The sequence below is a fragment of the Pinus tabuliformis genome, chromosome 6 (genome assembly GCF_031772625.1).
Source record: "Pinus tabuliformis cultivar Carrire ecotype Pingquan chromosome 6, CPIR1, whole genome shotgun sequence".
NCBI classification, from domain to species: domain Eukaryota; kingdom Viridiplantae; phylum Streptophyta; class Pinopsida; order Pinales; family Pinaceae; genus Pinus; species Pinus tabuliformis.
The window spans coordinates 1,222,516,025-1,222,588,113 of record NC_142292.1 but is presented as its reverse complement, the minus strand read 5'-3'; the positions used below and the strand labels follow the sequence as shown (position 1 = coordinate 1,222,588,113).

Genomic DNA, 72,089 nt, shown 5'->3' with positions numbered 1-72,089 from the left:
GTTTAAACCTGTGTTGGCAGTCAATGCGCATTGTCATTGACAGTCCCTCACTTTGTTTGCGATCATACTTCTATTTCGGTGAGTTTCTTCAACTGTCGCCTTTTGCGCACTTTCATCTTCACAAGTTTCGTTTTCATGCTTATGACTATCATTTTTGCTTGTGTTCACTTTAATTAGTGTCATTTTCATGTTATCTTCGTCCTAGCATGTGTTGTTTTCACCGTCGTTCACATATCGCAAGTGTCGTTCACACTTTTCTTGTCATATCGCAAGTGTCATCTTTTAGCGTGGGAATTGTCACTTATCGCGTAAAGTGGATTTTTGGATTGTTTCAAGGGGAAATGTTTGTGATAATGAGTTTTTATTATCATGTAGACATGTTTCGCACTCATTTCCAAAGTTTCAAGCACTGTCGCACAAGTGTACCTTTAGTGTCACACTTGGGGAAAGTCATCGCAATGTCATCGCATTGAGGGAAGTATGTTTTTCATGTATTCTGAGTGATCAATGTTGTGTCTTCAATTGTTCTAAGTGTGTGATCATGCTCAAGTTTTTTCCTTGTTCACTTTGGCTCACTGATTCCACACTTAGCCTCATCTAAAAAATTTCACTCCTAGGAAACTTGACCTCACTCAGCCTTCCTAAACTGCACATTGTGCAATCTTAACCCTCAAACCCTAACCTTTCCTCTTGGAACTATGCATTGCATAGTCACAGTGCCCAACTTTGACCCTTGAGCTCCAGAACTACGTAATTTTTGCCTTTGTCAACCTTAACTGCGCACTGCGTAGTGTCAAGCCTCAAGCTTCCAGCTTGACACCTTGAGTTGTGCAACTGCACAATCCTTGAGACTATTCTCCTATAGAACTGCACATTAGGAAACTTCAAGCCTCAAGCCTCAATCTTGATCCCTTGAAACCCTCAACTGCACAATCTCCTAGTTTGTTCTCCTATCTGACTATGCATTGGGCAACTTCAAGCCTCAAGCTTGACCTCCTGAGTTCCCCAACTGTGCAATCACTTATCCCAGGCCCTCAGAACTACGCACTACATAGTCTCAAGCCTCAAGCCTCCAACTTGATCCCTTGAGTCCCTCAACTGCACAGTCCCTCTGCCCAGGCCTCCTCAATTGTGCATTGCGCAGTCTCAAGGCTCAAGCCTCCAACCTGAGTCCTTGAGTCCCTCAACTACGCAATCCTTTGACCCTAGCCATCCTAAATTGCACATTGTGCAGTCTCAAGCCTCAGTCCTAGACCTTGGCCTCTAGAACTGCACAATCCCTGAGTCATTCACTCAATCAGTCACTAGTTCCAGCCCTAACAAGTGATTTCATGAAGCATCTTAGGCTAGGGGTTTATCAAATTGATGTCGTCTTGTCATGAGTGGTTTGCAGTCACAGGTATTCTATTATGTCATGACAGGATGATGATGAAGGAGATGGAGAAGGAGACCATGCTAGAAGATACCCTTGTAGCTACAAAGACAAGTTGATCCATCAAGAGAAGACAAAGGGACATCGGTTTGCAACAACAACTAAAGACCAAGACCACATTGGAGACTCCTTATCTTCAAGTCATGAGGAGGAGGAAGAAGAAGAGCATGTTCCATCTTTCAAGAAGACATAAAGGAAGCAGCAACAAAGAGTGACTTGACACTACCATGTCATCATGTAGTCCATGTCACCAGTGTCATGTCATGTCATGTCATCAGTCATCATCTGCCACATCATTTTATGGAATATGTAATTCAACATTGGAAAATGTATTGTAAAAGTGGAAGTCCAAGATTCATCCATGTAATGTGAAAAGTCATGTAGGAAGTCAAAGAGTCATGGAGAAGTCAAACAGTCATGAGGGTAGTCCAAGAGTCAAAAGGGAGGTGAATGGTCACCTCATTTGTTATATGTACACCCTCATTACACAAACAAAGGACTTTTCACCTTGGCTTCTCCCATAAGGCATCAGAGAGACAAAGTCGATACTTTTGGGGAGCAAGTCATGGCTCCAATGCTCCACTATTGGAGCTAGTGATGTTTTTTGTATACATGTATCTTGAGACATTTACTTAATACTTTAATCTTGATGGCCAACACATTTTCATGCATGGATTGTGAATAGTTGTAAGAATTTTAAGTGAATGTTTATGATTCATGTTTGCTTTCACATCTACTAAAGTAGTTGAACTATTTTGGTTATTTTAGTGTTATATTATTGAAAATGTGTTGTAACGGTTGTAGCAATTGTTGCATCTATGTGGACTATTCTACTTGATGTTAGGCGGTTCTCTTTTCGTTTGTGTGCACCTCTACTGGGGTGGTATTGTTACCTCTCTCTTAAGAGGCTCACTTTTCCTCCCTTTGCAATAGAAGAACCTTGATACACCTGCAACCGAACATTCACCAGGCACACTTACTTGCTTTTCGCAAAGGCACATACATGCTTCTATCTCTTGCTAACAAAGAAAGCCAAGGCAAATCAATAAGAATATATGGCAACCGGGCCGATACTCTGGACGGGGCTCCTATTCCAAATGATGTGAGCTCTAATTGGGACTTCACATCGGGGAGACCCCTTTGGTTGACGAATTTTCAACACCGTCAACAAATGGTGCTAGAAGGAGGGTCGGGTGACAAGTTGTGCCCGTTGAGTTTGTTCTAAATCTCTTATCTTAAATGGTTCATCCTGAAATCATACTCCTTGGATGTTTTTCTAACCTATCACCTTGTAAAATTTTAATCCTCGATGAGCGTCTTTATCACTTGTCTCAATTGAGGTTTGATGGTGAGGATGGAACATCCATAACCGAACACATTTCTAATTTTTAAAATTTTTGTGAATAATACGAAATTAATGATGAAGATTTTGCTTGTGTGGATTTCTTTGTCACCCTTAAAGGTTGTGTTAATTAATGTTGTCATACCTTACCATCTACTTCCATCCATTATTTTCATAATTTCCTCCAGGAGCTTTATCAAGCCTTCGATATGTTTGATTAGCGAGATGTTTGTAAAAGAATCAATCAACTAAGAATGAATCCTAATGAATCAATTGAGGATTTCTCTTATCGATTCCTTCACCTTTGTTATGAATTTCCTGGAGAAGATACAAATTGGGATTTCTTTAAGCAGAAGTTTGAGCGTTTGGTTCACATCTCTTTGCACGGTGAATTTGAACCTCCTAATGTCTCTATTTCCCCAACTCTTGTAAATCATGAGACACCCCTAATTTCAGGGGAGGAATATGTTATTCCTTTTGTTCCTTGTCCTCCTCCTTTTCCAGTTCTAATGAGGATGCCTTCATGTGATGATAATAAAGTTGGGAAGTTTGCAACTCAAATTCCTACTCCATTTCTCCATCCTCATCCCGCTTCTCATGATTCATATCTAACATAATAAATCTCGGAAGGGCTCATGGAGCATAGGGTGAAGGCTAATCCTTTAATTCCTCAAGATGACACTAACACTCTTAACATCAATCTTGAATCTGGTTCCATTGAAAGTATTACTTCTTCAAGGGACATCTGTCATCCTCTATCATCTACATGTCATGACTCTGTGTATCATGATCCTCCACCAACTAGCTCTTCCTGCTCTCTCGATTTACGAGTTGTTGGTTCAAATTACGATCAGATACAAGGTAGTCACATTACACTGGTAGAGGAGGAGGAAAGTGAAGAGACTTTTGATCTCTCTTCCCTTTTTCAAAGTCCCCCATGTCAAGATGATGCACTTCCATTCTTGGATGATTTTCAATCTACTAATCTCGGTAGTGAATCAAATGCAATCAATTCTTCCAATCAATTTGTAGCCTTGGGCAACAATCATTCTGATGATGATGACTTTGTTGATGTATGTGATTACGAACACCTAGGTGCATCAATTGATATTTCAATTTCTCATGAAGATTTCAATGTAAATCTAGAATCTGATTCGGTCAAAGAAGATGTTTTTATCGAAACTTCCTCTTCATCTCACTATACCTTGTGCTCTATTGTTTGCAATGCATCTATTTGCGATGGAGATGCTTCATGCTTTTTAAGTTCTCCATCTGATGAGTTAACTTCCCAATCGACACAAGGTAGTGAGATTATCCATGAAATGAAAGGAAATAATTGAATCATTGAGTATTCTTTCCATCCCTCATCATCTCTTGTTTTGCATGAAGATAATTCTTCAAATCAACTTGCTTATGAAATTTATCTGATTCATACATCTCCAGGTTTGCGATCAAAATAATCTTTCAATCTGAGTAATCTAGTTGTTGAAGTTGTAAAATCAGCCAAATAAGTGACAGAGATGGTTTCCATCTAGTTAGTAGTGGTCCCATTAAAAATCATAAGAAGCAGTTATCCTCACATCATGCATGATCTAATTTAATCGTCAAGATGCGATTTTACAATCCTTGAAAGTTATGGGACTTGTCAAGAAGTCGAGGCACTTCAACTTCCGCTAATGGTTATGTCAGGATATCGCGACTCTGGTAATCCACCCCGAACTTAGTCATATCTGGTTTCTCCCGCACAATGCTTCTCTTTGCATCGTTTCACTCAATGTAATTCTCTTTTTGAAAAATGTTTGGTATTTCGAATGTAATTTTTCGAACTATCGAGATTTGATTTCTGATCGGATTCAAGATTCTATTTCACATGATTCATCTCCATGCAAGGCTCTTGTAATTAACTCAGGTTTGGAATTTGTTTCTTTCTTACAATCATGGAATTGCGAAGTTGATCATTTCAAAGACTATCTCTGGCCGAAGGAATCATGCCTACCAAATCCATTTCTTAACAATCAACCCCTGGTTTTTCTTGCAAATGTTATATTGCGAATCTTTCCCTTCATCGCAACTGAAATCCTCTTGAGTGATAATGAATACACGAGTTATCTGGCGAATCAAATTCTTCTTCACTCATCATATCCTAACTAGTTTCATGTGTTTGTTGTACTGGCATTCATTTTCACTTCTTTCGATGATCACGATGCTAGTGCAGTATGTTACCAGTTACAAGGAAACGAGTTGTCATATCTATTGCGCGAGGAAGATGATTCATTTGTTCGAGGAATTCGTAAAGATGTTCAAATTGATCCATCTTTGAGCCAAGAATCTCATGCCATAAACAGTCCATATGATCATAATATTAACTGTCATTTGTTCTATCAATTTCCCACCAGTATATCCAGTGACATTTGTTTTACGTCCCTTGATCTTCATGGTTTAACATTTCATCCTTTGAGTACTTGTCAAACGGTTGACGCACTTCAGCCTTCACTGAGGGTCATGTCGGGTCCTAAGTTTATTGACAAGCCCTCTGAATATGATCAGATTCATTTTCCCTCACAAGATTCTCATCTTGATACTGTGCTTTTAATTGCGAATTCACCTTTTCAAGGTTTTCAAGTGGATTGTTTTGAATTTCACAATCTAATTTATGATTGCCTGGAAACATCTTACTTAGCAAGCCATTTTTCCAACAACAAGTTGCCATTTTTCTCACGCTTGCTAAGAAGGATGACACAAATGAAGGCGCATTCACAAGAATATTTCAAGGTTTGTTTGTTTATAATTTTCATCGAAAATGTAAGATTGCAAGTTGGGTAGAAGTAGTGATGATGACATTTCTTCATGATGATAGAAAAAAACTTCAAATTTTTGTGCAAGTTATTCAAGCTCTTATCCTTTCCATTGCACACTATTTTATATTTGTTTTAATTACTTGCATCCTTGTGTATGCAGGTTAGAAACAACTATGGTGGCTGATGAGCCCCAAATTTGGTAACATTTTGGGCTCATTTGGCCTAATTATCCTTGTTCAATCCTTCATTTTTCATAACTTATGCATTATTTTTTAGTATGTTTATGTCATTTGTACAAATAAGGGTAGTCACTCTTCCTAGGTGGCTAACACGTGCTCATTTCAGGTTTTTTGACATATGTTGGAGCAAAACCGAGCAGTCATGGGCTAGGAGACAGCCAAGCTTGGGTTGAGGATTCGTAGGGGGGTTGTCTATGGCATTAAATAGCCTCCCTCGGGATCTTCACCCCCAACTCCGAGCTCCAAAGGCCACCAAAACCGGATCTAGAAGGCAGCCAAACAGATTTTTGGAAGGAGCTGTTCACTCATAGTTTGGGCAGCCAAGTCCCATAGATTTAGGAGGCCAGCTAGGGCCTCGTGGTGTATAAATGTTAAGGCCTCAGCCTTCGTGAGGGACTTTTGGAAACTCTTGCATACTTTGCACTACAGTGTTGCTAGCTCCATTTTGTTCTCTTGTAGCCATTGTTGGCATAACTCTTGACTTATGATTATTTTTTGATAATGAGAAGCAGTCAGATTTGATATCAGCTCTGAGTTTTCTATAGGAGCCATAGCTCTCGGGGTTGGGCCCAACCTGAGAGCCTAGGGCCTCCTTCTTTGTATTGTTATCTTTTCTTTATGCATTGTGATTTTCCTTTTATGCATTTGAAACGTGTTTCTGTTGAGCAAGATTTAGTTGTGTTGGTTAAATAGGTCACTGTTGATAAATAGAATTGCTTCAGATGTGTAGAATAGATTGGTAGGATAATAACAGATAAAGCTCCAAGAAAAAGGGTTGACAACACTCTCAGTTTCACCTCTCCCTTATTGGATCAGGGGCTGGAATTGCAGAAACAGTGCTGCCCAACAAAAACACTAGTTTGCTTGACCATGCAATCTTTGGTGTAATGTTTTCATTTGTAGAAGTTAGTCATGCGTTCAGACCTTTTGAAATGTTTCTTTGCTTAAGTGTTGTACATGGTTCTCTTTATAAATAAAACTGTTGTTCATTTACAGTTATAATAGATTAGCTAAAATTTCAATTGTGTGCAGGACTTGGTTGATTCGGTTAAGTGTACACCGTGCAGGGCATCTCCACCTCTCTCTCATCCACCTAAGCTTCGTCCAGGCCAACTGCTCCATCTCCTAGTTAGGTTCCTCGTCTCACAACTGTTCTTCTACCCACGTAACCCTACCTTCTTGCTCCTCCATTGTCTTAGCCTTCTTTAAGTCAAGTCAGCTTTCCACACCCTCTCATCACTCCATCCATCAGTCCCTGGGTCATTTCAGGCCCCTACCCTACCTCCCTATCCATTCATGCATCTTCGCTCACTAACCCATCCTCCAAAATCCAATTTTAAAACATCCTGTAGAAATTTCTCAACATCCTGTAGAAATCCCTAAAACATCCTGTAGAACCCCTGCAGACTTCCTGTAGAAGCTCACAAATGAGGTTGCTGGATAGCCAAACTTTGTGAAACTCTCCGAAAGAATGTTAAGGACTCCTTAGACCCTCTCTGAACCTTCCCAACCTTTTCCAAGCATTTCTCTTCCTTGATCCACCCCTGCACAGTAGAAAGCCAGTTAAAACACATGCATGATAATTCTAATAACTTACTCAAAAATACAAAAAGATGTTTTCTTCAGATAGAGGTAGCCTAGGCACATGCATTTTACCTTCATAGAAGTAATGGCATCTTTGTTAATAGTTTGCATTCTCTCCTTTGCATCAGTAGGACTAGCTGGTAGAATTAGGGTTTACTAGGGTTTATGTTACTTTTTGACTTTAAGTTTCTTTCTGCAAGTAGATCAACTTCCTTTGAGTTAGCTTCCATCCATCAGTTAGAAAGCTTCTTCTAAGAGCTCATAGAAGTTGGCTTAAGCCCCTAGTGGACTTGTGCCAGCTGACCAAGTGACAGCTGCGTCAAGAGCTAGTACTTGTGCATACAGCATCGTCGCTTCCAAGTTTGTTACGAACTACCGGGTTGATAAAAGTAAAGAAGGGAGTCCCAGGAGTTGTAGCATTATTGCTGCAATACTGGAGCCCACCATCTTTTTGGCGTCGTTGCCGAGGAAGCGTCAGAGTATTGGTGATTGTTGCTTTTCTTCTATTTTCCTACACTCGCCTTCTGCTAAATAGTTTATTTCATTTCCATTCTGCAATTTCATTTCCGCAATTTCAATTCTGCAAGCGTAGATTAGCATTTCAATTTTGCAAGCGTAGACTAGCATTTCATTCCTGCAATTTCATTTGAGCAACATAGATTAGTCCTTTCCTGCTTTCATTTCAATTCCGCATTCTCATTTCAGCAAGATAGTTAGTTGCAGTTCAATCTATTTTAGTTTTTGCAGGTGCAAGCAGAAAAAAGAAAAAATCAATCAAAAGTCTTTCCATTTCATGCCTCGTAGGAACAGAGATAAAACCGGCAAATTCTTACCCAACACCCCCACCACTTCACTGAGTCACCCTTCTCTCTTCTTTGGTGACAGTGATCCAGAATAACCTATAGGCGAGCCTCCTGAGATATACGAAGATCCTATAATAGAAGAAGAGTTAGAGAACACTCCATCTGAAGCCATGGCTGAAAACCGAAACGGTAGAAGAGAAGATGAGAGAATAGAAGGTGCCTTTCCCATCCGAGAGACCAATGGAGACATGAAAATGAAAAACATAAGCCCCTCCTCTTTACCTCACTTCCATGGATTGACTACTGAAGACCCTGATACCTTCCTGTTTGAGTTTGTTGTCCTTTGTCGAACCTATGACTATACAGAAGATGAGCAAAAATTGAAACTCTTTCCCTCTACCCTCAAGGATGCAGCATTACGCTGGTTCATGGGCTTACCTGGGAACAGTATCACCACTTGGGCTCAGATGCAGCAAGCTTTCAATACCAAATACCAGGACTACTGTAGGTCCAAGGAAGCCAAGGGAGAAATCTTTCGGATGACCATGGGAAATGATGAGTCTTTAGAATATTATGAGGAAAGGTTCCAACTTAGCTATAAACGGGCCAAGTGCACACTTGACCCTGAACCTCTCAAGTTGGTCCTGCTCCGAGGAGTCCCTGAAGACCTTCTAGATACCCTTCACATGCTAGCTGGAGGAGATATTTACCAACTACCTTATGAGGATATAAAGACTGTGTTTAGAAACCACTCTAGGGCAGCCCGGAAAAGAGGCAGGGGAAACCCACTTCCGGCTAGTACTACTTTCTCCAAGCATGAGTTTGTTAATCAGTTGGAGGACCTCAAAAGTGAGGTGAGACAGACCATTGCCATGCAACTTGATACATTCTGAATCCAGCAAAAGAAAGAGGAAGATGAGAGGGCTTTGGCCATCTTCGCCCTAGGTGTACAAGGAAGCACCCTAAGAACGAGTGTCCATTACACTCGGTAGAGGTATGTTTCGTTTGTGAGGAGGACCACCCCACAAACCAATGCCCAACCTTACCTAGATTTAAGGCCATATACCAAGGAACTGAGGCACCCACTGAACCTCTTTACTTCCTCAACCAAAGGAGGCCGCATGGACCTAGACCTTACCAGCAGGGGATGCAAGGGACATCCCAAGCTTATTATAGCCCCAACCAATCTGCTCCTATGCCTTCTTAGGGCCCCCCTGCTCATCCTTCCTGGTCTGTGCCTCCTCCATGGTCTTACCCACCTCAATACCATACTCAGCCCACTACTCATTCGTTTCACTCACATGTCCAGCCACAGCCTCAGTGGAATGCACCTCAACCGGGGTGGAGGCCCCAGTACAACACTCCTCCCGCCATTTTGCCTCCACCACCAGCTCAACCACAACCATTACCTCCTGCTCCTCCAAGACAACCCCAAATGCCTGCTCAACCGAACCCGAACCCCAACAACCGACAAGCCCAGCAGGTATATACTAGGGAAACAACATGCCCTACCTATGCTGTGGAAATCTAGGAGATCAACCTGCGATCTAGGAAGACTCTTCTGGATCGCCAACCTCCTCCCCAGAGGACGAGGAAGATAAACAGGAAAGTGAACCCAAGGCCATTCCACCCTTTGAGAGACTAACAGTAACCACACAACCCAACCCAGAAGAGAATGAGCTTCTAGGGGAACTCAAACAGTTGTGTGTGAAAATACCACTTCTCCAAGCCATCAAAGATGTACCGATATACAACAAATTGGTTAAGGAAAAGTGTTTCAGGCACCCAGGCAGGCGAAAAAGAGATGCCTCAACCATCAATGTCATAGGACAACTGTCTGATCTTATGTTGGGGCAAGTAATCTGTCCAAAGTATTTGGATCCTGGGAGTCCTGTAGTTGATGTCCACATCAATGGCACCATCATACCCCACACTTTGATTGATTTAGGGGCTGCCATTAATGTGATGACCAGGGATACCATGCTCAAACTCAACCTTCAGGGTTCCTTAAGGAAGACCTCGACGGTCCTGCAATTGGCAGATCGCTCCACCATGACTCCCGAAGGGATTGTGGAGGATGTCTTGGTCTCTGTTGACTCTTGGGAGTATCCTGTGGACTTCTTGGTTCTTCAACCAAAGGCAAAGCTTACTGGATACCCCCTTATTTTGGGAAGGCCTTGGTTAGCCACTGCGGATGCTTACATAAGCTGCCGAGCAGGAAACATGACCATCAAAAATGGTCCGATGTCCAAGCAGCTAGTCCTATACCCTCCTGCCAAACCTCTATTAGAGCATGACTTACCCCTTTGGTTGGAAGAAGGAGAAGAGGATGAGGTGTACTCTGCACCCTTTTGCACCTTAGAAACCACCAGGGGAGGTCCTCAAACCGAGGATGATTTGATTGAGACCTTGATTCAGAATCCGCCTCCCAGTGCATTGTCCTTAGAGAAATTGGTGGAGGATACTCAAGCCAGCACCTTAGTGGACCTTTGTGTGACTGATCCAATCTCTCCCAGAGTTAAAAATGTGGAGTTTGGCCCTGAGAGAACGTTAAAGATTAGCTCCTCCCTATCTCCTTCCCAGGAAAATGAGCTGTATAGTTTGTTGGCCAGTCATCTAGATGCTTTTGCTTGGAGCTATAAGGAGATGAAAGGAGTCCATCCTTCAGTCTGTAACCATCACATCTACATTAAAGAAGATTGTAAACCGGTCAGACAACCTCAGAGGAGAATGAATCCATCCCTTAAGGACATTGTCAAAGAAGAATTGCAAAAATTGTTGGATGTAGGATTCATCTACCCCATCTCGGATAACGAGTGGGTGTCCCCTCTGGTGTTGGTACCCAAGAAAAATGGAAAGTGGAGAATCTGTGTGGACTACCAAGAACTGAACAAAGCCACCAAGAAAGACCACTTCCCTCTGCCTTTCATAGATCAAGTGTTGGATGGACTGGCGAGAAAGAAGTTTTTCTCTTTCCTAGATGGGTTCAGTGGGTATAATCAGATCCAAATCAGCCCGGAAGACCAAGATAAGACCACCTTCACTTGTCCTTGGGGTAGCTTTGCTTACCGAGTCCTTCCCTTTTGGCTATGCAATGCTCCTACCACTTTCCAAAGAGCAGTATTGAGCATCTTTTCTGAGCTGGTCCATGATTCGGTGGAAATCTATATGGATGACTTCAATCCTTATGGGTCCAACTTCCAGGAAGCATTGTCCAATCTGGGAAAAGTTCTAACCAAGTGCATTGAGATGAACCTGTCCCTTAGTCCTGAAAAATGTGAATTCCTTATGACTCAAGGGACCATGCTAGGACATACCATTTCTCGCCAAGGCTTGCAGGTGGATCCTAATAAAATTGCTCTCATAAAAAACGTTCCACCTCCTTAGAAGGTAAGAGATGTTCGGAGTTTCTTAGGCTTAGCAGGATATTATAGAAGATTCATTAAAGACTTTAGTAAGCTAGCCTCGCCACTGTTTGGCCTCTTGGAAAAAGATTTTGAGTTCAAATGGACGGACGACTGTCAAAGGGCTCCGAGTGAATTAAAGGATAAGTTGGTGTTCGCCCCGATATTGAGAGGTCCAAACTGGGCCCTACCTTTCCACATCCACACTGATGCCTCGAACAAAGCCATAGGGGTAGCCTTAGGACAGGTTGAATAAAAACTCCCATATGCCATATACTTTGTCAGCAAAAACTTATCCAAGGCAGAAATGAATTATATTGTAACTGAGAAAGAGTTCTTGGCCGTGGTCCATGCCCTGAACAAGTTCCAACACTACATCACTGGCTATCAAACATTTGTACATACTGATCATGCTGCAATTAGATATTTAATGAATAAACCGGATGTGAATGCTCGTATTATTAGATGGTTACTTTTGTTGCAGCAGTTTGATTTGACTATCGTTGAAAAACCAGGTAAAGAAAATGTTGTTGTTGACTTCTTGTCTAGATTGGATTTACCTACAGGTGAAGATGGAACAGTGGATGACCAGATGCCAGATGAACATCTGTTTGCTATCTCAGTACTCTCTCCATGGTTTGTTGATATAGCAAACTACCTGGTCTCAGCACAGTTCCCTCCGCATCTATCCTCAAAAGAGAAGAGCATAATTGTGAGGAAAAGTGCCTCATTCACTTGGATCGGGGGCAACCTTATCAAACTTGGCCCCGATCAGATCTTAAGGCGTTGTGTAAGGGAGGAGGAAGTCTTTGACATCCTCCTAACCTGTCATGATGGGCCTTGTGGAGGACATTTTGCAGCCAAGAGGACTGCCTTCAAAATTCTACAGGCAGGCTACTATTGGCCCACGCTTCATCAAGATGTCAAAAGATATATCAGCCAATGTGACCGATGCCAAAGGATGGGGAAGCCAACTCCAAGGGACGAAATGCCTCTCCAACCTCAAGTGACTCTTGAACCATTTGAGAAGTGGGGTATGGATTTCATGGGTCCTATCAATCCTCCTTCAAGGCAAAGGTCTTACATCATTGTGTGCATAGACTATCTGACAAAGTGGGCGGAAACCAAGGCAATCAATGTAGCGACAGAAGAAAAGGTGGCTAAGTTTTTAAGAGAAAACATCTTCTACAAATTTGGCTACCCAAGAGAGTTAGTCACCGATCAAGGAAGCCAGTTCACCTCCAACTTAATTCAAGACTTGCTTGCTCATCACAAGATCAAGCATAAGACTTCCACCCCCTATCATCCTCAAGCAAATGGGCAGGTGGAAGTCACCAATAGAGCATTAGAAGGGATTTTGACTAAGGTGGTGAGCAGCAGCAGAAAGGATTGGGCAGATCGCCTGGTTGAGGCCACTTGGGCTTACAACACCACTTGGAAGACCACAACCGGCTTCACACCTTATGAGCTGGTCTATGGGAAGAGAGCTTTGCTGTCAATTGAGTTCAAGTACAACACATTGAGGATGGCAGCTCAGCTGGACCTAGATCTCAGCCATGCCCAACAAGAAAGGTTATTGCAGCTGAATGGGCTAGATGAACACCGAATGCAGGCCCTTCTCCACTCAGAAGTGGTTCAACTTCAGAGGAAGATATGGCATGACCGGCACCTCAATGACAAACAATTCTAGTCGGGGGATTGGGTGCTGCTGTATGGATTCCAGACATAAGGATTTCAAGGGGAAGCTGAGAACAAGATGGCTAGGGCCATATGCAGTGGAGAAGTGTAATGACAATGGTTCTGTCCATATTCGAACCATTGATGAGGAGGAAATCCCCATGCTCGTCAATGGGCATCGACTAAAGATCTACTGGAAGCCTCTTTCGAGGCAAGAGTTCATCAAAACTATGGAAAAATCAGTGCTGGTCATAGAGAAGGGTTCTGCCTCTGCTTTGGGCATACCCTGAGCATCATAAAAAAATAAATAAATAAATAAATAAAATAAATAAAAAATAAATAAAAATAAAATAAACTAAATAAAATAAAATAAAAAGACCCTTGGGTGAAAACCTCTCTGAGGCGCCCAAGGCAGATAGTAGGGGTGAAAACCTCATTGAGGCGCCCCTGCTGTCTCTTAAAAAACAAAAAAAGAGAAAAAAGAAAAGAAAAAAGGAGGAGGCAGAAACAGAAAAACAGACTTAATCTTTGGAAATTGATGCAGGTTGCAGGTATTCCATGCAAAAAGGAGGCCTCTCAACTCAAGGACAAGGGTCCCTACCATGCTACCAGGCGACCTCACAAGCACTCCCTCCATAAACACTCATCTCTTCCAAGGTTTGGGCGCAATCTGGTCATAGTTTAGCCTTCTACAGGAAGCTACAGGACTTTTTACAGGAAGTTCTGTATTTCTACAGGAAACATCCTGTAGAGCCTTTGGACGGGCCAAGATAGACTATGAAGGAGAATTTGAAGCTCGAAGTCCGATGAGGAGGCATGCAACCACTTTTTCTTCTCCATCCCCCACTGCTGTCGCCTCCTTTCACCACCATTGCTGCCATATGATCGAAATACCTGCACAGTCATACCAGAACGTTGGTTTCTCAAAAAAAAATAAAAAATTAGTGGGAAATAAAGCATGCAAAGGCTCAACGCTTTACCTGTCAAGGCAATCTAAGGACCCTGCACCTGTGAATGTGACTCAATGATTTCGGCATGCACCCCAGGAGGAGAAATGGCTACAGGATGTCCTACAGGAATCCTGTAGCAGATGATCCGGCTAGAGCACATACCATGGAGGCACCCGCAGCTCATGAAGCCGGCGCATGCAACATTCACAGCCAGGAAACCAGTCTCGTAACCAGCAGCAGTCAATGAAGAGGAGCTCCCGTGCCTGTGCACGAAGCAACAACAAGTGGATCCATCATCCCTTGTCCTGAAGCCTGAGAAAAATCACGTCCACGGCCGCACAGGTAAGTGCCTCACCCTGTTTCGTCAAATTACATAAGCTATACTCTAAAATGTGTGTAACTATGGAAATGAACGGATTGAACAAGTCGGGTAGCCATTCAACTGGCCACCACAACCAGTCCGACGGCCTCGTCGAATCCGAAAGGCTTTGGTTTTGTCAAAAAGACAGGAAATGGACACGTGGGAAGCGTCCAGTCGGAGAGAAGCGGCGATCTAACAGGAATGGCGGCGGTAGATACATAGGGAAGGATTCGGCGGTTAGGTATACATGCAGCGGAATGATAGCGGTGACGTCGGCCAACGAGCCGACGGGGACAGCTCACCCCCGCACCACGAATTCCGCAGCAATTCAAATCAGCCGGCTGAATCACTTATGGCGCACTGCAGTCATTTATTCATAACCGTTTTGCAGCCGAGCACGCATCCTACATTCTCTGAAGGCTGTTAACCTGAGTTCTCAGCCTGTTCCAACGTCCTGTTGCTGCACAGAAGGTCCAGAACCACTGAAGCATTCCCTAGAATCTGTGCACGACTCCTACAGGAAGCTGCGCTACAGGAAGCCCAACATTACGGAGGAATTTGGACTGTTCACGTCGAAGGTGGAAATTCTGGAATAAGGTAAGCCTGAACATAGTTCTCCCATGCAATTGATTCAAAAGGTGGTGAAGTCGACGTGTTGAAGGGGTAGGAAACCGTGAATTAAAGTTTGTGCATGAATTTACAAGCCGTTTTCTTATCGCTGCATGAGAATTGTCGTCGTAGTATGTATGCGGGATTTTCTCCAGGGTTTGATTTATAATTGAGCCACTGTCAAGGCTCACTTGTGGAAAGTTGTGAATTTTATAAAACTATGTGTATAACAGAGACATAGCTCTGCGCTCTGTCTAAGAATGTCTCGAAGATCTACTTCTGTATACGAGCAGGCAAGCTCAGGACAACAAAGCAAGTTTTTACCATGCCGGGAGGGTTCATTAGAAAAGAGCCTACAGACTCAAAGAAGTTACGGGAAACCCCTGAGGTGGTGGACTTGTTTTCCCGTGCACAATGGATGTCATTCTGTGACAAGCTTCAAGGTCACGATGACGAGGTTGCAGAAGAATTCCTACGATCCTTGAAGCCAAAGTCAAAGACATTGGCCATTGTCAACTTCAGAGGATTGACCCTCAGACTCACCCCACAGTTCATTAGCAGAGTAACTGATCTACCGATGGGGGTACCCTGGGATAAGGAGGAGAGAAAACTGGGTCAGAAAGCTAAGAAGGAGTTCTTCTTGCCAGAGGAACAATTCTCAGAGGACAAGAATGGAGTTCGAAGAACCAGCCTACAGTCGTTCTGGAGTGAGGTCAGCCTCCAGATTATGAAGTATATTACGTGCGAGGGGCGATTTAGCATCGTGTATGGCTATCATTTCCGGTTGCTCACAGAACTCAGGCACCAAATGGACTTACCCTCAGAGAAAAAGTTGAGCATTCCTTACTTCCTCCTGCAATCCATGACTGAGTGTGCCACCAAACTGAGAGAGGGAATGCCAGACCAGATAGCCCATCATGGGCTCATCAAGCTCCTCGTGGAAGATGCACTCCACACGTACACCGTCCCTCTCTCCTGGGAAACTTTTCGAAATCTGACTAAGGATGATGACATCCGAATTTTGGCTGAGGAGCTCACCTCCTCCAGCAGCGAGGAGAAGGAACACACTCAAGCAGAGAAGAAAGGTAAAGGCCAAGAAACCCCGGGCAAAACACCAAAGAAAGAACAGAAGGGAAAACAAGAGAAAAACCAAGCTGCCAAAACAGGGGGTGACAAAACCACACCAACACCCAGGGAGAAAAGACTACAGAGCAGGGTGGAAAGGACTGAAAAAGTCCACGTCAGTGAGGGCACCTCTAAGGCAGCCTCAGCGAAGTTAAAAGAAAAAGCACCCTCAGCCAAGCAGGCTAAAACGGTGCCATCTGTTTCTACAGGAAGGTTAAAAACGGCTTCTACAGGAAGCCAGAAATCAGCCACTACAGGGCTTTCTACAGGAAGTCCTGAGAAAGGAAAACAGAAGGAGAAAACGGCCGAAATTCTTGCTAGGGAGGCAGCAGCTGTGCTGGCCACCCTAAGTACCTCTCCCAAGCCAAAGGAAAAACGAAAGAGGGAGACTCCTCTGTATTTCAAAGCAAGAAGGAGTGTAAGAATTAAAACCGGCAGGCCCCAACCTCCATCCAAAGACCCAATTACCATTGAAGACACCCCTACCTCGCCAAAGGAGAAGTCCCCCTCCAAAGTATCAGTCACTTATGAGCGGGGGAGCCCGAAGACAACTACTTGGAGGGAGAGAATGGAAAGATTAGCTTCAAAAACCCCTCTACAGGATGCTGAAGCCGTTCTACAGGAAACATTGGCCAGGCTCAAGGAGACCGAAAGAATGGAGGGGGAGGCAGCCAAATCACCACAAAGGGAAGAAGAGGTAGAGCACATTATGGAACCTAGTCCCCAGCCCAGCTTGGGCTCTTATTATAACTTTTTGGAGGCTGGGAAAATCATTCCACAGAAATTCACAGTGTGCTTTTCTTTGCACGAGAGGAAGAAAGGGTGAGGACCCACACATGGATGAGAATAGCTAAGTCTAAAGGAGTAGAAGATATAGGCCCCTTGGAGGAACAACTCAAGGAGGCAAGAAGAGAATTGGCTATGGCAAAACATGTGGGAAACTGCCAGCGAGTATTTCTAAAGGAAGAGAATGAGAAGCTCAAACTGCAGCTACAAGGACAGAGGAAAGAAAGGGGCACAACATCAGAGGACACCACAACAGAACCTCAAGGCAAAGAAGGAATGCAAGCTGATCTTGAGGAACTAAACCAGCAACTACAGGAAAGAGAATTGCAAGCAAACATAGAGATACAAGCTCTAAAACAGTAGGTGCAAGAAAAGGAGGCACAATTGGCCTGCATGGCCAGTTGGGCTATGGACGCTCTGCAATGTAGGCAGCTGACCAAACCTTATGGCCTATACCTACGGGACCAATGGCTGCAATTCCAAATTAATGCATTGGCACAGAGGGGTATCTCCCAAATCCAAAACCCCCAGCAGTTCACAGATTTATGCAACAACAGCTCAACAGAGGACAAGGCCAAGCTATCAGAGTTCTACCTCCATAATTTGGCCCTTCCAAATGTAACTTCATGGGACCCCAACACAGTCGTGGGAGATATGCAATTGATGGCACTAGCCTCATGGTTAAACCACGAAGAAAAGAGAGCGACAGAGGTCAAATATGTTATGAACCGAGAGTTACATGAACCACTACTGATTAGAGCAGAGCTAGGGGACCCCACCGCATTGATATCATCCCACCAGCACCTAGCAACCAACTCTCAGGCTTTATTAAAATACATGGATTAGCAGGCTCAGGCTATAACACACTTCGAGGATATGGAGCGATTATTAGGGGACAATTGTGTTCATGCTTGCACCCGTAGGTGGAACACATTGTCCCACAGCCTCAAAATCAGGGAATATCACACTCCAACTAGAATGAGGGAGGCCCTGGCACGGGTGCCTCTCTACAAGAAGTCAATGCAGAACCTCCAGGGCAGTTGGATTGGCCTCAAGCTAAGCCCACCTTTGCTTTTGGGGTTGGTAGAAGGAAGCACAGAAAAAGAAAGCATAAGCAGTGGGAAGAGGTGGAAAGGAAGGCCGGGTTCCATGACAGTGAGGATGATACTACTTCAGAAGCCTGGGATGTGAGAGTGGCGATTAAAGAAATGAAAGACGAGGAGCTGGACTAGTTGCTTAGGGATGAGCAATCATTTTAGCAGGGGGGTGATGATGAGCCCCAAATTTGGTAACATTTTGGGCTCATTTGGCCTAATTATCCTTGTTCAATCCTTCATTTTTCATAACTTATGCATTATTTTTTAGTATGTTTATGTCATTTGTACGAATAAGGGTAGTCACTCTTCCTAGGTGGCTAACACGTGCTCATTTCAGGTTTTTTGACATATGTTGGAGCAAAACCGAGCAGTCATGGGCTAGGAGACAGCCAAGCTTGGGTTGAGGATTCGTAGGGGGAGTTGTCTATGGCATTAAATAGCCTCCCTTGGGATCTTCACCCCCAACTCCGAGCTCCAAAGGCCACCAAAACCGGATCTAGAAGGCAGCCAAACAGATTTTTGAAAGGAGCTGTTCACTCACAATTTGGGCAGCCAAATCCCATAGATTTAGGAGGCCAGCTAGGGCCTCGTGGTGTATAAATGTTAAGGCCTCAGCCTTCGTGAGGGACTTTTGGAAACTCTTGCATACTTTGCACTACAGTGTTGCTAGCTCCATTTTGCTCTCTTGTAGCCATTGTTGGCATAACTCTTGACTTATGATTATTTTTTTATAATGAGAAGCAGTCAGATTTAATATCAGCTCTGAGTTTTCTATAGCAGCCATAGCTCTCGGGGTTGGGCCCAACCTGAGAGCCTAGGGCCTCCTTCTTTGTATTGTTATCTTTTCTTTATGCATTGTGATTTTCCTTTTATGCATTTGAAACGTGTTTCTGTTGAGCAAGATTTAGTTGTGTTGGTTAAATAGGTCACTGTTGATAAATAGAATTGCTTCAGATGTGTAGAATAGAATGGTAGGATAATAACAGATAAAGCTCTAAGAAAAAGGGTTGACAACACTCTCAGTTTCACCTCTCCCTTATTGGATCAGGGGTTGGAATTGCAGAAACAGTGCTGCCCAACAAAAACACTAGTTTGCTTGACCATGCAATCTTTGGTGTAATGTTTTCATTTGTAGAAGTTAGTCATGCATTCAGACCTTTTGAAATGTTTCTTTGCTTAAGTGTTGTACATGGTTCTCTTTATAAATAAAACTGTTGTTCATTTACAGTTAGAATAGATTAGCTAAAATTTCGATTGTGTGCAGGACTTGGTTGATTCGGTTAAGTGTACACCGTGCAGGGCATCTCCACCTCTCTCTCATCCACCTAAGCTTCGTCCAGGCCAGCTGCTCCATCTCCTAGTTAGGTTCCTCGTCTCACAACTGTTCTTCTGCCCACGTAACCCTACCTTCTTGCTCCTCCATTGTCTTAGCCTTCTTTAAGTCAAGTCAGCTTTCCACACCCTCTCATCACTCCATCCATCAGTCCCTAGGTCATTTCAGGCCCCTACCCTACCTCCCTATCCATTCATGCATCTTCGCTCACTCACCCATCCTCCAAAATCCAATTTTAAAACATCCTGTAGAAATTTCTGAACATCTTGTAGAAATCCCTAAAACATCCTGTAGAACCCCTGCAGACTTCCTGTAGAAGCTCACAAATGAGGTTGCTGGATAGCCAAACTTTGTGAAACTCTCCGGAAGAGTGTTAGGGACTCCTTAGACCCTCTCTGAACCTTCCCAACCTTTTCCAAGCATTTCTCTTCCTTGATCCACCCCTGCATAGTAAAAAGCCAGTTAAAACACATGCATGATAATTCTAATAACTTACTCAAAAATACAAAAAGATGTTTTCTTCAGATAGAGGTAGCCTAGGCACATGCATTTTACCTTCATAGAAGTAATGGCATCTCTTTTAATAGTTTGCATTCTCTCCTTTGCATCAGTAGGACTAGCTGGTAGAATTAGGGTTTGCTAGGGTTTATGTTACTTTTTGGCTTTCAGTTTCTTTCTGCAAGTAGATCAGCTTCCTTTGAGTTAGCTTCCATCCATCAGTTAGAAAGCTTCTTCTAAGAGCTCATAGAATTTGGCTTAAGCCCCTAGCGGGCTTGTGCCAGCTGACCAAGTGACAACTGCGGCAAGAGCTAGTACTTGTGCATACAGCACCGTCGCTTCCAAGTTTGTTACGAACTACCGGGTTGATAAAAGTAAAGAAGGGAGTCCAGGAGTTGTAGCATTATTGCTGCAATACTGAAGCCCACCAGTGGCTTTAATGGAAGTTTCATTACACTTGACCCTGACCTTCTAGTTGTTTATGTTAGGAGTAGGACTAGTTGCATTCTAGTTTCCCCTCTCTTGCACTCATTCTACATTTGTTCTCCTCGATCTTTATTGTGTTTTCTCACTTTTGTCTTGCATCATGCTTTGGTTTAAGCTTCCTTTTGCTTGTCTTTTGGTTTTTCTTTCTTGTTGTGTCATGTCTTTTCTTTTTTGTTCTGTTAATAAGACATTGCATGAAGGGTGTCCCATTTGGGCTTGAAAGACAATGTGGCCAAATAGAAAAGGGCTTTGTGAAATTGCAACATTTGGATGACCTTCATTCCTTCTTCTTCATCTTAGTTACACCTTTTGGTCGATGGTGTTCTAACAAAAAATATGATCCTTGCGTAAGGAAAGCTTTGTGTCAAACCATGATATCTGTGGAAACCTTACGCCTTCACTCGATTCCTTATGTTTAAGTTTTTTCACGCTTATACAATTAAGTAGAAGAGGAAATGGGGAAAATTTTAAACAAGCAAACCTAAATCAAAGGTATTGATATGCTTCTCTGAAGGAACAACCTCTCCTTCTCTCAATAATTCGGGATCCCTCTTCTGCCCATGAAATCAATAAGTGTCTATGCATAGTCCTATATAAATATATAAATAAAGGTGAAAGGAGAGAAAGGCTTCCTGCACACAAAGGTGAAGCAAGTAACTCCGCTGAGGTACTTTCCAGGCTCTCTTGCAACGAAGCAATGTTTGTGTTCCTGTATTGCGGGATAATTTCCAAGCCTGTTGCCAGCGGAGCAACACCAGAGATGAAAAACTATACTATGAAAATCTAAATCTCGTGAACTATAGTACCCTTTCCTGATTTGAAACATTGCAATATCACTAATCTTATGTCTGTGTTCAACCAAGAAAGGACAAACAAGACTATGTGTATTTGCCGAGTAAGTGGGGAAGCTAGGGTAATCCAAACGATGAATCAATACTTCCTAAAGAACTAGACCCCGCACAAAGAGTTAATGAGGTAGAGAAGCTGGAGTTCTACCAGTGCGTTGCCAAGTTTTGTCATTACGAAAAACACCCTCCAAAATTTTGCTAATACTTGAATTTTGGAGTGTACTGTGGATCTTTTGATTATTCGTTCCATAGTCACTTCTTAGTTGGTCAATGCTTTGTTAAGTCTTTGAGCTTGCTTCTGGATCATAAGTGTCGAAGTCACCTGCTCACACATGCTCAGTCTGTAATGCATTCATGAAAGCATTCCTTCACACAAGCTTGAATAGGTGTGGCACAGTCCACTAAGACAATGTCAGTGCAATTTTCAACCCATGTTGGCAGTCAGTGTGCACTATCATTGACAGTCCCTCACTTTGTTTGCGATTGTACTTCTATTTCGATGAGTTTCTTCAATTTTCGCCTTTTCCACACTTTCATCTTTGCAAGTGTCATTTTCATTCTTACGACTGACAATTTTTATTTCTTTCACTTTAATTAGTATCATTTTCATGTTATCTTCATCCTAGCTTGTGTTGTTTTCACCGTTGTTCGAATATCGCAAGTGTCATTAGCACATTTCTTGTCATATTGCAAGTGTCGTCTTTTGGCATGGGAATTGTCGCTTATTGTGTAAAGTGGAGTTTTTTTCTTGTTTCAAGGGGAAATGTTTGTGATAATGAGTTGTTCTTATCATGTAAACATGTTTCACACTCATTTTTAAATTTCAAGCACTGTTGCACAAGTGTCATCACTGTCATCACAAAGTGTACCTTTGGTGTCGCACTTTGGGAAAGTTGTCACAATGTCGTCGCATTAAGGGAAGTATGTTGTTCATGTATTCTGAGTGATCAATGTTATGTCTTCAAATATTTCAAGTGTTTGATCATGCTCGAGTTTTGTCCTTGTTCACTTTGGCTCATTGATTCCACACTTAGCCTCATTCGAAAAATTTCACTCTTGGGCAACTTGACCTCACTCAGCCTTCCTGAACTACACATTGCACAGTATTAACCCTCAAGCCATGACCTTGCCTCTTGGAACTGCGCATTGCGCAGTCACAGTGCCCAGCTTTGGCCCTTGAGCTCCAAAGTCGCGCAATTTTTGCTTCCCTGTCAGCCTTAACTATGCATTGAGCAGTGTCAAGTCTCAAGCTTCCAACCTGACACCTTGAGCTACACAACTGTGCATTGGGCAACTTCAAGCCTCAACCTTGAGCCCTTGAACCCCTCAACTGCGCAATCTCCCAACTTGTTCTCATGTCTGACTACACATTGGGCAACTTCAAGCCTCAAGCTTGACCTCCTGAGTTCCCCAACTGCGCAGTCACTTAGTCCAGGCCCTCAGAACTGCGCACTGCGCAGTCTCAAGCCTAAAGCCTCCAGCTTGAGCCCTTGAGTCCCTCAACTGCGCAATCCCTCTACCTAGGCCTCCAAAACTGTGCATTGCACAGTCTCAAGGCTCAAGCCTCCAACTTGAGTCCTTGAGTCCCTCAACTGTGCAATCCTTTGACCCTGGCCATCATGAATTGCGCATTGTGTAGTCTCAAGCCTCAGTCCTGGACCTTAGCCTCTGAAACTGTGCAATCCCTGAGTCAGTCACCAGTTCCAACTTTAACAAGGGATTTCATGAAGCATCTTAGGATAGGGGTTTATCTGACTGATGTTGTCTTGTCACTAGTGGTTTGTAGTCGTAGGTATTCTATTATATCATGATAGGATAATGATGAAGGAGATGGACAAGGAGACCATGCTAGAAACTACCCTTGTAGATGCAAAGACAAGTAGATCCATCAAGATAATACGAAGGGACATCGATTCGCAACAACATATGAAAACCAAGACCACATTGAAGACTCCTTATCTTCAAGTCATGAGGAAGAGGAAGAAGAAGAGCATGTTCCATCATTCAAGAAGACATAAATGAAGTAGCAACAAAGAGTGACTTAACACTGCCATGTCATCATGTAGTCCATGTCACCAGTGCCATGTCATGTCATCGCTTGCCACATCATTTTATGGAATATGTAATTCAACATTGGAAAATCTATTGTAAAAGTGGAAGTCCAGGAGTCATCCATGTAATGTGAAAAGTCATGTAGGAAGTCAAAGAGTCACGGAGAAGTCAAAGAGTCATGAGGGTAATCCAAGATTCACAAGGGAGGTGAATGGTCACCTCATTTGTTATATATACACCATCATTGTACAAGCAAAGGACTTTTCACCTTAACTTCTCCCATAAGGCATCAAAGAGACAAAGTCAATACTATTAGGGACCAAGTCATGGCTCCAATGCTCCACTATTGGAGCTAGTGATGTTTGTTGCATATATGTACCTTGGGACTTTTACTTAATACTTGAATCCTGATGGCCAACATGTTTTCATGCATGGATTGTGAATATTTGTAAGACTGTTCTATGAATGTTTATGATTCATGTTTTCTTTCACCTGTACTAAAGTAGTTGAACTATTTCGGTTATTTTAGTGCTTATCTTATTGAAAATGTGTTGTAATGGTTGTAACAATCATCGCATCTATGTGGACTATTCTGCTTGATGTTAGACGATTCTCTTTTTGCTTGTGTGTGCCTCTACTAGGGTGGTACTATTACCTCTCTCTTAGAGGCTCACTTTTCCTCCCTCTGTAGTAGAAGAACCTTGATACACCTGCAACCGAACATTCACCAGGCACACTTACTTGCTTTTCGCAAAGGCACATACATGCTTCTCTCTCTTGCTAATAGCTAAAGCCAAGGCAAATCTATAAGAATATATGGAAACCAAGCTGATACTCCAGATGGGGCTCCTATTCCAAATGGTGTGAGGTATAATTGAGACTTCACATCGGGGAGACCCCCTTGGTTGAAAAATTTCCAGCATCGTCAACACTTATGAAAATCAAAATGTTAAAAAGAAAACCATTAAAATGGACCCGCATTTTGGGGTGTAACAGGGTTAATGATTTTTTTCTTAGTAATTCAACTTTCAATTATTCTTAGTCGGTGTAACAGGGTTAATGATTTTTTTCTTAGTAATTCAACTTTCAATTATTCTTAGTCTCCATATTGCTCCACCTTTTATTTTTAAACTTAGTTATGATATTGCTTTATATTATGGAAAATGTTATCCTTTACCATCCCTAATAACCAAGAAATTGCATCTATAGTGCAACCTTTTCAATAATTAGTAATTAGTGACTTTTACTAATGTTTGAAGTCTCAATCTCCAAAGTGTACTTGTATAATGAGTGCTTATAGCCTTCCAATGAGTGAGTTAAAAAAAAAAACAATGATATAATAAGGTGTACTATACTCATGTTATATCTTAATATTAATCTTTTGAAGTTTCCAAAAAAGAACACATCACAATGAAACAACATCATTACTGTTCATGGGTGTAAAAAGCTTTAAGACATATGTTTATGTGGTTCTTAACATATGATTCATTTGATGCAAAAGTTTAATGATTGTTTTTTTTTAAATGAAAGAGTATTGGTTATATTAATCCGCGCCCAGTCACAACCAAAAATCGAGGTATTTATAATTTCATTACAATGCCAATGATGGGCAAGCTGCGAGTGCAATCTATTTAAACAGTCCCAATTTTCCTTCAAATTTTCAAAACAAGACTGAACATCTACTATTATACTAGTATAAACCTTACAAAATTGTGATAGGAGCAAAATACATTTAAAACTAGACATTTGCAGAGCAAACTAATCATCCATGACGATAGGATGGTTGAGGTCGAGACCTAGGCTTTCTTCTGTTGGCTGGGAATTCTGCTTGGCTAGCTGAATTTGGAGGTCCTCTAGCATGATTATGAGCGCCCCTACTTTGCCTTCAAGCTGGCCAATTTTCTTTCTTTTCTCCATGTTCAATTCCTGCATCTCACTTGCCTCAATCCTCTATTGGTGAAGGAGTAATTGCATCTCGACTATATCAACTCTTAATTCAACGTGCTAACTTGAACATGTTCCACAAGCAGGGGGAGAGAATGAGGCCAGAGGAGGGCATTCGGCTCAATTTTGCACAATGAGACCTGCCACCCTGCTCGAGCATGGATGACGACATCCCCATGAACCATAATCCATGGAAAATAACACAATGGGACCTTCAACCCAGCTTCCTGTCACTTTCAAAGGCACCGAATTCTTAACTGAATTCCCTGACAAATTTTGCACACTAGACCAAACCAGACTTCCTTACGACAAAGTCACCTGAGACAAAATCCTACCACTAACAATACATATGACAAAGCTGGACAGCATCACCATACAAAAATTCAAACTGAAACCCCTCGACTTATAGACTGATCCGAATAGGAGCCTCGTGCGATGCAGAGAAGTGGCCTGCGTGCCCCCAAGATCCCACTGTGCTACCATAATTGCTCTGGTAGATGAAATGACCTTCACTTGAAACATCCGAACCTTCAAGTGGGTGAGACATCTAATCTGAACCAGGAGGAGTAAATGCGGCTCGATCATATAGGGGATTCACATGAATTTCACTTGATCATTCCGGTAATGAACCCAAATACGAGGGACAGACTTGAGATTTCCCACACTTAACAAATCTGTCACACTAAGTGGCTTCACATGCTCTGATATATAGTTGCCTCATGTTAGGGGAGGTGAGAGGGGAGGTTTCAATCGATGCCAGATGGGAGTTGCGTGGGGGGAAGCCTAGAGGGGGCGGGGAGGGAGGGTGAGCGCAACCAAGGGGAGGGAGTGTGGAATATTGGTTTTGTTATGATCCATGTGCACCGTTCTTAGGGACTTGGGGGAGAGAAACTTAGTTAAAGTGTGGAACTTTAACATAGTAATGGAGACAAACACACTTAGAATTAGGGGATGGGTAGGAAACCCTCAATTCCATTGACCATGGTATGGCCTTCATTCATTTGGCGTGCCTTGTGGGCTTGTGTATCCACATATGCATTTAGGTCTCTTAGAATATGAAAAAATTGTAAATTTTCAAAGAGAGGGAGCCTGGCAAGGGCTCTTTTAAGTATCTGATTGAGCTTGTTATTTTGGGCAGAGGAGTTGGAGCGCATGTGCTTTATTACCAAGAAGGAGCCACCCTAAAATTTCACTTCCTTGATTCCCCTTTGGTGAACTAAAATTAACCCAATATATAAGCCATAAGCTTTTGCTTAGTTGTTGGCCTTCATTCTCAAGCCCCAAACATAATGATCAACTATTATTTCTTCGGAATTAATGAGAATCCCTTCCCTCTTACCACCCCAAAAATTTAATAAATGTTAAGAAACAATTAATTTACTAATTTTATATTTTGGAGGACTTGTATTTTATTAGAGAAGAAAAATTATTAAGTAACCCATATATCATCCAAATTGTTAGAAGCACAATATTGTTATAAACAAAATACAGACTTTAAAATTATTAACATCTAGAAGAATAATTTTTTTTAACACAAATTTATATTTATTATTATTATAATACAATTTATTTTATGCCATGGTTTTTTTTAATAATTAAGTGGTGGAAGTACTTATAATTCAAGTACTTAGCAATACTGGTCTGAAATAGATGCAACATCACATTTTTCCCAAATAAATTATTTTGTTTGAGTGGATGCTTACATCTCAAACATTGGTCTCAATAGATGTAACATCACGATCAGAAGTGAAGTGGAATACACGTATTTTACAGACTACAATATTTTTCGAACTTTAAAATCTAGTAAACACTGGTTTCATTTTGCACGTTGCAATATACGATTTATTTTTCAGATTGCTTTACCGATTTCATAAATTCCGTGTTTGTGAATGCGCGCCAAATTTATTTCAGTTGGAGGCGTCTGTGCATTGGATTGTAGCAGGACAGAGTGCAATGGGTGTGAAGGGGAAATTGCAGATATCTCAGGAAGCATTTGATGCGCTGGTCCAAGAGAACATCAATGACTTCGACATGGAACCACAGGAGGCTGTTGAAGATGCTATCCGGACTTTCGAGTTACAGGGAGCTGACCTCACAGGCACGCCTCGCCATCTCCAACACCACTAGTTTTCTTTCTTTTTATGCCGAAACTTGGATCGATTTCTCACTCATTTGCATTTTATGTTTCGGTCGGAAAACATCCTGCTTGTTAAACCCTATTAGTTGATTTTATTCCCCCAGCCCCTAAAGAATGTCTCCACATCACTATAGAACTTTAATATTTCATCCTTTCTATATCAATGCTGATTTGTCCTTATACAGCCCACAATCAATGTAGATACTCTCAGAACTGTTCATCAGTTCATCGAATCTTAGATCACAGCTTGGTATGCCCTTTTGGCCATCTGAAAATGTATTGGTCAGAGTGGGTTCTTCACATAACTAGGCATACAAGATCTGAACCCACGAGTTGTGTTATAATTGAGCATTGGAACTAATGTCTAGTCCACAAAACATCGTGTTATATAATCTCTGAAAAATAATCAAGGAGGATTTCTATTAAGATCCTTTAAATGGGGCACTGAAAGGAGGTTCCAGATCTTGTTTGTTTCAGTCCCACGGGGATGTTTCAAAAGAAAGTCGTAGCTATTTGAAATTTGATCAACTGGCAAGAAAATTTGTTTGTCTGCATTGAATGCACTTTGGTGGCATGATGTTCAATCAGCTTCCGAAGAACATTGATCCATTGGAAAACATGCCAAGATCTCGGTTATCCTTACACTACACTTAGGTATTGTATAACTCATTATGATACGGATATAATATTCGTGATCAGTTAACTCTAATATCTATTTGGAATCGTCTTTCACATCGTTTGAATACACATGCAATTGCTTCCACCAAAATTGCCTTGGCCTTGCACATGGCCTCATTCCTTTCAAGCTCATGCAATGTGGGTGGGGCATACAACGTCAAGAATGGAACCCTAGTGGTCAGCTCACACTCTGCTGACCTCCGAAATGAATCGACCCCCCATGGGCACAATCACTTCCATTTCATAATTGATGTTCGTATATAAGAATTCATCCAAGAGGTTTTGCCATCAACTTGATCAGTTTCAAAAGGATTGCCTTGCACATGCTCAGTGAATTGTTCCCAATTTCCTTAAATTTTTTGCTTAGAATGTTTTCTTCCACTGCTCTTTACAACTTTTGGCAAGAATGGATTTACCTCACTTGCTAGACACAACATATGTCAAATTTGCCTCCTCAACTGCCCTTTTTAAATTCATGCTACAGTGGTTGTGTAATATGGCCTGAACAAGTCCTTTGTCTTGTGCTTGCTGTAGATGCTCAGTGTGAATCTCTGGTTGACAATAAATTTTGTAAATGTTTGTCTTCCATGAATTGCCTCATTTAACTAGGCTAATATACCTAGATATTGAATCAATAAATTCGTACAATGAGTGGCAAATGGGTCCAATACATTGATTTTTTTATTATTATCCATGGTAAGACTTTAAATAGCCACATAGTTTGAAGCTGTGTCTTTAAGGAATTGAATAACATTTGCCTTTTCAGCTTGAAATCTTGCTTCTTCCAATGGGATGCAATCTGTAACCTTCTTGTAGTTTGTTGTGTCAATCAAATTAAAAACCAAAACTCCTCAAGGAAAACAAACTGATATATTAGTAAAGGGATCATGCAAGATAGCTATTGAAAACATTATTTAGATTGTGCAACTTGTATATTTTTCAGGCTCTTTGTTATGAACCTTACGTGAAATCTGACGAGACTCACAAAGAAATCTGGAACTGGAAGGTAATATGAGATCCAAAACTAATATAGTGCTGACAATAGTAAACAACATAAAAACAACGGCAACTGCAGTAAATTTAACACTAACAGCAGTATTTCGGTAATAACAGCAGATATCCCAGCAATATTCAGCATTAAATTTGATAGCTGATTCTAGAGCAGTAATGGTGGAAAAAGTAGTTACTAGTAACAATGATTGAAGGCTTGAAATCCGTGCATATAAAGACTGAAAGGTATAGATTCCAACTGAGGTCAAATCCAAAGGCAGTTTGTGTTGTACTTTTACATCCACATGATACACAGGTCTGCATTCAAAGAGTTTATTCTGCAGCTAAAACTGAAAGACTGAAACACCAATCAAAGCTTCAGATGTGCATAAACAAAAGTTCTGAATGAAAACTCAGAATTGTAGATACCGCATATCAATAGATGAGATCAGCCCCGCATATATAACAACTAGATCTTAAGAAATATGCAACATTAATGTCATGAACAGCATGCTGGAATTTTGTAAGAGCAGTCACACTCTTCTCATTCACACCAAAAGAGATATTACAAAACCAAGCAGCTTTTCTCAAGCACACAGTAGCAAACTCAATCACTGAACAGTTGAACTACTCAACCTAGTGCGCCTTTCTTTCCTTTATAGAATATGAGCAGGAAGATGGGTTACAACTTGCTATTGATCACCTCAAATGTATCTCTCCATATCCTGAGGATTTTCACCCAGTGGAGTGCCCAAGCTATGCTAAAGATAGCACCTAATCAATGTGCCTTTATAAAAGGAATAGTGCACCATTTGTACAAAAAAACTATCTTCAAGGAATGGGCCTTACCTAGCATTTGTAAATCTTGTCATAAATGCATGATAAATGTAAGAGAATCTTTCTGAAAGAAGTGCATGTTACATGTGCAAGGGAATCTGTCATGTGTATAAGAGAATCTTTCTCTTACAAGTGCCAAAAATAGGAAGTAAAACTTCCTCATGAGAAGATGAATCTTCACATAGGGTGGTGTGCATATCGTGAGGGGAAAAAGTTGGAGCAACAAGGAAAAGCTCACACTCCTTTGCTAGGAACTTGTTCTCCACCAACTTGAGCTTCACTCTAAACATCTTGAACTTTTCCTTTTGCTAAAGATTTCATTAGATTGCTAGCAACCTACAAATCAATAGCAACATAGTCAAGGACTACAACTGCTGTCTGTACCATATCTTTCAGGAAAGGGTACAGAATATCAATGTGCTTGGAAATATCATGGAACATTGTATTCTTAGAGAGGTTGATGCAACTATTACTTGTCGCGATATGCAATAGTGTGTTTTTGGCTAACTTCACAATTAACTTGTGAAGCCAAATGGCTTGACAAGCATATTACTTTGCCATATACTTTGCTCCAGCTGCTCTGAGTGCAACTATCATCTGCTTCTTATTGAACTAGGAAATCATTCCTATTCAATCTACTATGGTCGGCACATAAGTAGGACGGAGGTCCACTGTCACCTCAACCTAGGTCCCTACTCTTTAGGCCTCATGTTAAATTATGGTATGTTCTATGCTTAGAGTAGTTTACTTATTTTTCTTCTTATAGGCCACAGATTAGCAATCACATATACATTAAGTAAAGTGCAGATAGAACATTAAATGATCAACAAAAAACAAGCCAAGACAAGAGACACAAGATGTGGTGGCTAGCCAGGGACAAACCCCAATGCGGGGAAACCCTTTTATCAAATCTTCTTTTATCTTCAATAGCTCAGCAGAGAGAAATAGTACAAAATCTGAATTCTGTAATTTTATATCAGCAGCAGCAAACCTTAGGTCAGCAAAGTCAAACTTGGTCAAACTAGCTGAAATTGACCTCTAAAATACTTGGTCAATTTCTGGTCAACTTGTCCTCGAACAGCGTGAAGAAACAGCCCTTGAACAGCCCCAAAAGTTCAGTCAATTTGCAGATTTCTGAAGTCAACTTGCAGCCCTAAACTAGGACAGTCAACACCAATCAAACCAGAGGTTAGATCACCTCGATTTTTGTGCCAAAAATTGCGGCCTGCCTAGGAGAGGCAACCACACCCAATCCACACTTTTGGAAGGTCAATGCTGGTCAAAGAGATGACTTGCTGCCCTAGCGTTCTTCTTTCTGTGTCTTCCTTGCACTAGGACGTCTTCCTTTCAGCCACACGTGTGAGAGAGAGAGAAGTTCCTTTTATGCGTAGGGGAGAGAGAGAGAAGATGAGTGAATTGAATTGTCCAAATGAGGAGAATGCTCTTTGTATTTTTATGCAAACGTTGAGGTTGAATAGACATGACTGTTGGGCTTTCGAGCCTACATAAGTTTGCTGGCTGACCTTGACAATTTGTCCATAATCAAAATAAAATCATATCTCCATAAATACTTATCGGAATCGGATGATCTTTAGATCAATCCTACACCTCTCGATGAGAGAAATCTAGGAAAAATATCAGAAGCCATAAATAAGGTGATCTACATGGAGTTTGGCCCTAGTTGCAAATTTTAACACTCCCTCTCAACTAGGGAGAACTTCATCTGCAATCCGTCAGATCGTCGCTGCTATCCATCCATCAAATGCACTGTCCTGTATAGCTTGACCCCACTTTGCTCTGCTCGAACTATGAAGAAGAAGAAACGATCGAGGATGTATTATACCATCCTCCACTGACCTGAAGTCAATCTCAGAGTGTGAACCACTCTTACTGATCCCAGACCAATGGAGGTCATCCTAGCATAAGGAGTACGATAGATACAGTGATGCGTCCATCGATAGTACTGCTATGGTGCCTATCCTCATTTCCCTGCTCATTGATCAGATGAGAAGTACTTCCCATGAGTCCCAGACTGCATGGGTAGGATGCCTCGACATGAGAACTAATTATCTTGTCCACAGGAGAATGAATCATCTTGTCTAGTGGATGCCACGGAGAACTAATCATCTTGGCCTACAGGAGAACTAATCATCCTGCTCCACAAACGCCACGAAGAACGAATCATCCTGGCCCACAGGAGAACTAATCATCCTGTTCCACAGTCGCCACAGGGTGTCACAGGGGAAGGTTGAACCTTTGCCCTGTACATAGTGCACCACCAGGGGATGGTGAGTCACCCTGTGGTCTCATGTCGCTCCAAGAAGTACCCTGCGCCCCCTAGAGCTCCCAGAGCTCAATACATCATACTCGACCCTCATAAGAGGGTCTCTGAACGACACCAAGTCGTTCTCGGAAAGTCAGGAATTTGACCTTTCCTAGGGGTTTTGTCAAAATGTCGGCGACCTGTTCATTTGTACTGATATGTTGGAGCCTTATTGCCCCTCGCTGCACCATATCTCGAATATAGCGGTACCTGATATCGTTATGCTTGGAACGATCATGAAATATGGGATTCTCTGATAAACGGATCCCGCTTTGGTTGTCACACAGAATCACGGTGGTATCCAATGTAAATCCAAACAGCTCACTGAAGAGCTTTCGCAACCAGACTGCCTCACAGGAGGCCATGCTAGCAGCAATGTACTCTGCCTCGGCAGTGCTCAAAGCCATCAACTTTTGCTTCCTGCTCATCCAGGATATCGAGGCAGATCCCAAAGAGAAACAACGCCCAGAAGTGCTCTTTCGGTCCACCACATTGCCTGCCTAATCAGCATCAGTATACCCAAGTAGTCTCACATCTCCGACAGTGTATCTCAACCCATGAGTGATTGTGCCACGAAGATATCTCAACAGATTCTTGGCACCAATCCAATGTGAGTGGTGAGGCTCAACCATATGTTGACTCAATGTGTTGACTGCAAAGCATATATCTGGACGGGAGTTCACCAAGAACATTAATGCTCCGATGAGTTGACGATACTCGGTAGCATTTCGTAAAACAGGTCCGGCAACACTATTGCTTAACTTCTTGAAGTCAAGCTCCATTGGGGTAGTTACGGGCTTGCAGCCCACCATGCCGAATCTCTCCAATATCTTCACCACATATTTTCCTTGAGATAGGAAAATATCCCCTGGTTTCTACCAGACTTGTAGTCCTAGGAAATAGTGCATAAGTCTTAGGTCTTTCATCTCGAACTTAGAAGCCAGCTCCCTCTTACATTTGTGAATGAGAGGGTCTGCACCTGTTAGAAAGAGGTCGTCAACATATAGCACTAGTATGAGAGGTTTGTCATCTAAAACCTTAAAGTAAAGGCTAGGGTCGGCTTCACTCCTAGTGAATCCTAGCTTCATCAAGTAGCTATCGATCCTCTCATACCATGCTCGGGGTGCTTGCTTTAGCCCATAGAGGGCCTTCTTCAACCTACACACATGAGATTCTCGATCATAAATCTCAAATCCTTCGGGTTGCTCCACATAGACATCCTCTTTGATCGAACCATGTAAGAACGCAGTGTTGACATCCATCTGATGTAGGTTCCATCCTTGCGAAGCAGCGAGGGCTATGATCGAGCGGATGGTGTTATATCGGGCAACAGGTGCAAATATCTCGTCATAGTCTATACCTTCCTTCTGGGAGAAGCCACGAGCCTTATACTTTTCCGCACTTCCATCCACTGCATGCTTTATCTTGTAAAGCCATTTTGAAGTGACAACTGCTTTGTCTTGGGGTCTGGGGACCACATCTCAAACATCGTTTTTCATAATGGACTCATATTCCTCGGTCATAGCATCCTTCCATACTTGATGCTTGACGGCATCTGTGAATGATGAAGGCTCATTTTGGATGATCGTGCTCATGATGGTCAGGTATCCCTAATACCTGTTCGGCTTCTTACTTTCACGGAAGGTTCCTCAGGGTGCAATGTATCCTTCAACATCATCAAGTGTTCCCCTAAGCCATGAAGGCCTCTTCCTAGAAGAGGAAGGCTCTTGCGGGGGACGATCAATAGGATCCATAGGTTCTTCCACATCGGGCATCGTCTTATCTTCTTTTTCCTTCGGTTCCCCAGTGTCAGCTTCTTTAGATCCCCTTAAAGTAGGAAGATTGTCTACCTTGCTAAGAGCCATATCTTCGTCAAAGGTGACATCATGACTAATCTCGACTTCCCTTTGACCAGCTACATAGATTCTATAGCCCATAGTATTTTCGCTATAGCCTACGAAGGTTCCTTTCTTTCTAGATGCACCCAATTTCTTCCTTTTTTCTTTAGGCACATGAAAATATACAGGGCTTCCAAAAATTCTAAAATGATATACGTCAGGTTTCTTACCGGTGAACATTTCTTCGGGAGTCTTGGAACCCGATGCTTGATGAGGGCATCGATTTTGTACATATACGGCAGTATTTGCAGCTTCGGCCCATAGAAACTTCGGAAGTCTTTGATCATGGAGCATAGCACGGACAACTTCCACAATTGTACGATTCTTCCTTTCTGCCACACCATTCTGTTCAGGGGTATATGGTGTAGTAGTCTCCCTCTTAATGCCAACCTCTTTGCAAAAGTCATGAAACTCATTGGATTCATATTCAGTCCCATTATCAGTCCTTAAGATCTTGATCTTCTTTTTGGTTTGATTCTCGATCAAGGCTTTGAAGTGCCGAAACCAGGAGAACACTTCATCCTTCTTTTTCAAGAAGTATATCCAAGTCTTGCGAGAATAATCATCTGTAAAAGTGAGGTAATATAAATATCCTCCCAAGGAGTTCATAGGCATCATACCGGATATGTCTGAGTGAACCAACTGCAATATATCGGAGGTCTTCCTTTGGCTTGAGGGGAATGGTCCCCTTTTGAGCTTCCCTCCAGCACATCCTGGACATACACTTTCTTGCTTTAATCTGAAGTCGGGCATCCCGGTCACCATTTTTCTTACATCGGGTAGAGCTTTATAATGAAGGTGAGCAAACCTCCGATGCCATAGTTCGGACTGAAGAGATGTGTCACAAGACATGACACCCAACAAACTTCCACCGACCTGATATAATGAATCAACTTAAAACCCAAGAGTAAAAGCATCTTTAAAGTTCTTTTTCCATACACGTACCTTGCCATCACTGAAGGCCACCTTGTAACCTTTGTCTTCCATTGCCGAAATGGACACCATGTTCTTTTTGAGATCAGGTACATATAATACATCTTGTAAGTGGATGGTATTACCCTAATTCAATTGAAGAGTGACATTTCCTATGTCTTTCACGAGATATTTTGAATTATCTCCAAGAACAATTTCCAGGTTGGTTTCCTTCTCTATCAGATTATAGAGAGCTTCTTTGTAACCAATGAGGTTCCTTGAGGCACCACTATCAATAAGCCAATTTCCCAGTGAGTCCGGGGGAGTAGTAGTAGATAGAGCTACTGGTAGATAATATTCATATTGCTTATTGTTAACAGTGTTAGATTCATACCTGGAATTTCTTGCCTTCTTGAATGGTTGTCCTCTTCCTTGATTTCCGACACTTCTTTTACCTCTGCCATTTGACCTGCCATTCCTTTGATTGCCTTGAGAGGGATTTTGATCATCGTCCCGGTGAGTTCCTTTTATCAGGGCACTCCCTTGCATAGCGACCCGTTTTATTGCAATTGTAACATCGTCCTTTTCTTCCACCCTTTGGTCCAGCCTTTCCTTTGAATTTAGCCCCGGAATTGTTTCTTCTTTTAGTATGAGAAGAAAAGGCAGACGGATGACCTTTAAGTATGGACATTTCTTGCTCTTCCATCCTCGTTTTTTTTTAAATGCATCTGGCCATTAATTCCTCAAATCCAGGAATTACGTTATTGTTGAGAAGAGTAGTCCTGAATATATACCATTCAGATGGCAATCCTCCAAGAGTTGTGAGTGTCATTTCTCTGTCAGGAATTACCTCCCCAATAGATAGGAGATCATTCTTGATCTCGGTGATCCTTAAGAAATATGCTTGCATACTCTCATCTTTGCCCTTCTTAATTTCCTTCAGCTTATTTCTAAGAAACAAGACTTGATTTGCATCGTTAACTTTAAATAAACTCACCAGTCTATCGTAGATTTCCTTGGAGGTGTTCAGCTCGGAAACATAGGCCACCAAGCGTTTGTCGATAGAGTCCCGGATGATCTTCCTTGCTTTGACTTCTTCCTTGTCCATTTGTTCTTAGCAGTAGCGAATGCATTTGATGGAGGCTCAACAATCCCGCCTCTCACATGGTCCAACACTTCCTGCTCTTCTAATGTTAGATCGAGAGACATCTTCCATCCATGATAGTCAGACTTCTCACGGAGTTTGTCTTCAATAGGGAAGTGTGTTGAGGACCCCATGATTTCTTTTTAAGATAGCCTTGCCAACCTTTTCTTCGGCTCTTGCTCTTGCTTGGACTTTGTCTTCACCTCAGCTCTGATACCATGTTAAATTATGGTATGTTCTATGCTTAGAGTAGTTTACTTATTTTTCTTTTTATAGGCCACAGATTAGCAATCACATATACATTAAGTAAAGTGCAGATAGAACATTAAATGATCAACAGAAAACAAGCCAAGACAAGAGACACAAGATGTGGCGGCTAGCCAGGGACAAACCCCAATGCGGGGAAACCCTTTTATCAAATCTTCTTTTATCTTCAATAGTTCAGCAGAGAGAAATAGTACAAAATCTGAATTTTGTAATTTTATATCAGCAGCAGCAAACCCTAGGTCAGCAAAGTCAAATTTGGTCAAACTAGCTGAAATTGACCTCTAAAAAACCTGGTCAATTTCCAGTCAACTTGTCCTCAAACAGCTTGAAGAAACAACCCTTGAACAACCCCAAAAGTTCAGTCAATTTGCAGATTTCTGAAGTCAACTTGCAGCCCTAAACTAGGGCAGTCAACACCGGTCAAACTAGAGGTCAGATCACCTCGATTTTCGTGCCAAAAATTGCAGCCTGCCTAGGAGAGGCAACCACACCCAATCCGCACTTCTGGAAGGTCAATGCTGGTCAAAGAGATGACCTGCTGCCCTAGCGTCCTTCTTTCTGTGTCGTCTTTGCCCTAGGACGTCTTCCTTTCAGCCACACGTGTCAGAGAGAGAGAAGTTCCTTTTATGCGTAGGAGAGAGAGAGAGAGAAGATGAGTGAATTGAATTGTCCAAATGAGGAGAATGCTCCTTGTATTTATATGCAAACATTGAGGTTGAATAGACATGACTGTTGGGCTTTTGAGCCTACATAAGTTTGCTGGCCGACCTTGACAATTTGTCCATAATCAAAATAAATTCATATCTCCATAAATACTTATCGGAATCGGATGATCTTTAGATCAATCCTACACCTCTCTATGAGAGGAATCTAGGAAAAATATCAAAAGCCATAAATAAGGTGATCTACATGGAGTTTGGCCCTAGTTGCCAATTTTAACACTTGATCTCTTACCACAAGGCTATGGGATGCTTTCCATGAGATACTCCAACCAACCCATGACAAGACACATGCCTTATAATAGGGTCTAATTGACTGAAGGGAGGAGTTTTTTCCCCGCTGTCCTGTTGGCTTAATGTAAAATATGCAAAGTAAAGTTAACTAAATCAGCTTAAAAGTATGCTAAAACTTAATGGAATTTAGCAAATAAATAGTTAAAATTAGTGTATGAAAATTGTTAACCAGAAAAATATCTATTCTGTATATTGGTACCTGGTTAGATGTAATTATGAACAAATAAGCTTGCTATCCTGTTTAACGGGGTTGCAAATTTGCAAATAAAATTCTCTAAAACAAACAAAAGACTCAAATTTTTTGTTAGATGTAGCATATAAATATTCAATTTTGGTCTACCAAAAAATGTCCTAACCAAATATATGAATATTTCTAGGATTTAACAATCAGTTAGGGGGTTTCATTTATGAAAATTTCTTGGTGCCTTATATTTAGCAGGGATGTAATTTCTTTAGAAAATTTAGAAATCAACAAGTGAAACCCTTCAATAAGCCACCCAAAAGTACTGGAGCATTTTAGATCTTAGAAGTTAGACCTAGGGGTGGATAAACTAAAACCTGAAGGATGGTCAGTTTAAACCACCTAAAGCCTTGGACTTGCTCTAAAATCAAATTTAAATCTGGAAATTAAATTTTAGAGGTATTGGGTTCAAAACCCCTTGGGTATTCACCCAGAAAATTGTTTCAGCTGCTAAATAAATCTTTTAAATGCGGAAGTAATTTATTTTAAGCTGCATATGTAATGATAAAACAATAAAAGCAATAAAAGCAATATGCAAATACAAGGCAAGAAAAAAATACTTGGTGTGTGAAGCCTTGTAGAGTACCTTTTTGGTGAAAATTTGCAATTTGAAATTTATAATAACAACGTATATTTGCAGATCTACACACGAAAGACCAGATACACTTGTGTAAAATATGATAAATAAAGTTTAAAATGTCAGATATATCTATATCCTTGGTTAAGATTTAAATTATGGATTTTTTCTCCAAAGGTTTGAATTTTTAATTGCTAGAAGGATAAGAAAATTGAAGTAAACTAGTAAAATAAACTAAAAAATACATTAGAAAGGAAATTCGTCTTAGAATTTTTTTAAATAGATGGTTGAGAAGTGAAGCTTTATCTTTGCTTTATCTTACCATTTTGTCAGATTGCAATCACAACCCTCTTTTCGTCAGCTTCCCCTTGAGGACTAGGAGTGAATGAGGAGTTGGGGGTGAAACTATCCCACTCAAACCAATTTTTTTTTTTTTGTAAGCTTGGCAAGCCTACATCTTCATCATGTCCAGTGTATCACCCCGATCGGGGCAGGGAATTGAATCGGTGACTTCACATCAAGTAGTGCCTTAACAAAGCACCCGATCACTGTCTATCCAAGACCCCGTGGACCACTCAAACCAATCTTGAATAACCTGCAATAAATCTATTTCCATTAGGAGTTGAGATGCTCTAGTTGCTACAACAACAATACCATTAATATTTGTTGAAGTTCTTGGTAGTTTCGGAAGGTCTTCTGCATGAGCTTGGTGTTTTAGCATGTATGAGATTGTTGATTGCCTCTTAGGTGCTTGCTTGGTGGAGTAAGTGATTTACAACTTCTTTTGTAAGTCTAACTTAGGAAAAGTACAATAATTAAAGTCAATTAATTATTGTGGACTATTAAGTGGAAATATATAAGGATAAATAATTTAATTATTTAAGTGACTTACATATGATCTCAACCGTTGATTTCAAGTGAGGGGAAATCTAATCTTGGTTGTCAATCACTTAGGAGATTAGGGTTAGGGATTTGGCTTAATGAAGTTATAAAAGAAGCCTAATGGAGAGGTGAAGACACAACACAACCACATAACATTGAGAGAGTGATTTTCTCAAGGGGAGGAAGCGATTTTCTAGAGAGAGACGTTGAGCTAGATGGAAGAGAAGGGAGGAAGAGTGCAGGGAAATTCCAGGAGATTGAGTTTAGGAAATCAAGAGGCCGAGTAGCTGAAGCGTAGAGGAGGTCGATTTGTGGAGAGGCCAATTTATCCAGTGGGCCAGATTCTTTGAGTGTGCAAGGGTCGTAGGAGGAGGAAAAGAGAGGGCCAATTTGTTGGTGTTGGAGGCTGGGTTTCTATAGGGCTGAATTCTTCAGGAGGTTGTTTTCAGGTGGGCCACATTCCTTGGGCTGATTTTCCAATAAGGGCCGCGTTGCAGGTTCCAGCTGTGCATTTTTTTGTGTATTTTTCTTTGTGGGTCTAAGCTCGAATATTCCCAAGAATTTTAATGAAGGAAAATTGCTATGGGTGTATACTTATTGTTGTCATGCGATTGATCTCTCTCGCTTTATTTTTCTATTGCAAATATTTTATTTCAAAAGTTAAATACTTGTGATTTTATTGTCGCAACAATTTAGAATTCTAATTGATAATTTTTGGGAATAAAAAATTGTTGAGGTATACATAAATCTGGACTGGTATTGGAAATTTAACATGGTGTCACAGTTACAAATTCTTTGAAGGAGAGATTTGAGATCACAAGGGTTTATAGCAACAAGTTATTCCTTTTTACGATAGCATAATTTTTTATTTTGCAACTAGGGTTTTGTGCTGAAGGTCGATTTATAAAATGGCATCAATGAGCTTGAGATATGAAGACAGGTTGGATGGGGCTACTAATTTTAGTCCATGGAAGGAGCGGATCACTATTGTTCTGAAAATGAATGGTTTGTGGGATTTTGCAAACACAAAGATCCAAAGTTCTTTTTGACCCTGCCCAAGCAACCAAGCACAATATGAAGGATGTGAAAGTGATGGGTATTATCTTGGATGGTGTGAGGGATCATATAATTCCTCACATAACAGGGAAGGACACAACACATAAGATGTGGGCAGCCTTAACCAGTCTTTATCAGAGTAAAAATGAGAATAGGATAATGGTGCTATGAGAGAAGTTGAATAGTATCCGGATGAATAGATCAGAGATCATAACCTCATATCTCACCAGGATCCAACAGTCTCGTGATGAGTTGTTAGTTGTGGGAGAAGCTGTGAGTGATTCAGAACTAGTGAAAGTGGTTTTGAAGGGATGCATTAAGTAATGGACTACCTTTGTGAAGGGGATCCTTGCTAGACAACAACTTCTTGATTTGAGCCATTTGCAGGATGAATTCATCAGAAAGAAATTTGGGAGAGTTCAATAACTGGTGGATAGTGTAGGAGTGGTGGTGGGGGTGAAGAAATTGCCTTTGCTGTGCAAGCGAAGAAGGGCAAGGGAAGGCCAAACAGAACCAGGGTGGAGGAGGATCTTCACAAAGTAAAAAGGAGAAGGACATGAACAAAGTAAAATGCTTTGCATGTTGTAAGTTCAGTCACTTTGTCGGACAATGTCCAAACAGGAAGAAGGGCAAGGGAAAGACATCTACGACAGCCACAGCACAGATGGATGAGTTGGTTGAGAAGTTCGAGAAGAACTTTTCCTTGGTGTCATGCCTTTCTGGCACTATTACGAGAGGGGTGTGGTTTGTGGACAGTGGAGCATCTCGTCACATGATGAGATCTTGAGATATTTTCACCAACATGGCCAAAGAGCCTAGAGATCTACATGTGGAGCTTGGAGACAGAACCGAGTATGCAGTATGTTGAGAAACCAATGTGGTAACACATTAGGATAAGTTTCTCTTAACTTGATAATTACTTGTGAAGGTTTGTTGTTTTTTTAATTTCTTTTATTATGTTTTCTTCATTAAGCAATTACCATAATATAAAACATGAAGATCACAAGAGACAAAGAACACAATGATGTAGGCTCCATTTCCAAGCAAGGGCAAAACCCACAAGGGGGAAAAGGCAAGAAAATCCTCTTCTTATGGAATAAGATCAAAACGAGATATCCAAGACCCAAGACCAAGATTGCCACAGAAGCTCTGAGTCAACCCTCCTTCAAATCTCTTTCAACCAAGTCAAAGTCAACAAGGTCAATGCTCTTCAAATATGGTCAAACTTTGAAATTTTGGGCCCTATAATAGTTTTGAAATTTCGCACGTGTGACAGAATTAGGGCATAAAAACATAAGAATACCTCTCCTTTGACTTTCGCTCTCCTTTTGACTTTCTCTCGTCTTCTTTCTCTTTCTTGGCACAAAAATCGATGTGATTGATTGATGTCCAAATAAGATAGAATTGCACTGTATTTATAGTTGTCCAAGAGGTTGAATAGGTGCCTTTCTGGGCCAACTTGTCCAAGAGGGTCGACTTGGTCTTGTGGATGACAAAATTGACTTTTTGACTCAAATAAAATGATTTTTCTTTTTCATACAACAAGTCCAAATGGGATGTTGACTCAAGTACATTTGTTTGACTCGTGAAAATTTTTCTTTTGACTCAAATAATACTACAAGCATGAAGAACATGCTTTGACTAATGAAAATAATAATAATTATAAAAATTTCTTTTTCTTCTTTCCGCTTTTACATGAATTACATATTGATACAAGTACAATGATAATTATGAAGATCGAACCTAGTTACATTTCCAATACTCCCTTTAACTAGGGAGGTATTCATAATGACATAACAAGATACCCTCAAATTGAAATATTCTCATAAGAAGAGTTCAGATTGATAAGCATCATCATCATCATAACCAACATTGTCAAACATAGCAAGACCTTGACTAACAAGCTCTATCTCTCCACTAGACTAGAGCACAATGCTGGGAGACATACATTTGGACACCACCACCGCCTCTCAAGGCACATACCCCTTTCAGATGTTCACCAGGTATGTCCTTACAAGACTATTCTTATCTTGGATATCACCCATCCTCAAAGAATATCGATCCTCATGACTATTCTTATCTTGTATAGCCTATCCTCAAAGAGTATCGATCCTCGGGACTACTCCTATCTTGGATACATTTCATTAAGAAGTATTGGTCCCAAATGCTTATCCAATCCACCATTCTCCCTGCTAGTGCCTTCACTAGGCTTACAATTGTTAGTCTTGGCCATAGTGTATATAATGACACATGGAGAATACGATGTCCATCCTCACTCCCTTTCAAATCGGGAGGAATAACCACAAGCCAAAGCTTGTCTCAAAAGTACTCATCAAAGCATTCGCTACATGTTCTTCTGTGGAGATCTGTTGTCGTTGCTTGGCTCCTATCTGCATCACATCATAACGAGCTTCAACCTTCTTGGTTCTTTGTCAATCCTTACGTAGCTTCAACATGTCCTCAAAACATCTTATGGAACCAAACTTCTTTACAACTAATTGCACAAGTCTTCACATCTTCTTCCTTTGTAACAAAATTCTGCTTTCATACTTTTCTAAGAAATTATATCAACTTCCAATCATCAATAGTATCTCTAATAGCATCAGTACTGTCAATCCTAGATCGAACCATTTAGCTGTCAGTACAACGATATTAGAACTCTTCGACTTCTTGCTAACGGGTATTGCCCTAGAATTGTTTTTCTTTTTGTCAAGTTGTCTGTGATTGTTTAGGCTTGATTTGTGGCTTGAGGAGCCGTGATCTAGGGGCATCTAAGTTGTTAAAGTCACCCGGGGATCGCATCGGTCTGGGCCACACCAGCCCTTTAGCTGATTGAATTTTTTAGCATGTCTCCTCCCCCTAGCACAGGGCACAACCACCCCCTGTGAGGTTTGATCCTGGGTCGCCTTGTCGACGAGGTCCATCCTCAACCAGTTATGCTAGTGGGACTTGACAGCACTGTGATCTTTTTTTGATCACAAGCTTCTCTAGGTTTTCTTGCTAAACTTCAAGTAGCATTGTATACATCCAAGATCTAACTTCTCCTTCCATCCAACTGAGGTAAGTGAACTTATTCTTTTTGTGCTGCCATTTAGTCGACTTCTTCTTATGCATACTTCAAACTTACTTTCTTCTTGTCTTCGTGCTTTGCTAAGTTCTTTCAAATCCTTCATTTGTTAGTCAAACTTAGATAGGTCTTGTCTTGACCTGCATGTTAGTTTTTGTAGCATCAGAGGTGTTCTAGTCTTGAAACTTTGTGGAGAGGCGAAAACACAGGAGTTCTTCATAACCCAGAAATCGTTTATGGAAATTCCACCTAAAAGTGTCTCAATTAGATTATTACCCTATTCTTAAGTATTTCCTAAGTCTAAACTTAGGAAAAGTGGCTAATTAATCAGAATTAATTGAGATAAGGTGTGAATCATCTAGAAACTCACACGGATCGACAGAGAATTAATCTGGGCCCTTGATTAAGTTTTAATCTTGGTCGTTGGAGGTCCAACAGAGGATTATAAGAAGAAGTCGATGGGTAGATGGAGAACACACTTGTGGAGTTCGATTTCCTTGGAGAGTTCGATTTTTCTAGAGAGCTAGCAGTTGCTAGAAGAGTTCGAGCTTCAAAAGGAAGCAAAGACAATTGGACGACTTGCTTTTTAATGGCAGTCAAGTGCCGGGATTGCTCAGAGTGAGGGTAATTTTCCTCTAGATATTTTTACAAGTATTCTCTCTGCAGGATTGCTAGTTTAAGCATCCAGATTGTACTTAGAATTTCTCATTGTTGCAGAATAATAAAAACCCTCAGCTGCTGCACCAGTTTTCTCAAGCTGGGTTTTTCCGGGGACATTTGTCCAAACATAATTGTGTCAAATTTTTTATGTGTGTGTGCTAGCATTTCTCAGTTTCCAACACTACTATTTTCCGCAATTTTATTTGTGAAGGTTGTGGTGTGAATTATTTGGTATTTGTCGTAACAGATAAATTGTTAAATTAATCAACAATTAGAAAACTAATTTCCAGTCGTTGCAATAGAATTTCAGTAGTGAAATTTTCACATGGTATCAGAGCGTGATTGATTGGTCGGGAAGTTGAGAAGCGAAAAACGTAAATTTCGCTGTTCAAAGGGAGTAGTAGGCTGAAATTTTCTGGTGCGCACAGTGCTTAGCCAGGTAGTTCGAATTGTTGGGCAATGGTTCGATTTTCAGTTGCAGGGTTGCAGAAAATTCAGTTTGCCCAGAATAATGATTCCAATAGGTAGAGGGAGCAGCAACAACTCAGATTTTCGTTGAGAAGATCCCTTGGTTGGGCGTAGAGGGTTTTGCAGCGGTTTGTAGTAGTAGAATCAACGCCAGGTAGAAGAGAGTGCACACAAAGGGAAAATTTCTCTCAGGGGATCTTGAGTTTTAGAGATCTAATTTTTCCAGTTGCAGATTGGCAGTAGCTATGAGCAAATTTTCTCACTCTAGCAGGGAGTGCGAGTAGCAGAGCAGCAACCGAGCAGAGGGAAAGAGGGAGATTTTCTACCAAATTTAGAGATGGACACAATTGGGCTTAGAGATTAGGATAGGTTGGAGGGAGCCTCCAACTATGTCATCTAGAAGGCTAGGTTGTCCTTCCTTCTAGATGAATATGTTCTGAAATCGTATGTGGAGAATGTGGTGGCAGTACCCAAGAGATTGCTGGAGTTCTCGTGACCTCCTGTTTGAGTAGCTTCGTCCACTTCTTTGAGAGATCACGTCCTAGTTGGAGCCAGATGTTACCCACCATTTTATGGGTGATATCCCTAGGAGAATTTTTTTTCTCCAAGATGGTCCTCAGTTGGCAGCCAACAACCCCTTGTAGCCACCAGCTAGCTCATTGTGCCATTTCTCTGCCACCTGAGCCAGCCATGTGGTCCCTCACCCATTTGCCATGATCGTATGTTTGAAGGTGGGCCTCTCGAACCTAAAGGTATGCCTTGTCATTTGGTAATTGAGTGTTGTAGTTTGCTCATCATGGACACTTCTAGGCGTGGATTAATGGCGGGATTCGGCGAAAAGAATGAGCTAGGTCTGTGCTCTTGTCTCCTAGACCCCTTTTGGATATTAACCTTGGATTCTAGTCGTGTGGGATCTCTTTTACTGACCATTTGGCTTTAGGGACAATATTTCACGAGAAACCATGAATTTAGTTTTATGGTCTCACTCCCTTATCTGCATATATTACCCCCTTTCCGCTCATTACTTCGCCATTCATCATTCTTCCACCTGGGTCCACATTCCTCCATTGGGTCCACATAGGTTATCTCACCCCTTTCCCTTGCCCACACCTTGGGTCAAGCCGGGAATGATGCCCCGAAGGTTGATGCAGCTAAAAAGAAAAGTAAAAGCATATTTGGCCACATTCAACAGGAAAATGTACCACAAAATGCAAAAGATGGCTGGTACAAACACATTTAGCACGCGGGCAAAAGCCAATACATGAGCTCTACTCTGTCATCATGGCCATCACCCTGGTTCCTACAGGATCTATGAGCCTCCTTCATCATATAGGAACCCATGATTGTCCCAACCCTTGGTGGGCAAAGAACCACCCTACCCTAAATATGGGTATTCATTGTTATATGCTCTTACCCCTTGAGCCCCAAGAAGTTAATCAAAGAAAAATCATAAAACGACAAAAGACATATAAAGAAGGGTGGAAAAATCAAGGCTCGGGCACCTCATGTACCACGTTTGCTCCCTCCTATACATTATAAATCCAAGTGTGGGCTTCCCTTTTATTAGCTACCCTTGCACCCCAACATGTGGCCCAAGGCTGCCCTTTCTCATTCCTTACTTCATTCACCTATCTATCACATAGCACCACTTTTAAAGGATGTACCTTGAACATACTATCCCCTTTAGAAGTAGAAACCACCTAATAGGATACTTGGTTAATCCCATTTGGAGTATGAAAGACATTGACACATCCCGAAACCCATTATGGAAGCGCAGGCCGTTATGAAGTCCCCACCTGTGGTCCATGGTTGGTAAGCTCATTTACTCGATTTCTCTGATGACTTGTTGTACTAGAAGGCTAGGAAACACATTGGATCTTATGCAGGATTGCAAATGGTCTCCATCTTGGGTTTGGTCTCCCTATACGGGGTCCTAACCCTCTAGAGGGCTACATTGGCACATGTAGGGTGTGTGTTGAGAGCCATGAGCCTCCATAACAGTAGACAACACTCCATGGATACCCAAGCATGTTCAGAGATTGCTGGAGATGCACCTATTGGACGAGGAAGATGCACTTGGTTCACCTTTGCCCAATCGACCCCACAGATATTCCATGCACTTGGCAATTGACCCAGGACTTGTAGGATGTGTGGCATCACCTACACCATCATCAGAGCCTTGCAAATGATCTACAAGCATCTTCGACTCATTTGGAGACCCATGAGGTTATTATTGTGCCCCCACACCCACCGGGAGCACCACTGGGCCAACCCCTTGTCCATCACTTTTGAGGGTCCTATTCTTCATTATGGCACTTATGGACTGTTGAAGTTTCCAAGTCTAACAATTAGAAACCATCCATGTACTTTCTGATTTATTCCTTCCGACTTGCTCTGATTAATTAACAAGTTATTTACCATGTAAATATTGAAAATAAACACAAGTACATGCTTAACACATTACAGATCATCAACTGAAGGAAATAGAAACAAGCACACAAATGGCACTGTTATTTTTGGACTAATGTCCCCGGAAAAACCCAATGCGGGAAAACCGTGCAGCTATCTGAGGGTTTGATTTATTAAGCAGTTTCATAATACAATCTGGGTGCCAAATCCGACTCACCCAACAGAGAAAAATTTCGGCAGTAGTACCTCTCCTTCGGAGACAGATGCTCCGGCTGAAACCCCCTGATAAACACTCCGACAACTCCTCAGCTCCAGTCTGCCCCACGAAAAACCCCAGCGTTAGCTTCTAGGGACTGCGTCAGCCTCTTCTGCCCTCTGCGTCAGCTTTCCCGGCAGTTCCGGATTTTCCCGACAGTTTTGGCTTCTGCTCTTTGCGTCAGCTTCCTTGGCAATTCCGGCATCTGCCCTTTGCGTCAGCTTTCCCGGCAGTTCCGACTTCTACCCTTTGCGTCAGCTTTCTCGGCTGTTCCAGCAGTTCCAGCTTCTGCCCTCTGCGTCAGCTTTCCTGGCTGTTTCGCTGATCCTCCCGACACTATCTCTGCCTCTGTGCTTCTGTATTCACTGCCCCTCAGCTGCAACTCCAGATCACTCTCTCAACTTTCTCAGCAAACCTAGCCCTAGAAAGTCGAAATCTTGATCTCTTGGTGTGCTCTCCAAGTGACCCTCAAGCTTCCTCTTATACTTTTCTTGTTGACAGATCAACGACCGAGATTAAGTCCCTAATCAATAGCTAAGATTAGATTTGGCTTGATCCATGACTTTTGGACCATTCTAACACAATTTTGCATTAATATTTTAATTTCCCTAAGTTTAGACTTAGGGACTCCATTAAAAATATTAATTATTTTAATATCTCCCAAACTGTTTAGAATCTGCCCAAACCCTTTTTGGGTATTGGAGATCTCATGTGCCCTAACCTCTCCACCAAATTTCGTGGCTAGAGCACATCTGGTGCTACCCCAAATCAACACTCCCTTTTAACGAGGACTGTGCTCTAGCAATACTCCTCACTTAGTATTACTCTGATCATTCAGCATCGGTCCCTGATGCTAGGCCTGTTGCCCATCATCTGTACTGCTGCATCCCGTACTGCCACCCATGGCTCTGCCACTGCCACTGCTGCATCTGTACGACAGCTCCCTCTGCATCTGTGCTGCTGCCCATGGCCCTGCCACTGCCACTGCTGCGTCTACACTGCATCCCCTCTCATCATGCTGCATCGTGCTGCCCATAGCACCGCCACTGCTAACTGTTGCACTGCAACTCAGTTACTGAGAAGTAAGTAATTGATCTCCCAACTCTGACATCTCTGTCAGGCTAGAGACACTCCTGATGCTGAAGCTCCCTCTATCGCTGACAAGTGCTCCCTCTTTGACCTCTGCGTTGCTGCAACAACTCCCTGCATCTTGCACCATTGCACACCTCTCTGTGCCATCCTGCACTAGTGCAACACTCCCGTGCCTCTCACACTGTTGCAGCCTGCTAGCCTCGCGCTGCCTTGGGAATCCTGCACTGTAGCTCTCTCTGCTGCTCCATCCTCATCCGTCTCTACCGACATCTGCCAGTGTTGCTACTCCTCTTCGGGTTTCCCGTAGCCAGGTATAATCCAAGAGGTTGGGTATCTCGAGGATCCTGCCCCTCATCTTCTGTAGTCCTCTTGACTACAGCTCGATGTCTCCCCACTTTTGCTCAAGTGGTGTGTGTGCACTCATGGCACAAACATCATCTGTCTCCACTTCCTTCTCTGCCCTTGCTGGCGCTGCCTTGGTCTCGGAAGCCTCTCCCTTGCTCTTCTTCCTTGGACACTGGGTCGCATAATGACCCAGCTCCCCACAGTGGAAGCATTTGACCTTGGAGAGGTCCTTCTTCTTCCACTTTTCTTGCTTACCCTCAGATGCTAGGGCAGCATCCACCTCCTCCTTCTTGATTCTGATCCCCTTGCTGCTGCTTCTCGTCTTGGTCACCCTCCTGATCTCTTCTTGGCGAAGAGCCACCCACATTTCCTCCCAATCTGGAAGGGTCGCCCTGCCCAGTATGCTCTGGACAAACACCTCCCAGTCTTCTGAGACTGCATTCAGGGTTGTTCTCACCATCAACTCTGGATCTGGTGTGGCCCCTATGGAAGTCAGCTGATCTCGGATCTCCTTCAATTGACCGAGGAAGGTGTCGATCTGTTCTCCCTTCTGCATCTAGTATGACCGCAGTTGATTTTCTAGGAGCATCTTCCTCTGCACGGAAATATGCTGATACAACTTGGTCAGGGCCTCCCACATCTCCCGTGCCGTATTCTTCTCGGCAATATGTGGTACTATATGATCCTTGACCCCGTCAAGAATGATACTCTTGGCCCTCGCCATTGCTTCCTCATACCTGTCATTGTCAGCTGGGTCAATTGGGACCGCTATCATCTTCAAGGCGAAGTGCTTGACACGATTTCTGTCAAATGCAGATAAGATTCTGGCCTTCCAGACTACGAAGTTTGAGGCTCTGTCCAATTTGTCCTGGTCTCTTACTCCGTGTAGTGCCATTCCGCTGCTCTTTTACTTCCCTCCTAGAAGTTCTCGATGTGACTCCCTTTGAGCCTCGATTTCCCTCCTGGAAATCCTTCTGCCAATGTCGAGATGCCCCCTACTCTGATCGTCTGTGCAACTGCACCACTGATCCGGATTTCTCGGCTAGAAACCCTCGGTAGCAACTCCCTCCTCCTTGGCCTTGCCCTGTTAGGTACTGTTCTGACAACAGTACCCCACCAGCTCCACTTTGCAACTTATCCACAACCTCCTAAACCCCAACAACCTGAAGGTGAGAGCTCTTAGGCTCTGCGCAGTCCTAGCACCGGAAAACTAGCTCCTTAAGCCAACTGTGTCAGCCCTCATGTCTGCTGCGTGGCTCTGCGTGAGCCTGTCTTTGCCTCCCTCAGCGTTTGCGCAACCTCTTCTTGGCCCGAACTTGATGACGCAGGCACTGCGTCACCCCTTCCTTGCTGTTTTGCTGCTAGGAACAACTTCTGTCACTTGGGACAACTGTTTTCTACTACTGCTGCTTTGCTCAGCTGATGTCCTCAGTTCTCCTGTGATCTGCAACCACGCTTTGATACCATGTTGAAGTTTCTAAGTCTAACAATTAGAAACCCTCCATGTACTTTCTGATTTATTCCTTCCTACTTGTTCTGATTAATTAACAAGTTATTTACCATGTAAATACTGAAAATAAACACAAGTACATGCTCAACACATTACAGATCATCAACTGAAGGAAACAAAAACAAGCACACAAATGACACTGTTATTTTTGGACTAATGTCCCCGGAAAAACCTGATGCGAGAAAACCGGTGCAGCTATCTGAGGGTTTGATTTATTAAGCAGTTTCAGAATACAATCTGGGTGCCAAATCCGACTCACCCAACAGAGAAAAATCTCAGCAGTAGTACCTCTCCTTCGGAAACAGATGCTCTGGCTGAAACCCCGGATAAACACTCCGGTAACTCCTCAGCTCCAATCTACCCCATGAAAAACCCTAGCATCAACATCTAGGGATTGCGTCAACCTCTTCTGCCTTCTGCGCCAGCTTTCTCGGCACTTCCTGGTAGTTCCGGCTTTTTCCCTTTGCGTCAGCTTTCCCGACAGTTTCGACAGTTCCCAGCTGTTCCCAGTAGTTTTGGCTTCTGCCCTCTGCGTCAGCTTTCCCGGCAGTTCCGACAGTTCCCAGCAGTTCTGGCTGTTCCCAGCAGTTCCGGCTTCTGCCCTCTGTGTCAGCTTTCTCGGCTGTTTCTCTGATCCTCTCGACACTATCTCTGTCTCTCTGCTTCTGTATTCACTGCCCCTCAACTGCAATTGCAGATCACTCTCTCAACTTTCTCAGCAGACCAAACCCCAGAAAGTCAAAATCTTGATCTCTTGGTGTGTTCTCCAAGTGACCCTCGAGCCTCCTCTTATCCTTTTCTCGTTGATAGATCAACGGTCGAGATTAAGTCCCTAATCAACGACTAAGATTAAATCTGGCTTGATCCATGACTTTTGGACCATTCTAACACAATTTTACATTAATATTTTAATTTCCCTAAGTTTAGACTTAGGGACTCCATTAAAAATATTAATTATTTTAATATCTCCAAAACTGTTTAGAATCTGCCCAAACCCTTTTTGGGTATTGGAGATCTCATGTGCCCTAACCTCCACCAAATTTCGTGGCTAGAGCACATCCGATGCTACCCCAAATCAACATGGACCTCATCAGGCCACTTGGAGGGCCCTACGACATGTACTATTTGTCATCTGACCTCTTAAGAGGCTTATTATTTTATTTGTGAGCTAGTTTGGTGGGCTTGTCACCAAAAGTTAGGTTATTAGCACATTATTTTATTTTTGGGGCTTATGTAGGTCTAGGAGACTAATTCGAACTCCTCATTAGTGTATAAATACAAGTGAGTTGAGTTCATTTGCTCATCATCACTTTAGATTGGATCTCTTCTCTCTCTTGAGAATTTCACACTTTTTCTTAGAGGATGAATTAGAGTTTTATGGATGAATTTTGATGTTTGGATTTAATTTATCTTATCTTGGAGCTTCTCTATTGTCAAATTGTGGATGGTTGGATATGTTCTATTACATGTAAGTACATGCTTTTAATGCTATTCTTGTTTTACTTTGTCATATACATTGGATTGGGAATTTCGCTATTTTTAGGGCTAATTGCTGCATGCATTTATTGCTTAAATTGTGGAATTTTGTCTCTATATAGCATCTCTCAATGTATGGGCCATGTAATTTTGAATGAAATTTCCTATGGATAATTCTATCAATGAATTCATCTTGATAAACCATCACCTTTTGCAAGTCGAAGTATAAAAGTTGTAAGGTTGCTTCCCTTTTCCCTAGCAGGGTAGCGCGGTAGTCTTAAGGCCTCCTTGACTAAGAAACAAGGTCCTCATTCATATCTATCATAGACTCCATTCTCCCAAGACTAAGGCACTGATCTACCAAGAGGTGGTCACTCAAAATTCAACTCCTTTTCACCTTTTTCTAGGTCTAGCCAAGTTGGGTCACCTAGGGCATCATTTTCTTGACAAAGTAGCCCTCCAAAAAGTTCGATCTCCTAGCCTCTCCTGCGCTGGTGTATCCTCAAAGCCTCCTCCAATTTCGAAGCCATTCCAACTATGGAGTTGTGATAAAAGCCAAGCCCTAGATTCAAAACGTTGCCCTAGTATCCCCAAGGCTAGTGCCTCATAGGATCAATTCAACACCTTTAAGTGAAAATTCTTACTTTGATCCTTTCCCCCTCCTTGTCTAGGTTAAGAACATCATTGGTTGCTAAATCCTTGTCCCTTGACCTAGGCTGGGTCCACTTGGTCCCGTGTGGTCCCACTCCTTTGAAAATACAACTCTTCAAAAACCATTTAAGATACCAATTTCAATAAGGATTTTAGGGATTGGGAAACCCTTTCACAAGTCATATTCCATAAACCTAACCCTTAAATCCCCACATCCTTCTTCTAGCGGACATTGTACCTTGCTTAGAAAGAAAGCAAGCTCCATTCTTGATCCTCTTCTGGAAAATGATTGTTTGGGTCACTTTATATCCATTTGTTGATCTATCCTTTATGTGTTTCTCCTCCCATCGGTGAAAGTCTGTAAAATAGTAGGGAGCCTTAGCTGAGGTGACAGTGGGCTAAGTCTCCATTTGTTGCCCTTGGTCTAGCATTTGACCCTTTAGGAATCCCCTTTTGGGTCCCCTGCTAGTTTGAGCGGTAACAAGCTGCTAGGAGGAAAAGGGGTTCCATTCCATTCAAGTGCATTTTTGTTCCCTAGATGAGTAGAGTAGCTAAGAGTGGATGGAGAGAGAGCAAACAAAGAGGGTTTGACTATGGTAGCAACCCATGTGCCAAAGGTCCCACTCCTTTGTACTTGCATGCATTTCCATTCAGAGAAAGAGAGAGTAGAACAACCTCGCCTTCCATTTGGTTTTTCTCTCATAAAGATTTGCCAAATCATATCTTCTATTCATTGTGGTTTGTGAGTTTTATTTTGTTGTTCTCTATTTTCCATATATTATCTATTGCATGCATAAGAATAACCCAGTCAAGGTTATTTGGGAGCGGGAGCGACATTTTCAGAAGCTCCCGGTTTGCGAGCGAATCCTGGAGCATTTTTTATATAATATATAATATATATATTTTTATATTTTTTATATTTGATGCATATATGTCAACAAAAACATGTAGAATGATGAATTAGATATAAAAAACATTCAAAACATAGATTGAACCATATAGCAACAATCATCTAGAAGTTATAAGCTTCATCAACCACATCCACAAGTTAGTAACATAGTAACATACAACATATTGATTCTTATGATTCATCAATCTTAAAGTTTCAAGCTTTCAAAATTCAATATATAGCATTTATCATCATTGATCACCAAAGTTGTACTTGTAAGCTAAGTGTAACCATTACAACAAATAATATCTAACATTAAATGAAATGTTATAAAATGAAATGAAATGAAACAACTTTCAACTTTCATGAAGTATCATATTCATAATTCATTACTAATGAGTTATAATTGCCAACTTCAAACTTCAAACTTAAATTGTCATATACTGTTTAAAAAAATATCGTAATAAATATGGAAGAGTCAATAGTTATAAAAACTACTAGAAACTAGAAAAGACAAGTAAATCTATTATCTATTGCTTATGCTTGGGCCTCTTGCCACCACGAGAAATGTCTAATTTTTTAAGTCTTGTTGGAAAATCAAGATCTTTGTCATTAATATCACCCTCTAAGCATTAATATCCAGAGGTATCTTTGTCATTACCTCTAGATCTGTATAGGGATCTTTGTCATTAATATTACCCTCTAAGCATTAACATAAGATAGAAAAAGCATAGCATGTCAAGTCAAGATTTTGTTTGAGTGATGCGTACATTTTTGGGAGGGTCATGATAGAGGAGTTCAACAGCCAATGCCACTAACATCAAGGTACATAGAGGGATTGGTGCTCTTTATTGAATACGAGTTCCATACCCTAATACATGACAAAATTCAAAGGAAACAATGCAATCCCCCAATCCTGAAATCCCGAAAAACTGATAAGTTTGCTGTATTTTGAATGAAATCTAAAATTCTACTTTCTCCATATGAAATCCAATGAGGTCGAAACCACTCTCAAACATCCTGAGTCATTTCATGGTAATGTTAAAAATTTAAGTAAAATGATGAAAATGAAGATTACTTTAAGAATTTAACATTACCATGAATCGCATATCAATACTAGGGCCATAGGCTTGATCATTAAGCTGCCCCACTCAGAACTTATTTGTTTCTTTGAAAAAAATTGCATTTGGAACATTACTGCAATTTTTTTTTTCAAAAAAGGCTAAACACTCCCGAAAAGGCAGGGAGTGTTTTTTTTTTTAGGGGGCGCGCTCCGAAGCCGCTCCAACCTAGAGCGCGAATTGGGAGCGGGAGCGAGAGGGGGGGGGGGGTGCTCCCCCGCAACCCTGAACTCAGTAATTAACAAATCTAGAAATCTAAGGATAAATTATCCCTCATAGTGTAGATTTTGGATTTTCAATTACATTTTAGTAGATTTGTTGTGACGATTTGTCTAGTGAAATATCCATGGCAGTTTATGGATCAATGAAACATTTGGGAAATATTTCACATTTCCATAATTTTCCAAAGGGTTTTCATAAAGTTTCCAAACAAGAAAATTTTCCCATATGAAAACGAGTCCCAAGTTAGAAGTTTCCATTTCACAGATATATACATATTTTTAAAGTACATCCTAAATTTACAAAAGACTTTACAACAAGTGAAATGGTATATGCAGTGAACCTAGTAGCCTCTTCTATAATGCAACTAGAGCAAAGTAAAAGTAGAGTGGGTTGCACTATCTAGATTCCAAAGATTGAGTATCCGTAATTAACAGAGCACCCTTGGACAAAAACTAATAGTGGTCCTCATCCATCCAGATAACACAAAAAGAAGACAAAGAGCTGGCCTCATGACAAAAAATGACCTTGCACCTAAGTTTCCAATGGACAAAGAGAGCTGAAATCCATAAGCAATACCATATCCTTATGAACACAGTATGAACCTGGCCACAATAATCTCTAAAATCGATAAAGTGCCAAGAAATCCTACCCTAGAGCAACACTGAGAACTGATCCTGAAGGCATATCCAACATTGTTTAGCGAACACATATCCAAAAGATATGCTTCGCTCTCTGCAACCTGTGGCATACAAGGCACTAGTCATCAAGAGCCCACACTAAAATCGATAAAGTGCCAAGAAGTCCTACCCTAGAGCAACACTGAGAACGGATCCTGAAGGCATATCCAACATTGTTTAGCAAACACATATCCAAAAGATATGCTTCGCTCTTTGTAGCCTGTGGCATACAAGGCACTAGTCATCAAGAGCCCACTCTTGACCAACTTGGCCTTGAATGGAAGTCCACGATAAATAACCAACCATGCAAAGACCTGTAGCTTATATCGAAGCTGCATTGACTAAACACTGTGCAGACTCTTAATCCACCTGCCTTTTGAATCTATACAACTCTAACGTGCATTAAGATGCATTAAGAACCTAGGATAATGAGTTCCACTAATGAAGCTAGAAATACAACCAACAGGAATCATACAGCCACGGAGGATGACCAAAGCAACAACCCTAGTCCCTCAAGAGTGGACCAAACATCTCAATGTTTATTTTAAACAACTCAGACTCTGGAATAACTTCACACAACTCCATAAGGTAGCTCGATAGTGTTGGAAATATTGAGAGGGGGTTGAATCCATATTTCCTTTCAATTATTCAATTTTTAATCTTCAAAGCATAAAATTTACATTAGCATTAGATCAAACATAAATCAGCATCACATCACATGAACAGTAAACAACACCATTCAACAATGCACGACATCAAGACAATACACAAGGGATTTTTAGGTGGAAACCCTTGCGAGAGAAAAACCACCGAACACTTCTTAATATAGGTCTTCAGAATTTTACATCAATTAAGAAGCTTCAACTTCGAAGTTTTATAGCATCAACTGAAGGAGGCTCCAACCCCCTGGATTACAGGCTCCAACCTGAAGGACACTCCAACGCCTTGGTTTACCAGCTCCAATTGGTAGGACGCTCCAACGGCCCGGCGTTACCAACTCCAACTGGAAGGACGCTCCAACACCTTGGCTTTACTAGCTCCAACTAGAAGGACACTCCAACACCCTGGCTTTACCAGCTCCAACTAGAAGGATGCTTCAATGCCCTCTCTTTACCAGCCCCAACTGCAAGGATGCTCCAATGCATTGGCTCTACCAACTCCCACTGGAAGGATGCTCCAATGCACTGGCTCTACCAACTCCCACTGGAAGGATGCTCCAATGCACTGGCTCTACCAACTCCCACTGGAAGGATGCTCCAATGCCTTGTGTAGGATCCAACCTGTCCTAGCACCACCTTGCCACCTTGAAGTGTTCTTAGGCTCCATCCCGAAAGATACTCCACTCTCCTGCCTTGCACCACCCTGCCACCCTGCTTAGCAAGCTGCCACTTGCCCTGAAGGCTCCAACCTTTGGCTCACCACGACAGACCTCGTTTCACAATTTCAGACTGGATCCACCTGTGCTCAATATCAACATTAACAATATCAAAAATTCTCTGCTGACATTATATCAACTTTTCTTGCTTAAGGGATCAAACCCTAGCTCAGCAGCATACTCTCTCTAATATCTATAAATAATTCTGCCAAAAACCCTGTCTCAACATATACATGTAAAATAGCAGCAATTGACAAACCGTCAGCAGTGGAATACAAATGTCAAATCTAGGTTCATACAAGTACTGGCATCAGATAATATAATCTCTGCTTAGCATAAATAGCCCTGCCATATACAACCGTTGTTCTCTTTCAAACCCTGGTATCTTTTGTTTAGGCAGAAACCTTAGCAACCTTGTTCTGCTTCTGCTCAATCATGTAGATTTTATGAAGTAACTTCCTAACAATAATCAGATCTCTGCAGTACAAGTCCTTAGATAACATCAAGCCTTACATACTTTTGCTCAACCATCAAGGCTCTGCCTAGTACATTAGTATTGATAAACCTCAACATTCAATAGTACTTTCTCTTGCTCAATATATGCATTGGATGCTAACAACAACATATGACAGCAGACTCTGACTTATAAGACTAATATATTCATGCTGTGCATCCAAGGATTCTAGCACTGTCACTGTATAAAAGGTTACAACAGAACAAAAGCAATATCATAGCACCACACATCTACTACAGTCATAGACATAAGATCTACAGTGGGTACTTTCTCAAGCAACATCATTCCACATATCAAGCCCTGTAGCAAATCTCATGATAATACAAGACAGTTCATGGTAACATACAAATTTTCACTGACACCCTTTCTGCCAATGTGCTTCAGATATGCAATGAAGAAATAATCTTAACTGAAGCAACAATTCATGTACCTTGTGTGATCTGCCATTGATGTACCTGAAGTTACCTTGCTGTTTGAAGATGTTTTACTTGTGCTCTTATATGCTGATGCTTCTGTCCTCAATTTATACTGTTGTAGATGGAGATATTTCTCAGGAAAAACTGAATCTGATCATATAGCTTGACTTTTGAATAATTCACAAAGATAATAAGATCTGCTGTTGTCCAAAAGAAACCCTTAATACACAAGAGACACCAAGATAGATTAGACATTAGATCTCACTCAAGGATGTTCCAAGAATTTTGACTAGGGTTTCATATTAGCCATGGTAAGAAGTCACTGCAATTTCATCAGACTAATGCCAGATACCTTTGCTTCGGATGTGATCCAAATGCTGGGCTGGAACAATCTCTGATAAGGGTTATTCAAAGGGCCGAGCAACTTTGTGCTAAGATTATATGTGCCACAGAGCTGAGGTTACAGATCTGATCAAAAGGCCACCAAACTGATAAAAAATACTTCAGAATTCACCAAACCACTGACCTTTAGAAATGCTTCGATTCACACTTCCAAATGCCCACAATGAGGCTCACAACAGTGCTTGAGATTCTATTCAGGACCGCTCTCGGATGAGTGCATCAAATCAATGGTTAGGGCTTGTAAAAGTCCACAGAACACAGCTCCAGATGGACACAGATTGGTCTGAAAAGGAGGCCGAATGACCTCAGGAGACAGCAAATTTTGTTTTACAGATGTAGCCCAAAAATTCTCAGATTGAACAGAGATCTGAAACAACTTCAGGTGCCTCAAAATTGCCCTAATGTATAGATTCAGGAGATCTGCATCAGTCTTCAGAAGTCGTGGACACACTTCCGAAATAACCTTAATCAACCACAGGAACTTGAACTAGGTCTCCTCAAACTTGTGCAAATATGACACGAATTTCCTCAGAGAATTCTTCTAGATCCGCCTCAAAACAATGAAGAAGATGTCTTAAAGGAAACCCTTGATCAGAGATTTTGCTATAAGATGGAAGCCAAAATTATCCCTTGAGATTGTCGCAGATGGTTCCTTAACAAGACCTTAGGGAGGCCGCAGGATATGCCATAGAGATGTCACATAATAGGTCCGGGAGAGGCCAAAATATTTGTGCCTCAGTAAGCTGCTAACCAGACTGAGAACAGCCTCAAAATGTCCATGAACACCTGCAAAGTGTGCTAAAAAAGTTAAAAACCCAGCAAAACCTCTAACTCAAACAAACAGAGAAAACCCAATAAAATGCCTTCAGATCAGGCCACCTTCTCTAGATATGCAAGACTATCCAGGGCTGCAGAGATACATCAAGGATTAGACGTTAAATTCTGTACTTTTTGTGGAGGATTCGACCAACATATATAGTAGTTTGAAGGGGCAACAATATCGGAGCCGACCTGACAGTTGGAGGGAGCCGACCCTTCAAAAATATTAATTTGAAGTTCAAATTTGATTTTTGAATTTGCATTTTGGAGCCAAAAACCCCTAACAAATTTAGAACCAATTTAATTCAAATTTTGATGATTCATCCTTGAAGAATTCTCCCGCTTTTTGACTTTGACTTGGATAGGATAAGTTCCTTTTTGATTTAATTGCTTATATAATATAAAATTGCTTGTGGCACCTCCTTTGGGGTTCCTTGACCAAAAAATGGTTCTCCAATATTTGAAATGACATCTCTCCTCAACCGTGAGGATCCACGGGGCATGCAACCTATTGTTGGAATCAACATGACGAGGGGCATCAGGTGATGATGATCTTGTGATCAAAATCACTATCCACTACATCCATTTTCCTCAACAAGTGCGGGGCATCTAGGGCTTCCCAGGGCTTCTTGTCATTTGGAGCTTCCAATTAATGCAAACAAGACGAATATTAAGAGCGTTCAAGGACTGATGTTGGCATCAATGAAAACACCATTCAACAAACAGCTGGTTAGGGGAAAGAAGACCATACTCCTGAGCAAGAGCGCGCCACTCCTTCCATGAACAAGTTGCAGAATCCCACAAATTGCCCTAGAACTTAGAAGAAGATTCCCTTTCAGCTCAACTTGCGAGCCTGCAATTGAGGCAAGTCAGCAACACAAGAGCCTTGCACCTGCCAACTCCAAATGGGCTGATGGGTGAAATCCCAACCAGCTCAACTGCCTCCCAGTGCCAGCAAACAAGATATTATTACATAAACAGCAAACACACATTACACTTTGAGCCTGTAACTTTGAAGTTGCAATTCTGAACAACTAAATGTGCTAGGAATATTATTGCAAGTAAAGAAGACTGATACGTTGGGCAAGTACTAGATTATGTCTAAACTTGTTTTGTGTAATAGCACTGACTCCTCATACATAACTAAGATCTCCTCAAACGGATCCATAAGGTGTTGGATTGGGTTGTTTCTCTTTGACCTCATAACTGGAATTGGATGATATTCCTAATTGGATGGGCTTCTCTTTCTCATTCTCCAGTTCTGCTTGTCATTGGCATGACTATCTTCTACATATACCTTGGATGAACTGTTTGGGGAGCAGATACGATTTGTTGTCTGACAAATGCTATGCATTCAAACTTCTTGAACAAGGTCTTCAATGTAAGCAAGTAGAAACTTGCAAGTTCAGAGAGGTTGTGTTACAATTTTCTACTCATTTGTTTTACATTCAACTAGCTGATACAATTTTTATGCAGGTATTGTGGCAAGCATTGCAGGAGGTGAGAGTTTGACCAATCATCCTGTAATTCAATCTTTGAATGAACTGAGGACAATAGCTCCCAGTCTGGCCTCACTGAGTTTGCAAGAATTTTCTACTGAAAAACGAGCAAGTACTCAGGTTGTACTTGTAGATGAAAACATAAATCCCACACTCATCAAAATTGTAGAAGCACTGGATGCACTTTTCTTAGCATGTACTGCTGGTGGATCTGATAATGCTTCCATTGCCATCAAGAATGGAGGAATCGAGCTTGTAACCTCAGTTTGTGCAACACTTAAAACTGGTGGTGAACGATCATTAACATCTTCTCTAAAGGTTTTGGCTTTGCTGTTACAAGGTATGAGCATGCTGAGTAGTTGGCATTGTGGTTGGAGTTTAGTGTCTCACCATGTAATGTTTTATCAAACTTTGATCATTTATTTGCTTTATTGCAGATGTCCAAAGCACTGAACAGTTTCGACAATGCAGTGGGCCCAATATTCTTATGGAAATATTAAATGAACATAATCACAAAAGCAGCATTGTTGAATATGGTTGTGCAGTTGTGGCAGCAGCTGCTACTGGAAATGAGGTCACCAAAGAAGCGTTCATGGAAATGAAAATAGATGATTTGCTAATAAAATTATTAAAGAGGAAGGAGAACAGAAATATTCAGAGTATTTATGATGTTATTTGTGTGCTAGTTACAGCTGATGATAATCGTGTTGTGGCTTCACAGGTGAGGAGTAATGATTTTTGAAATGGATTGGCAGTATCTTCAAAATATGATCAGCAGTGTTAAACAGTGTGATACACTATGATATTGTTAAATTCTTTTATCCTTTATGACACTCTCAATTAAATGAAACGCCACTAGCATTTGAGGAAAAAAGTAAAATTTATAGAAATAAACACACCATCTTGTAAGGAAACAAACCAGTTACATGAACATTTTTGTTTGTGTAGTCATCACATGCATTTCTGGCCAAGTCCAGGCAACTTCTTGTTAATTGAATGAAGATGCTTCTTATAAAGGAAATGTTTCTACTTGCGAGGGGAAACTTCCAAACTGGCAGCCAGTATGTTCTAAACCAGAATGGTGATGAAAAGGTTGCACTGTCCTCCAGCAAGAGTCCATGTGTCATCTTTACATGGAAAATATTGCAAATCAGAGAAAGGGATTACAATTCCCTTCATATCCTTTTGAAAGGAGTTGCAGGAGAAATAAGTTGGAATCAAAGGTTTTCCAGTAGAACATAATACTTGTAAACTTAAAGGTTTTTTTGGTTTGTTTGTTTATTCTTTTGTATATCTGGAGAATTCAAGAAAAGATAGGACTTTCAGCTCCTCATGAAATCCAAGTTCAACAAGCTTAAGCTTGTCCATGCTAAACTTTGGACATATACTGAAACATGGTGATAGATCCAGTATAAATGCACGATTGTTTCCCTGCTCCGCTATCTAAAATGGTCTATATCTAAATTGCTCTCAGCCTTAGATGTTTTCCCCTGAATTGTTCTTTTAATAAGTGCAACCAAATTGTATCTTTCTATGAAATGAATAATTAACTTGTTGCTTATCATTTTGTTCCTAATAGTTCTTTAGAATATTTTGTAATGCCTCTTGCACTGATCAATTCACTTCCTTGATACACGTGACAAACATTTTAGCCTTTCTTTGAATATCTTTCATTTTATGCTTTAATTTTGAGCTCATAGGAGATGTTTTGACTCTCCTACAACATGTTACTATTTATTGTACTTTTGAGTCCTATTGATCTACCGTTTTGGTCATATGTGGACATTAATAAAATCATCTATCTTACCCTATCTTATCTTATCAGCTTCCCGACAAAGTGCTTTGTATTGCAAGACATTAGGTGCCTGATGTTGAAATCCTAGACAAGCCTCAAAGGGTGACTTGTTTGTGGAGTTACGGATTGGTCTGTTATAGTTGTTTGAATGTAAGGTATTTGCTCATCCCATGTCTTTGAATGTTGACGTCTATGCATTCCTAATAGTTGTGCGATAGTCTTGTTCACCACCTTTGTTTAACCATCAGTTTATGTAAAAGGCAGTGCTCCTTTTCAACTTGGTGCCCATTACTAATCATAATGCATTGTAGAAATAACTTGCGAATTTCTTCTTCTTGTTTGTTTTCATATATTGGTATTCCAAGATTTATCCAAGCATATTTGAAAAACAATCTTGGGATATGCTGCGCTATCTTCTCGTTGGCTATGATCATAATGTAGCAATTTTGTTTTGAGGTTGTTCAAAGCAATGTTATCAGAACAAGATGAATTATTTGACCCCATAAATTGGAAATGGTTAAAAACCGGAAGCAGAACCAGTCGACCTAAATGTACATAAAATATTTAGATTTTGATTAAAAAAATGTTTTCATGTACATTCATGCAAATCCAAACCATTAGATAGGATTATGGACATGGCAAAATAACACTCAGTTCAATCCATTTTTTAACCAAAATACTGTATGGAACTGGCCGGTTCTGTATGGAATCGGTCATTTCTGGTCTGATTGCTAATTCTACTCGGAAAACCCCTAATATAACTGATCTGACTGACTGGTTTAGCTGGTTTTGGTTCAGTCCTGTTAACAGTCGTCGAAAGACTCCACAAGGAATTCCATTGAGATTGATTCTGTTAGTGTCGTTGGTATTTACAGATGTGTGTAAAGCCCCTCTTTCTAGTTTGCTTTGTGTATTTGCACAATGAGCATTTAGTAACATCTTTCCATTATGTCCCATTTTCAGCTAGTTGAGGTATCTTTGCAAATACACCAGTGTTTTCTCACTCCAAAGCGATGAAGTGCCTGGAAGTGGCGTGCTTCCTTTATCATTGATATTTGTTTGGTCTAGGCACATATAGTATGTTGAGGTTTTACTATAATTTGTTTTCAGTGTGGTAGATCTTATACACTTTAACTAGACCCATTGTTGATTTAATTAGTGAATATGTTGATGAATTCCTCTTTGATTGAATACAAAATCTCAAGATTTGCGAGTTTTGCCAATGTTGACTCCATAAAGGTAGTTAGTATAATGATTTAGAACGAGAAAACTTATTGCCATGTCCCCAATGATTAAGTTGTATTGTTGGAAGTAATCCACTTTATGTCGCAACTTTCTTGTAGCTTCTACTATGTATTGAAATATTGGATTGTCTTGTGGTTAGTATGAATAATTATTGTCTTACCTAGGAGGTATTACAATCATAAACATCTCATTTTAATGTCTTGGATATTTGTCCATATCTAATGGCAACAATTTACCTTGTTTGGTAAGCATAGTCCCTCTTAACATATTTTAATGCATCTATTTGGCCTCCTAACTACTGTTTGAATCTTCTCAGGGTTGATGTCCAATCCAAACTTCCGGATGATGTGGCCTGAATAGGCTGTTGAATTCTTAGAAAATGAACTCTTATTCAAGTTGACTTGAAGCTTTTGCTTTTACAAGTTGGCCAATATGATTGTGTGTTGAAAATAGTAGCGAGAAAGGTCCTTCTTTGACTTGTGCCTTAGTCAAAGAGACCAAGAAGCAATTTTCCTTAGCATGCACAAGTTCCTAAAAGTTGAGACAATTCATGAAGTAGTTTGAGTGATATGCATGAGTGGAAGGCTCAGATGTTGTTTTCTAGCGCAAGTTATTTTTGGAAAAAGAAAATCAAGTGAGTCTCAAGTTCTAAATTGAGGAAGGACTAGTTGCTTGAGTTAGTTAGACTCAATTAACTCATCAATCACTAGTTCGACTTTCCAAAAATACAACTTGCCAGATTTAGCCTATTCGAAAAGCTTATAAAGAGGACCAAGGCACATAATTATTCATTGTTTTGTGAGCACGAGTTGGTGAGACAAAGCAATAGAGAGCACAGGTTGTTGTGTGTGAGCTTGTGAGAAGAAGATTGTGCAAGAGAAGCTTGTGCATAGATTGTTAGAGGCTACTTTTCCCTTAGGAATTGCGCTAGGAATTAGGAGGTATTTCCTAGTTAATAAGAGCAGCTTATGCGCATAGATTGAGGAGGAATGCGCTAGGAACTAGGGCTCCAAGAGTGCGCAAAGGATAAGGGAAGTAGATCAGGGGTCTTGTAGGTATTACAAGCTTAGGACAAGTAGAGAAAACCAGATCGGTTGTATTGTAAGGGATCCATTGCTCAATATTCTATCAATAAAATTATCAAACAAGCAGAGGGTTTTCCTAGTTGGGTTCCCTAGAAAAATTGTGTTTTTGATATTGTGTGACTGTGTTTATTTACGTTCCTATTCTACTGCAAAATTAAGTAGAGACAATTTTGTGTCTTGGCTTACAAGTTAGTTTTAGGTTTCTTCATTCAAGCAGATCAAAATTTTCATGGATTTTCTACATGGTATCAGAGTTGTGGAACAAATTTAAGATCACCACAAGAGCAAGACGTCATAAAGGAAGAACATCTCTGAGGCAGCCGTAGTCCCTTAGGAGCTTTTCCAGAATTGTAAGGAGGTCAAGTTTGCTAGTATTCTTGTATCTTTGGAGGGTCAAGTTAGGGCAGATGGTGGCTGAGGTCTAATGGCAATTTTCTGTGTATGTTTGAGGAGATAAATTCTTTGAGGATTAGGCTGCAATTTTGAGTGTATTCTAGAAGGAGGGCCAAGCCCTATAGGTCGAAAGGCCTAACAGGTGGCTAGAACAGTCCTAAATACTAGTGCATGGAGGAAGCTTGAAGAAGCAGGAGGACCGTAAGTTTTTGAGGGAGTTTTGGACCAGGTTTAGAGAGTTGACATTGACAATCACTAGCACTAACCAGAGGGCTGAAACTTCAGACTTAGATGCACATGTCGAGTTGATTTGGGGACATAAGTAATTGTCGAGACCCAAGGTATGTTTGTGTTCTTTCAAGTATGGTGTTGATGCCTGGTTGGTGAGAGTCCAAGATTGGGACAGAGTAGGTGTCAACCTAAGAGTAGATAGGAGGATTGTAGTAGTTGTCACATTGTGCCCTAAGTTCAGGACTACAAGACTGATAAGAGAGGCAAAATTATTTGAGCCTAAGTATAGCTCCTTGTGAAGGCTTAGAAGGTTGTTTATGGGTAGGTGTTGGAGAGCAAATCAATGTTTAGGGGGAGCATCGAACTTCATCTCTTAGAAAGGGAGGATCACGATTGTGTTGTAGGATAATGGGCTGGGAGATTTTATCAAGTAGGCGATAACAACACTTCAAGGTCCCCAACAATTGGCCCAACATACTAAGAATGATGTCAAGGCTAAGTGGATTATTCTAGAAGGGGTCAAAGATCATATAGTTCCAAATATCCATGAGAAGAAGACAACATATGAGATGTTCGATGCCATCTTAAAGTTATATCAGAGTACCAATGATACCAAGAAGCTTGCTCTTAAGGAGAAGCTTAGAAGTATTCAAATGAGCAAGGATGATCCCATCGTCACATATTTGTCAAGGTTCACTAAGGTACAAGATGAACTGGGTGGTGTGGGTGTGATTGTATCTGATCATGAACTTGTGAGTTTTGCCTTACTTGGACTTCACAAGTCTTGGAAAGCGTTCCAAGACGCTGTTAGTGGGAGAGATAACTTTCCAAATTGGGAAAGGTTTTGGACTGACTGCATAAAGGAAGAGATCCGAAGAGGAAACATAGAAGGGAGATCAGTCAAGACTGAGGACGAGGAGAATCTTCCCTTGGAAAGTAAGGTCAAGGGCAAGAAGGGCCAAGGAGAGGCCGAGTGCAGTCAAAAGGGAAAGAATAAGGTTCTGAGCAAGACCAAGTGCTTCCATTACCATGAGTTTCGACACCATGCCACCAAGTGTCCTAAGCGGATGAAGGAGTCCAGTAAGGATCATGCAGCTGCATCAACAGAGGTAGATGCATTTTTTGCCCAGTTCGACAAAGATTTCTCATTGATAGCTTGCATGGCAAGCTCAAGTATATTGATTCAGGAGCATCCTTCCACATGATCGGGAACAAGAAGAGTTTCAACTGTCTGAAGGAGAAGGACATGCAGGTTCAGATTGAGCTAGGAGATGATGGTCAGTATGCAGCTAGAGGAGTTGGTACTGTCAACTTTAAGAGGGAGTCAGGTAATTCTCTTCATCTCAGAGATGTTCTCCATGTTCTAGGATTGAGGCAGAATTTTGTTTCGGTAGCTACCCTTGAGGACAAGGGATATGATATCATCCTCAACGGAGGTAAGGCATACCTCAAGCACTTAGCATCTGGATGCAATAAGCAGATAGGTGTGAGGGTGAAGAATCTATACAAGTTGTAGGTAGAGATAGGTGCAATCGTGAGCAACAAGGTAGGGAGAGCTCAGTGTAGAGAACTGGTGGTTGAGTGAGAGCAACATAGAGCTCTCAATATGGAGCCTCGACCAGTATCTCAGTTTAAGTCTAAGCTAGTAGGTAGTTGGGCCAAGCAACAAGATGCTGACGAGCATAGCCTAGAGCGAATGGAGGCAACCACTATGTCAGTGACTCCCAGTATAGGGAGAGGTTGAGCCAAGTGGGTAGAGGATTTGGTTAGGGAGACCAAAAGATAGTTGAATCTTCCAGTATCACTTCCAGCCAAATGAAGCATCCATAAAGGTATACAAGGTACATGGCACTTATGATTGAAGTGATAGACTCGTATTACATTGTGGGAAAGAATAGGTCTTCAGATCAGGTTCCGTATAGGAAAGCAGAGAAGTATTCTAGTTCAAAAGGAGCAACTGTAGCAGCAGAAAACGTGGTAGTGTTGGAGACAGATCCTGGTGGATGAGGTTCTTCCAGAAGCACCTTCCTCTCTAAGAGAGAGTGTTGAAAATAGTAGTGATAAAGGTCCTTCTTTGAATTGCGCTTAGTCAAAGAGACCAAGAAGCAGTTTTCCTTAGCATGCACAAGTTCCTAAAAGTTAGGATAAGTTCCTAAAATTTAGGACAAATTCCTATAAGTTAGGACATGTTCCTACAATTTAGGACAAATTCCTATAAGTTAGGACAATTAATGAATTCGTTTGATTGATATGCATGAGTGGAAGGCTCAGTTGTTGTCTTCTAGTGCAAGTTATATTTGGAAAAAAACAATCGAATGAGTCTCAAGTTATAAATTGTGGAAGGACGAGTTGCATGAGTTAGTTAGACTCAGTTAACTCATTAATCACTAGTTCGACTTTCCAAAAATACAACTTGCTAGATTAAGCCTATTCGAAAGGCTTATAAGGAGGACCAAGGCACATAATTATTCATTGTTTTGTGAACACGAGTTGGTGAGACAAAGCAATAGAGAGCACGGGCTTGTGTGTGTGAGCCTGTGAGAGGAAGAGTGTGCAAGAGAAGCTTGTGCACAAATTGGTAGAGGCTATTTTTCTGTTGGGAATTGCATTAGGAATTAGGAGGTATATCCTAGTTAATAGGAGTAGCCTATGCACATAGATTGAGAAGGAATGTGCTAGGAAATAGGGCTCTAAGAGTGCACAAAGGCAAAGGGAAGCAAATCAGGGGTCTTGTAGGTGTTTCAAGCTTAGGACAAGTAGAGAAAACCAGATTGGTTTCTAGTGAAACAAAGTTGTATTGTAAGAGATTCCTTGCTCATTTTTCTATCAATAAAATTCTCAAACAAGCAGAGGGTTTTCCTAGTTGGGTTTCCTAGAAAAATTGTGTTTTTGATATTGTGATTGTGTTTATTTCTGTTCCTATTCTGCTGCAAAATTATGTAGAGACAATTCTATGCCTTGGGTGACAAGTTAATTTCAGATTTGTTCATTCAAGCAGATCAAAATTTTCGTGGATGTTGACCACTGAAGTGTACTCAAAGATTTTTGAAGACTCCATGTCCAAGGATGTATCAGGAGTTTCATGTACCATCAAAGTTCACTATATCATCAGAGTTTTTCAATTCTATTTCTTCTTCTCATCTTCTTCTGTTGTACTCAGATTCCACAAGCCCTACGGCGATGATGTAAAGTGATGTTAGTATGATGAGTTGAGTCATGTAATAGGCCTAGGTAACTTGGGACCTTGTCATCAAGTGAGCTTTTTTTTTGTATTTTTGTTTGTTTGTATTTTTAATTCATTTAGTTAATTATTAGGTGCTTATGGGGACTTAATAATTAATTGAGTTTTTTCCTCCAAGCATAATCCCAGAGCTGGAGTGCAGCTTGATGGTAAGGCTTTTGGAAAGTCCTAGTGTCTAGAGTCATTGTATACTACCATACTAGATCACTCGTAAAATTTCGTGGAATTTGACTAGGTCTAGGGGTCATTTTAATTTCCTGCAAAGTGGAAATTTGAATGTAAATGTAATAAGTAATGTCTAAAGAAGTTGTATGGAGTATGTGTGCTCAAAATTACACCTCTCACACTCAACTTTCTACTATGATACACTTTGAGTGGTAAAAAATAAGTTCTAGACCTATGTTGCCAGGAAACGTGGGTTCAGGGACGGGGACGGGGACGGGAACGGGGACGGGGACGACATTTTTGGAAACAAGGTGCGTGGGTTCGTCGGGTAATATAATAATATTAAATTTTAATAATTATATTTTATAAATTATAAATTTATAAATTATAATTAATAACATATATGAAATTTCAAAATGCCTATCCACATATTTCCAAAGTGGATATTGTGGACTTGCTGAAGACATTTTTTATTTTGCAAATTTTGGAAGACAATTTGAATCTGTTTAACAAAATTCAAAGTAAAAGTTATGTTAATAGATGTTAATAATAAATATTAATGAGAGACTAAGCTATATTTTATGACAGCATAACATTCTTTTGAATCTTTTCTGTGTAACCATGACAACTATGTGAGAGAGCTCAAGGCTACTACTAAAACTGAAAATTCAAAATGCACCTGGAAGTTACCTTGCCCACTGACTATATATCTCTCAAAGTAAGCTTCATAGGTTCATGATTTTAAAAAGTGTTTTAGCTCTACTGCAGGTTCAAAAGGCATTCAAAATGCCTCAATCTATTTCTCTCATTGGCCATGGTAGTGGCTATCAAACTAATTGGTTGAAGTAATGTTTATTTTTCTGCTATCCCTTCCTATGGCTAGCTGTGAAGATTTTCATGAAGGAACTATTTTAGTTGTGAATAACTAAATAACTTTGAACTTTGAATTATCCTGCCATTAATCTATGCTCTGTCATTTACCTGCACACTGCAGCATGGCGCTGCTGGTCAGGAGCACATTACTTCATTATGCATAAGTTGTAGAGCTTGCAAAGGACTTTGATCGTCTGCAAGATACAGCTTAAGTTGAAGAAACCTGTTCACATCGCCAGGGATGGAGCCACTTTCTCCAACTTTGAAACTCTTCCATGCAGTGAAGGCAGAGTTATAACTACCATTCCCATTCCTTTTTAACAATGTAAAATCTAACACGTGAGGTATCAAGCCAGCACCTATCTGGTTAAGTAAAATCCGCACAATGAATAATACCGCTCAGTAATTTCATTAAGGCCAACTTACTCGGTGCCATAGTTACACTTAACACGGGAGTTAACCAAACTCAAGGTCCATGCACCCAGTAAATTTATATGCTGATCCTTATGCAGGAATATTTACGTATCTTTATATTTCTCAGTTTCTGTCAGTCACTTGGTTTTTATCTCCTCCATCTAGACAGGTATTTATATCATATCTATATTTATGTAACCCTTAGTCACTCATTCTGAGCCCTGTTCCTACCAACCTTTTAGATTAGGACGTTATATATCATGGTATTGATAACCAGGCACACTACATATGTCATATACATAGTTAGGGGCAGTAATACGCTCTTGAGGCTCCCATTCCACCACAGCAAGCTTGTAAAACGGTCTACTATCCTAAGTTCAGTAATTTCAGCAATTTAAGAATGCTTATTCAACGAATGTCTGAGTTATAGATGTAGTATTAAGGTCACTGATCTTATTTTAACAGTGCTATGGTTCGATTTAACAATGAGGCACTAAAGGTACTCAAGAAGAGTATAGTTGGATTCATTTGAATGTGGTTTCCTGTAGCTGAAATGTGCATATATTTGTTTCTAGGGCAATCAAATAACTGAGCTATGCCCTGTCTGATGTTGCAAGTTATAAATCATTAAATTAAGAATATAGTTTTCTTTTATGAAAAACCCAAAGAACCCGAAGAACCCAAAGAACCCAAGAACCCGAAGAACCCGAGAACCCAAGAACCCATTAAAGGAAAAGAACCCAATTTTTTTTGTTTGAAGAACCCGGTTCTTCATGTAAGAACCCGGTTCTTTTGGGTTCTTCTGAGAAGAACCCATCCCCGAATCTGGTACTTGGGTGCGGGAACCCGGGACGGGTTCGAGAACCCCACCCCCGGGTGCGGGAACCCGTGCAACATAGTTCTAGACGCTCAAAACCAACTTTTCCTAAGTTTTGTGGAAAATGTGGCAGTGAATTAGTCCAACAATTAAATAAATGGAGAAAAATAAATATCCACACATGCTCAAATGATGTGGAAATGAGGTGGAAATTCATCTAAAGGTCAAAGTTGAGTTACTAAGTGATGTGGACTTCACATAAGCTACAAATCAAGCAAATCAATTTTTTTGGGGAGAAGACAACGAGTTCTAGTGACAAGATCCACAATTTGAGGAAGTTAACTCGAACTTCAAGGAGATGTCATGAGTTGACTTGAAATTGGATTAGAGTTTACTTGAGTGAGGTGGAGAGTGGTCTCTTACCACTTCACTTCACTCTCTCACATGTCCTCTCATCTAATTCCAGCTCCCTCATCAAGGATTGCATGGGCCTCTAAGGGAGAATTCGAGTTGCCACTTGGGAAATTCGAATTTGCATGAAGGAGCATTGGGATTGTCACCTATTTGTCTTGGGATTGTCACCATTTGCCTTGGGATTGACTCCCAAACTTCTATATAATAGAGCTATGGGAATGATTGATACGAGCTATTGGGCTTGAGGATACTCTACTGGATTGTACACTCTTTTGCAAATTAATACAAAAGACTTTGGGGTTACATTTGAGGTGTTCTTCTCCTTGTGTATGGTAATATCTTGATATTCTTGCCCTTGTCTTTCTACTTATTTCATTATGCTATTATTTCCATTATGCTTTTCAAGTTGTGTTGATATATAGCTATCTTACATTAGCATAAGGCTTATTTGCTTGCTGTAGATAGAAAATGCTTTAGTTGATGCCCAATATCTCTAAAATTTTCTCATCATTGCATGTGATTAAGCCCATATAGATCTAATTTGTCTATGTGAAGTTGTGTAGAAAATCTTTCTTTTTGGATCAAGCTTCAAGTGTGAAGAGAAGTTCTCGAAGGAACCAATCCACTCTTGAAATACTCAAGGAGAACCCACATTTGTCAATTTCCAAAGGCTCATCTTTCAAATTTGTCTTGCAGGGATTTCTTTTGGGCTTTGGGCTTATATCTCAATCATAATCCATTTAATATTTATTTCTCAAAATATTGTGCTTCATTTGCTATAATATTGCTATTTTAGAGCCAAATTATGGCTAAGCAAAGAGGAGAGTTTACTCATACTCTTTAGCTCAACCTTTGTAGACTATTGTACATATACATTTGTAGTTTTTTTGATTAATTTCATAGCTAAAACTTGGTTTGTTTTGTAGCCCTCTCTAACTTGTTCTTGTGGCAACTTGTAGGATTCATTGTTTGAAACTTTTAACAAGGACCTTGGGCTCTCACTTAAAGACTAGTTTTCAAGGAGGGTCGTGGGCTATTGTGAGGGCTGCTAAGTTTTTTCCTCAAAGGTAAAGAGCTAGGGAGGCTTAGCCTCTCTCCTCTTGCGTGCATTGTGATTGTAAAGTGGATGATTTGTGAATACCTAAGCAATCCACACATTGGGCAAATTTGGGGAGTTTCACAATCTGATTTTTACATGTAAACGTTTCTCCAAGTTTGCAGACTT

General features: G+C 41.1%; 1 protein-coding gene across 2 annotated transcripts; it reads left to right on the top strand.

Moving 5' to 3' along the window:
* The first annotated feature begins 27,036 nt into the window (after positions 1-27,036).
* Positions 27,037-60,948, top strand: LOC149263101 (uncharacterized). Of its 2 annotated transcripts, XM_089387143.1 has the most exons (4): positions 27,037-27,171; positions 27,280-27,466; positions 60,169-60,531; positions 60,629-60,948. In XM_089387143.1, exons 2-4 carry the CDS (start codon positions 27,322-27,324, stop codon positions 60,931-60,933), a joined length of 813 nt encoding a protein of 270 aa, XP_089243269.1. In that variant the 5' UTR covers positions 27,037-27,171; positions 27,280-27,321; the 3' UTR covers positions 60,934-60,948. The 2 variants fall into 2 exon arrangements, with proteins under 2 accessions (XP_089243269.1, XP_089243267.1); XM_089387141.1 differs by lacking the exon at positions 27,037-27,171 and having other exon boundaries at positions 27,178-27,466.
* The last annotated feature ends 11,141 nt before the right edge of the window (positions 60,949-72,089 follow it).

Excerpts from the sequence above, each read along its gene's own strand:
- LOC149263101 (XM_089387143.1), top strand. The coding sequence starts at position 27,322 with ATGGGTGTGAAGGGGAAATTGCAGATATCTCAGGAAGCATTTGATGCG. Across the intron at positions 27,467-60,168 it reads ACAGGGAGCTGACCTCACAG|GTATTGTGGCAAGCATTGCA; the intron begins GCACGCCTCGCC and ends ATTTTTATGCAG. Across the intron at positions 60,532-60,628 it reads TTTGGCTTTGCTGTTACAAG|ATGTCCAAAGCACTGAACAG; the intron begins GTATGAGCATGC and ends GCTTTATTGCAG.